At 45.5% G+C, this 72,089-nt stretch overlaps 1 protein-coding gene across 2 annotated transcripts; it reads right to left on the bottom strand.

Moving 5' to 3' along the window:
- Positions 1 to 22,022: 22,022 nt before the first annotated feature.
- Positions 22,023 to 62,072, bottom strand: OGFRL1 (opioid growth factor receptor like 1). Of its 2 annotated transcripts, none has more exons than XM_063916786.1 (6): positions 61,985 to 62,072; positions 41,618 to 41,699; positions 37,529 to 37,607; positions 36,803 to 36,869; positions 35,327 to 35,472; positions 22,023 to 26,177 (listed from the first exon to the last, which is right to left on the bottom strand). In XM_063916786.1, exons 1-6 carry the CDS (start codon positions 62,045 to 62,047, stop codon positions 25,409 to 25,411), a joined length of 1,206 nt encoding a protein of 401 aa, XP_063772856.1. In that variant the 5' UTR covers positions 62,048 to 62,072; the 3' UTR covers positions 22,023 to 25,408. The 2 variants fall into 2 exon arrangements, with proteins under 2 accessions (XP_063772856.1, XP_063772857.1); XM_063916787.1 differs by having other exon boundaries at positions 41,618 to 41,696.
- Between the last annotated feature and the right edge of the window lie 10,017 nt (positions 62,073 to 72,089).

The following is a 72,089-nucleotide window of genomic DNA, read 5'->3' as shown; positions in this document are numbered from 1 at the left end:
TGCCTCAATAAATTGTCTAGTTCCGTGTGAACTAACGGCGGATACCGGACGCACGTCTAACACCAACATAGTTGTCAAGGCCTCAGTTATCCGCTTTGCAGCAGGATGACTGCTGTGATATTTCATCTTCCTCGCAAAGGACTGTTGGACAGTCAATTGCTTACTGGAAGTAGTACAAGTGGGCTTACGACTTCCCCTCTGGGATGACCATCGACTCCCAGCAGCAACAACAGCAGCGCCAGCAGCAGTAGGCGTTACACGCAAGGATGCATCGGAGGAATCCCAGGCAGGAGAGGACTCGTCAGAATTGCCAGTGACATGGCCTGCAGGACTATTGGCATTCCTGGGGAAGGAGGAAATTGACACTGAGGGAGTTGGTGGGGTGGTTTGCGTGAGCTTGGTTACAAGAGGAAGGGATTTACTGGTCAGTGGACTGCTTCCGCTGTCGCCCAAAGTTTTTGAACTTGTCACTGACTTATTATGAATGCGCTGCAGGTGACGTATAAGGGAGGATGTTCCGAGGTGGTTAACGTCCTTACCCCTACTTATTACAGCTTGACAAAGGCAACACACGGCTTGACACCTGTTGTCCGCTTTTCTGTTGAAATACCTCCACACTGAAGAGCTGATTTTTTTGGTATTTTCACCAGGCATGTCAACGGCCATATTCCTCCCACGGACAACAGGTGTCTCCCCGGGTGCCTGACTTAAACAAACCACCTCACCATCAGAATCCTCCTGTTCAATTTCCTCCCCAGCGCCAGCAACACCCATATCCTCCTCATCCTGGTGTACTTCAACACTGACATCTTCAATCTGACTATCAGGAACTGGACTGCAGGTGCTCCTTCCAGCACTTGCAGGGGGCGTGCAAATGGTGGAAGGCGCATGCTCTTCACGTCCAGTGTTGGGAAGGTCAGGCATCGCAACCGACACAATTGGACTCTCCTTGTGGATTTGGGATTTCGAAGAACGCACAGTTCTTTGCGGTGCTTTTGCCAGCTTGAGTCTTTTCAGTTTTCTAGCGAGAGGCTGAGTGCTTCCATCCTCATGTGAAGCTGAACCACTAGCCATGAACATAGGCCAGGGCCTCAGCCGTTCCTTGCCACTCCGTGTGGTAAATGGCATATTGGCAAGTTTACGCTTCTCCTCCGACAATTTTATTTTAGGTTTTGGAGTCCTTTTTTTACTGATATTTGGTGTTTTGGATTTGACATGCTCTGTACTATGACATTGGGCATCGGCCTTGGCAGACGACGTTGCTGGCATTTCATCGTCTCGGCCATGACTAGTGGCAGCAGCTTCAGCACGAGGTGGAAGTGGATCTTGATCTTTCCCTAATTTTGGAACCTCAACATTTTTGTTCTCCATATTTTAATAGGCACAACTAAAAGGCACCTCAGGTAAACAATGGAGATGGATGGATACTAGTATACTTATGGATGGACTGCCGAGTGCCGACACAGAGGTAGCTACAGCCGTGGACTACCGTACTGTGTCTGCTGCTAATATAGACTGGATGATAATGAGATGAAATCAATATATATATATGTATGTATATATAATATCACTAGTACTGCAGCCGGACAGGTAGATAATATATTTATTAGGTAATGATGACTGATGACGGACCTGCTGGACACTGTCAGCTCAGCAGCACCGCAGACTGCTACAGTAAGCTACTATACTATAGTAGTATGTACAAAGAAGAAAGAAAAAAAAAAACCACGGGTAGGTGGTATACAATTATGGATGGACTGCCGAGTGCCGACACAGAGGTAGCTACAGCCGTGGACTACCGTACTGTGTCTGCTGCTAATATAGACTGGATGATAATGAGATGAAATCAATATATATATATGTATGTATATATAATATCACTAGTACTGCAGCCGGACAGGTAGATAATATATTTATTAGGTAATGATGACTGATGACGGACCTGCTGGACACTGTCAGCTCAGCAGCACCGCAGACTGCTACAGTAAGCTACTATACTATAGTAGTATGTACAAAGAAGAAAGAAAAAAAAAAAACCACGGGTAGGTGGTATACAATTATGGATGGACTGCCGAGTGCCGACACAGAGGTAGCTACAGCCGTGGACTAACGTACTGTCTGCTGCTAATATAGACTGGATGATTGATAATGGGATGAAATCAATATATATATATATATGTATGTATATATAATATCACTAGTACTGCAGCCGGACAGGTAGATAATATATTTATTAGGTAATGATGACTGATGACGGACCTGCTGGACACTGTCAGCTCAGCAGCACCGCAGACTGCTACAGTAAGCTACTATACTCTATAGTAGTATGTACAAAGAAGAAAGAAAAAAAAAAACCACGGGTAGGTGGTATACAATTATGGATGGACTGCCGAGTGCCGACACAGAGGTAGCTACAGCCGTGGACTAACGTACTGTCTGCTGCTAATATAGACTGGATGATTGATAATGGGATGAAATCAATATATATATATATATATGTATGTATATATAATATCACTAGTACTGCAGCCGGACAGGTAGATAATATATTTATTAGGTAATGATGACTGATGACGGACCTGCTGGACACTGTCAGCTCAGCAGCACCGCAGACTGCTACAGTAAGCTACTATACTCTATAGTAGTATGTACAAAGAAGAAAGAAAAAAAAAAACCACGGGTAGGTGGTATACAATTATGGATGGACTGCCGAGTGCCGACACAGAGGTAGCTACAGCCGTGGACTAACGTACTGTGTCTGCTGCTAATATAGAGTCTAGACTGGATGATAAATTATTGATAATGAGATGAAATCAATATAATATCACTAGTACTGCAGCCGGACAGGTACTATATATATTTATTATGTAATGACTGATGACGGACCTGCTGGACACTGTCAGGTCAGCACAGCACCGCAGACTGCTACAGTAAGCTACTATAGTAGTATGTATAAAGAAGAATGAAAAAAAAAAAAAACCACGGGTAGGTGGTATACAATATTATATATATATATATATATATATAAAGTCTTTGTATGGACCGGCACTCACCCCTCTGTCAGTGATACCCCGGTGCCTTCTGGAGAAAATGATGCAGACGTCTAATTCAAACAGCAGCGGCACTCGTGGGATTTAAAGTAAAAAATCAACGTGTATTTCACATCAAGATAGCCGACGTTTCGGGGCACACACGCCCCTTTGTCAAGGTGAGTAAGTTACTCACCTTGACAAAGGGGCGTGTGTGCCCCGAAACGTCGGCTATCTTGATGTGAAATACACGTTGATTTTTGACTTTAAATCCCACGAGTGCCGCTGCTGTTTGAATTAGACGTCTATATATATATATATATATATATATATATATATATATTATATACAATTATATATATATATATATATATATATATATATATATATATTAAACTGGTGGTGATTGATTATTAAACTGGTGGTCACTTCAGGTCACGTTGCAACTTGCAACTAGTACTCCGAGGCCTAAGCAGACAATCACAAAATATATTATTATACTGGTGGTCAGTGTGGTCACAACAATGGCAGTGTGGCACTGACTCTGGCAGCAAAAGTGTGCACTGTACGTTATATGTACTCCCGAGTCCTGCTCTCAGACTCTAACTGCTCCCCACTGTCAGTGTCTCCCCCACAAGTCAGATAATACACTTACAGTCACACTATCTATTATCTAATCTAGTATAAAATATCACTTCAGCAGCAAGTAGTATAGTAGTATACAGTATAGTAGTACTCCTCCTAATAATGCTCCCCAAAATACTGTGTCTCTCTCTTCTCTAAACGGAGAGGACGCCAGCCACGTCCTCTCCCTATGACTCTCAATGCACGTGTGAAAATGGCGGCGACGCGCGGCTCCTTATATAGAATCCGAGTCTCGCGATAGAATCCGAGCCTCGCGAGAATCCGACAGCGTGATGATGACGTTCGGGCGCGCTCGGGTTAGCCGAGCAAGGCGGGAAGATCCGAGCCTGCTCGGACCCGTGTAAAAAACCTGAAGTTCGGGCGGGTTCGGATTCAGAGGAACCGAACCCGCTCATCTCTAACTGAGACCTTTTGTGATGAATGGACACGAATGACTGTGGGGGATAAAGCATCATTTCCTGGGATAGGTAGTTTTAAACCAGAGGTGTTGCAGAATTTAAGGGTTAGGATATGTCTGATAAAATCCCAAAAACAAAGGGTCAGACACACAAACTGTTTAAATTTATGGCAGCAAGAGGGCGATATGCAGAGGGAACTAGCTCATGCAGCAGGTTCCAAACCTAGCAGGAAACTGATGGCAACCGCACCACCACCACCATATGTTACAGGGGAGAAAGTGGCTACAGACAATGGCATACTGATATATGATAAGAGTAAAGTTGATAAATGTATTAATGCTAACCCGTGCAAGTTGTATCCCATTCTAAACTTCCCTCAGGACTGCGAGCAAGAAGATGAGCCCAGCACGATATCGGCACTCTCTCTAGCAGCCACCATACAAGGCACCCAGGTGGGCATGGCCCAACCAGTAAGAGCAGTAGTAAAGGCCCCCAGCGGAGGGATAGGTGAGGTCGTGTCCACAGGTAAGTATGGTACCGTACATTGGCCCTCATTCCGAGTTGATCGGTCGCAAGGCGAATTTAGCAGAGTTACACACGCTAAGCCGCCGCCTACTGGGAGTGTATCTTAGCATCTTAAAATTGCGACCGATGTATTCGCAATATTGCGAGCACAAACTACTTAGCAGTTTTAGAGTAGCTCCAGACTTACTCTGCCTGTGCGATCAGTTCAGTGCTTGTCGTTCCTGGTTTGACGTCACAAACACACCCAGCGTTCGCCCAACCACTCCCCCGTTTCTCCGGCCACTCCTGCGTTTTTTCTGGAAACGGTAGCGTTTTCAGCCACACGCCCATAAAACGCCGTGTTTCCGCCCAGTAACACCCATTTCCTGTCAATCACATTACGTTCGCCGGAGCGATGAGAAAGCCGTGAGTAAAAATACTTTCTTCATAGCAAAGATACTTGGCGCAGTCGCAGTGCGAATATTGCGCATGCGCACTAAGCGGAATTTCACTGCGATGCGATGAAAAATACCGAGCGAACGACTCGGAATGAGGGCCATTATGCAGAGCCAATTGCACCTCACATTGTAGAAGCAACTCAGAACGATGTAATTGAACTAAATCCTGTCAGGGTGATCGCAGTCCCCAATGGGAGGACTGACGCTCAGGGAGTCACTCCCATCAGGAACATTGCTATGCATTGTCCTTGGTCCCGGATGGAATTAAGGACAATTATGTCTGAATTTCCCGATCCCAGAAAGGATCCAGCCGCATGCCAGAGGTTTGTTAGAGAATTAGGTAACGCCACCGAACCCACAAACAAAGATTGGCGAACAGTGCTACGGGCATGTTTACCCTCCAATATTGACCCCGTGAAATTCATTACTGATTGTAAACTAGACCTAGAAGTACCTCTCACTGATGAATACACTCAGGAGAATGTACAACAGATCAATCTACAATTAGGAATATATTTCCCTACTGTTGTCAAATGGAATAAAATCTTTTCCATAAGACAAAAAGAAGGTGAACCGGCATCTGAATACTTCCATCGAGCACTGCAGGAAATGGCTAGATACACTGGGGTCGAGGACATTAAGGAAAATGTACATCACAGGGAGGTAGCTGTGTCCGTATTAATGGACGGGTTAAAAGACACACTAAGAACCAGGGTACAGACCTCTCTACCAAACTGGAGAGGTATCTCGGTAGCTGCATTGAGAGAGTCCGCTGTCGAGCATGATAGGAACATCATTAGGCACAGGGAGGAACAGGGGGAAAGGCTGATGACAGTAAGTATACAGGCTCTAACAGCAAAGCCCCATCAGCCAAAACCCCAGGCCTCTGACTCATGGAGAAAGCCAAGAGTTTGTTATCTGTGTAAAAGGGAAGAGCATTATGCCAGCAATTGTAACAGCACACAAAAAGTCAGACCCCCTAGACAAGAACACGAGCAAAGTTATGATACACATAATTGGGATCAGGGATCACATAGGAAAAATTTTGGGCCACGCCTGTAGTCTGCAGCCAGTGAAGTTGATTGCTAGCCTTGGTAGTTAACATGAGGTCACAGTTGATGTAGCTGGTAGCTCATTCCTTGTAGATACAGGGGCAGCCAGGTAAACTCTGTGAGTTGTCTTCAAAGTTTCCTCTTCATCTCTGACGTTCACCGACAAGATTACAGCTCAAACGTCACATGTCTACTCAGTCTTTTCAGAGGTCTGCCCAAACCCAGTATATCTCACCAGCATCACTGTGCCTGGCCATGCACAATGGGTGGAGAGTGGAAATACTGGTGATGGGAGACTGTGCATAGATACCGATAGACATGTTGGTGTGACAGCCTGATGGTGAACGCAAATCTGAAAAATTTTCTTTTTATTATTTCTCTCTCTCTCCTTTTCACTTTCTGCGGATGGTTTACTTCACACAACTGATAATACACAACAGTTAAACACATTGTAATGCAAGATTTATGTTCCCTACAGAAAGGTCGCTGACTCGGAGAGAACATCGTATCACTGGAGTGTCTGTTCCGGGAAGGCTGAGAGGCAGGACTGTTGAGACGGCACCTGAGCGCGGAGAACAACAAGACCAGAGGTGGTTGTCGCACCAGTTTTCTTTTTCCTTTTTATTATTTTCTCCATCTCCCATTACCTTCCTAACTCCCCCTTCTTGTTCCCTGTCTCTCCCCCTTAACAAGATGGACTTACCCCAAGAGACTGCATTCCGGGTTTTCCTGTTAATCCTGTTGTTGACAAGAACAGTCTGTTTCGGTGAGAGTACCAGAGAGGTCGAGAAAGCATCTGGAATGGGTTCTGATGGCAAGGACGGATTTGTAGAATTCCAAGAGCAACACATCCATCGAGCAAAGGCGAGTATCAGAAAATGATCTGGTAGTCTAGAAACTAGGAGGCACTGTGAAGGGTTATTGGCTGAGGAAGATTGCATCTGTAGGAATTGTGAAAACATAGTTGAGGATGGGTGCATCCAGAGATGTCAGTCCAGCCTTAATATCAACATGGACCGTCATCCATTGAGTGACTACAACTCACTAGTGGGTAAGGTCTTAAACCAGACAGAATGCTGGGTGTGCTCACAAGTACCTCAAGGTCAGAGCAAGTCAGGATTAGTACCGTACCCTTTAGCAATAGATGAGGTACTCGAATTACGGGGTGGGAGACCGGTGGACAAGAAATTTAATATTTCTAGGCCCCCTAGTTTGAAGCTCCACCAGTACCATGTGGATAGATCCTTAGTATGTTTCAACATTTCCAATTCCCGAAAGCCGGGAAATTGGGAGGTGACATGGAATAACCAGACCATGGCATTCTCGCACAGAGCTGATAGGACACCCGTAGACTCTGAACTTATACGCCAAATAGCCAACAATGGAAGGTATTTTCGGTACAGGTATACTCAAGGAAGTAAGACCATGCGGGTTGGAGAAGTATCACCAGGGTACTGTGCGCATATCATACAGCCTGATACGTGTACTGAACAGATGAGAGAGTTAGGGATAGGATTTTTCACTTGGAAGGTTTGCAATATGGTAATGTAATATTCTGTCCCATATGTTCTCCCCGATGATGCTTATTTCATATGTGGGAGGAAGGTGTATAAGTGGCTTGCCCCAAACTCAGAGGGATTGTGTTACATTGGAAGAGTGTTGCCAGAAGTAATGACCATCACCCATAATAAGATGAAAGACGTTCACCGCAGTGCTCAAGCTCCTTATACTCATACTCATTATGAACACATCGTTAAGAGACACCTTATAGATAGGACAGAGCACGTAGCCTCTGATTTGATCCACGAATCCACCAGGATTCAATTCCTTCTCGCATTAGATATCACCCGTACTGCCAGAGGAATTATAAATTATAGGTACATCCATGCGCTAGCGAACCTGATAGATAACATCACCGAGATGTATGATGACACCTTCAGGTATACAGGAAGGGAGTTGCAAGCTTACAAAACGGAACTGATCCAGCACAGGATGGTCCTCAATTATATCACAGCGGTGACAGGCGGGTACTGTGTCACATTGGCAACTCAATATGGTGTGAAGTGCTGCACGTATATTACAAACAGCACTGATGACCCAACTGAGATCATTGATCAAAAGATGGACGATATCTTGCAGTTGAAGTGGGAGTTCCGAAGGAGACACAACCTTACCTGACTGCTGTGGGTAATGAACTGACCGGCTGGGTCTCATGGTTGAACCCACGCAATTGGTTCTTAGGTTTAGGAGAATGGGCTCAAAATTTTATTATGAGTGTAGGAAAGTTTCTCCTTTGTATCCTGGGAGTCGTCATAATTACTGGCTTGATATTTAGATGTGTTCAAATTTTAACGCGGCGCAAGCACAGTACAAAAGTGATGAGTTTAAGGAGCAGGGGCATTGCTACAGCAGCAGATTTAATTTATGATTTATCTATAGAAACGATGTTGTGATAAGGATTGCAGATGAATTCCACGGCCCGTTTCTTTCACCCGTTTTTCCTGTGTTTCAGCAAAAATACACCCATCCGGAAGAGACTTCGATCAACACCCAAGAATGATTATGCAAATGTTATGTGAATGTATTGTACATATGTGTCTTATCTTCATCTCTACAACCTTCAGTTAGTGACACACATAGTCGACAGGTGATATCCACATATATTAGCATTCACATATGTTCCCCCTCCATGTATCATCATCTAAATGTGCACCCCATTTGTCGGAACAAGAAGCCGAAAAGAGCTCGGTAGTGTTTGTTGGCCCACTTACAGACCCTTAATACGGGATGAGAAGGATTTAATGTATACTTCGCAATACCTCGAAGCTTATCTAGAACATATACGGCACGATGATACATGCCCCTCAGACATGGATTCATACACACATGCTTTTACTATCTCACTAGGTCATACATTTCCCACCTACACCTCTCCTCCTACCATCCAATCATTTGTAGATATGTATTGTATATTTATCTGTTTAATGTTTAGATAGTGGCAGTTATTGTGGACTGTCAAAGTCTAAAAATATTGTAATGCATACACCATGTACTAACCCCATACACATGCCCGCTGCGCGTGCACTTAGTCCGCCGTGCGTGCACATATCCGCAATTTACGTAGGATCGCTCCTGCGATCATGCGCGTGGTATGGGTATTTACGGCGGAGTTTGTGAGCGCATAGAGGGTTATCAGAACATTACATATTTAACCCAAATAGTGCATTTTGTACACATAGTTCCCCTACACCACATCAGCAAGTATCAACAGTTTAAATGATTCCAGGACTAAGGGATTCGCCTTTGCATGATAGGAGGGGACAGACGAAGGTTATAAGGTGATGTCTAGTATCCAGCTGTAGGGTATTTTAAGGGTAACATTCCTGTATTGGTTAGAGAAAGATCGCATGTTCCTGCGTATAGTTATGTGCAAAAGTAGAATATAGATATTAACTGTATTTACTGTATATTATGTATGCGGCGGGAATCCAGAGGATACCACCCACAAGAGCAGTTGAGAAAGACATCGCCCACCTTTTCAAATCAACCTATGACCTCTCCTGTAATGTAAAGATGGATCTCAGTGTCCAATAGACAAAGGGATTACAGTGACCATTGTATTGTATATGGAAGTTGTGTATAAAAAGCCTGTTGTTGCCTGGCCGGGCAGAAGACTCTGAACGCTTTCTACCTGACAAGCGGAGGACCGGCCAGGTTGCGCAAGCGAACATTCTCACGTATGTACATTGACTGTAGCCATTATTCTGTTTTAGATTTATCTTGTTAGCCTGTAGTGTATAATTTGTACTGTTTTACCTTTTGAAATAATCCACTGTGGCCTCAGGACCCTGTGGTTCAACTACATATCGGTGTTGTGTCCTCATTTCCCTGCTAGGGTTTAAAGCCTATTTAACTGTATAAGGTTTATAAGTATTGATAAGATGTACGCACTGCGTGTACTTTATACCGTCAGCGCTACTTAAGGTTTAAGGTATAACATCATTGCAGTGCTTTGCTGTATAAAGGTTTAAAGTGTAACCATATTATTACATTGTATTACTAAAAAGGTTTAAAGGTTATCAATTGTGTGTGTGCGCGCTGTGCGTACTCTATACACTCAGCGCAGTGTGTGTACGCCAAGTACGTACCACGTACGGGACTCTGTATGCAAATAGCGTACAAAGTGCGTAGCGCGTGTATTCAGTCTAGCGGCTCCACGGTAAAAGTGTATCTAGATGTATAGCTTTATGGTTTAAGATAATATCGACATTATCAGGATAAAGTCCCCCATAACCAACATATCACTATTTGCTGCTGTCTTTACAATTTGCTGGTGGAGTTGCTGGCGGTTTATAGCATGCCCCTATGATCTTTCTAACTAAAAATGTCCATTATTTTCAAGCACTTATGCTGCACCACTCTACAGATTAAAGTGTTCTTCATGTTTACCTGTCTAAATTGCAACACTCTGGAATGGCGCACTAAGTTGATTGACAAAGACAACTCAGTATTTAGAAGTGGAAGTGTTTTATACAGGCTTTCCTTCTGAAAGTAGGATTATTTGCTATTAGTCAGCCTGTTACCTCTATCCCAGAAATATCGCTCAACCTTGATGCCTTTCAAAGACAACTTAAATCCTGCGGTGTTTACTGATATGACTGATCTGCCCAAGTACTTGGAGATATCTGCTTTACTTGAGGTCTCCAATATGACTTCTTTACCCAGGGGTGTCTGGGACTATAATGGGTATGCTGTGCATTAGGGCTCTGATATAACAGCCTTGTCTGAGGTCTCAGAGAGGGCTACCCTGGTTTCTGGGCCAGAGGGAAAAAATAAGATTTTGAACCTACTGGTAAATCTTTTTCTCCTAGTCCGTAGAGGATGCTGGGGACTCCGTAAGGACCATGGGGAATAGACAGGCTCCGCAGGAGACATGAGCACTAAAAAGAACTTTAGATATGGGTATGCACTGGCTCCTCCCTCTATGCCCCTCCTCCAGACCTCAGTGAGAGAAACTGTGCCCAGAGGAGACAGACAGTATGAGGAAAGGATTTTGGTAATCCAAGGGCAAGATTCCTACCAGCCCACACCATCCACACCGTACAACTTGGAACATACGAACCAGTTAACAGTATGAAAACAAAACAGCATCAGTCAAAGACTGATCAAAACCGTAACATAACCCTTACGCAAGCAACAACTATATACAAGTCTTGCAGAGAGTAGTCCGCACTGGGACGGGCGACCAGCATCCTCTACGGACTAGGAGAAAAAGATTTACCGGTAGGTTCAAAATCTTATTTTCTCTTACGTCCTAGAGGATGCTGGGGACTCCGTAAGGACCATGGGATTATACCAAAGCTCCAAAACGGGCGGGAGAATGCGGATGACTCTGCAGCACCGAATGGGCAAACATGAGGTCCTCATCAGCCAGGGTATCAAACTTGTAGAATTTCGCAAAGGTGTTTGAACCCGACCAAGTCGCTGCTCGGCACAGCTGTAAAGCCGAGACACCTCGTGCAGCCGCCCAAGAAGAGCACACCTTCCTAGTGGAATGGGCCTTTACCAAATTTGGTAACGGCAATCCAGCCGCAGAATGAGCTTGCAGAATCGTATTACAGATCCAGCGAGCAATAGTCTGCTTAGAAGCAGGAGCGCCAACCTTGTTGGCTGCATACAGGACAAACAGTGCCTCTGTTTTCCTAACCCGAGCCGTTCTGGCTACATAAATTTTCAATGCCCTGACCACATCAAGGGACTCGGAATACTCCAAGTCCCGCGTAGCCACAGGCACCACAATAGGTTGGTTCATATGAAAAGAGGAAACCACCTTAGGCAATAATTGAGGACGAGTCCGCAACTCAGCTCTATCCACATGGAAGATCAGATAGGGGCTTTTGTGAGACAAAGCCGCTAACTCAGATACTCTCCTAGCAGATGCCAAGGCCAACAACATGACCACCTTCCAAGTGAGATACTTTAATTCCACCGTTTGAAGCGGCTCAAACCAGTGAGACTTAAGGAACTGTAATACCACGTTAAGGTCCCATGGTGCCACTGGAGGCACAAAAGGAGGCTGGATATGCAGCACTCCCTTCACAAAAGTCTGGACTTCTGGGAGAGAAGCCAATTCCTTCTGAAAGAAAATGGATAGGGCCGAAATCTGAACTTTAATGGAGCCTAATTTTAGGCCCAAATTCACTCCAGTCTGGAGGAAGTGAAGAAAACGGCCCAGATGGAATTCTTCCGGAGGAGCATTCTTGGACTCACACCAAGACACATACTTCCTCCAAATACGGTGATAATGTTTCGCCGTCACCTCCTTCCTAACCTTTATCAGAGTAGGAATGACCTCATCCGGAATGCCCTTTTCAGCTAGGATCCGGTGTTCAACCGCCAAGCCGTCAAACGCAGCCGCGGTAAGTCTTGGAATAGACAGGGCCCCTGTTGCAACAGGTCCTCTCTGAGAGGAAGAGGCCACGGATCTTCTGTGAGCATTTCCTGCAGATCCGGATACCAGGCCCTTCGAGGCCAATCTGGAACAATGAGAATTGTCTGTACTCCTCTTCGTCTTATGATTCTCAATATCTTTGAAATGAGAGGAAGAGGAGGGAACACATAGACCAACCGGAAAACCCACGGTGTCACCAGGGCGTCCACAGCTATCGCCTGAGGGTCCCTTGATCTGGCGCAATATCTCGGAAGCTTCTTGTTGAGGCGTGACGCCATCATGTCTATTTGAGGCAGCCCCCACTGACTTGTAATCTCTGCAAAGACTTCCAGATGAAGTCCCCACTCTCCGGGATGTAGATCGTGTCTGCTGAGGAAGTCTGCTTCCCAGTTGTCCACTCCCGGAATGAAGACTGCTGTCAGAGTGCTTACATGATTTTCTGCCCAGCGAAGAATCCTGGTGGCTTCTGCCATTGCCACTCTGCTCTTTGTTCCGCCTTGGCGGTTTACATGAGCCACTGCGGTGATGTTGTCTGACTGAATCAGAACCGGTAGGTCGCGAAGCAAATTCTCCGCTTGACGAAGGCCGTTGTATATGGCCCTTAATTCCAGTACGTTGATGTGTAGACAAGCCTCTGTGACCCGGACCACTTGTCCAGAAGGTTCCACTGAAAAGTCCTCGCATGGAACATGCCGAATGGAATGGCCTCGTAAGACGCCACCATCTTTCCCAGAATTCGAGTGCATTGATGCACCGACACCCTTTTTGGCTTCAACAGGTCCCTGACCAAGCTCTGGAGTTCCTGGGCCTTTTCCATCGGGAGAAAAACCCTTTTCTGTTCTGTATCCAGAATCATGCCTAAGAAAGGCAAACGGTTCGTTGGAACCAACTGTGACTATGGTAGATTGAGAATCCAGCCGTGCTGCTGCAACACCCTCAGGGAGAGTGATACGCTGTTCAGCAACTGCTCTCTTGATCTCGCTTTTATTAGGAGATCGTCCAAGTACGGGATAATTGTGACTCCCTGCCTGCGCAAGAGCACCATCATTTCTGCCATTACCTTGGTGAAAACCCTCGGGACCATAGAAAGCCCAAACGGCAACGTCTGAAATTGGTAATGACAATCCTTTACAGCAAATCTCAGGAACGCCTGATGAGGAGGATATATGGGGACATGAAGGTATGCATCCTTTATGTCCAGGGACACCATATAATCCCCCCCTCCCTTCCAGGCAGGCGATGACCTCTCTGAGCGATTCCATCTTGAACTTGAACCTTTTTAAGTACAGGTTTAACGATTTTAAATTCAGAATGCGTCTGACCGAACCGTCCAGTTTCGGGACCACAAACAGGGTTGAGTAATACCCCATCCCCTGCTGAAGCAGGGGAACTTTGACCACCACTTGTTGAAGAGACAATTTTTGAATCGCATTTAAAACTACCTCCCTCTCTGGGGAAGAAGCCGGTAGGGCCGATTTGAAAAAAAAGCGGCGAGGAGGAACCTCTTCGAATTCCAGCCTGTAACCCTGGGAAACAATGTCTATTGCCCAGGGATCCACCTGTGATTGAACATGGCTGAAAAGTCGAAGACGTGGCTGAAAAGTCGAAGACGTGCCCCCACTGGGGCGAACTCCCTCAGCGGGGCCCCCGCGTCATGCGGTGGATTTTGTAGAAGCCGGGGAGGACTTCTGCTCTTGGGAACTAGCTGTAGTTGGCAGCTTTTTCCCCTTGCCCTTACCTCTGGCAAGAAAGGAAGATCCCTGTATTCTCTTGGATTTATGCCACCGAAAGGACTGCATCTCATAATGTGGCGTTTTCTTAGGCTGTGAGGAAATATAAAAAAGTTGATTTACCTGCAGTAGCTGTGGAAACCAGGTCCGTGAGACCTTCCCCAAACAATTCCTCACCCTTGTAAGGCAAAACCTTCATATGCCTCTTCGAGTCGGCATCACCCGTCCATTGTCGGGTCCATAGGGCTTGCCTAGCAGAAATCGCCATAGCGTTGGCTCTGGAACCCAGTAGGCCCACGTCTCTCTGAGCATCCCTCATATATAGGAAAGCATCCTTAATGTGACCCAGGGTCAATAAAATGGTTTCCTAATCCAGCGTATAAATATCAGCAGATAAGGTATCTGTCCACGCTGCTACAGCGCTACAAACCAAAGCCTTTCACTATCGCCGGTCTGAGTAATGTACCAGTATGTGTATAAATTGACTTCAAGGTAGTCTCCTGCCTGCGATCAGCAGGATCCTTGAGGGTTGCGGTATCTTGAGATGGCAGCGCTACCTTTTTGGATAAGCGTGTCAACGCTTGTCCACCCTTGGGGAGGATTCCCACCATATCCTGTCCTTAGCCGGGAAAGGATACGCCATAAGAATCCTTTTGGGAATCTGCAGTTTCTTGTCTGGAGTTTCCCAAGCCCTTTCAAACAACTCATTTAGCTCATGTGAAGGGAGAAAAGTAACCTCAGGCTTCTTTTCTTTAAACATGTGGACCCTCGTGTCCGGTACAGAGGGGTCATCTGTGATATGCAACACATCTTTTATTGCAATAATCATATAATGAATACTTTTAGCCAATTTTGGCTGCAATTTCGCATCATCGTAGTCGACACTGGAGTCAGAATCCGTGTCGGTATCAGTGTCTACTACTTGGGATAGTGGGCGCTTTTGAGACCCAGAAGGTTCCTGCGACACAGTGAAAGGCAGGGCTTGACTCCCTGTACATTCCCTGGACTCTGCTTTGTCCAACCTTTTGTGTAATAAATTCACATTTGCATTTAAAACATTCCACATATCCAACCAGTCAGGTGTCGGCGTTGCCGACGGAGACACCACACTCATTTGCTCCACCTCCTCCCTAGAAGAGCCTTCCGCTTCAGACATGCCGACACACGCGTACCGAAACCCCACACACTCAGGGAAATCTCTAATCTGGAGACAGTTCCCCAACAAGGCCCTTTGGAGAGACAGAGAGTATGCCTGCACACACCCAGCGCCAATGACCTTGGAAAAAATTCCCAGATAGATATAGCGCTTTTATTATATATATTCACTGCGCCAAAGGATGTGCCCCCCCCCTTCTTTAAAACCCTCTGTCACGGTGTTCAGCAGGGGAGAGTCCGGGGAGCCAGCTCTTGCGCTGGTGAGTGCTGAGGGATCAAACTCCGCCCCCTCAGCGATGGGCTTCGGTCCCGCTCGATTTCTTTAAAAACTGGCGGGGGATTTCCTATATACAGCCCGCAGAGCCTATATATATATATTTTGGCCAGTCCTAGAGGTTTAAAATTGCTGCCCAGGGCGCCCCCCCCCCTGCGCCCTGCACCCATCAGTGCCTGCCATGTGTGTTGTGTGTGGGAGCAATGGCGCGCAGCGTTACCTCAGAGAAGATCTGAAGTCTTCTGCCGCCTCTGAAGTCTTCTATCTTCTCATACTCACCCGGCTTCTATCTTCCGGCTCTGTGAGGACGGCGGCGCGGCTCCGGGACGAACTGCGAGGGGAGACCTGCGTTCCGACTCCCTCTGGAGCTAATGGTGTCCAGTAGCCTAAGAAGCGGAGCCTAGCATTTAAGTAGGTCTGCTTCTCTCTCCTCAGTCCCACGATGCAGGGAGCCTGTTGCCAGCAGGGTTCCCTGAAAATAAAAAACCTAACAAAATTCTTTCTTTTAGAGAAACTCAGGAGAGCTCCCTGTAATTCACCCAGTCTCCTCTGGGCACAGTATCAAACTGAGGTCTGGAGGAGGGGCATAGAGGGAGCAGCCAGTGCACACCCATATCTAAAGTTCTTTTTAGTGCCCATGTCTCCTGCGGAGCCCGTCTATTCCCCATGGTCCTTACGGAGTCCCCAGCATCCTCTAGGACGTAAGAGAAAATACTACTCTGGCCATGAGGACAAATCTGCTGTCCGGGCTTCATTCAATGAGGACGTATCTGATGTCCTGCTCCTGGGCATGAGGGCACATTTTGTGCAATGACCTGCAAGCCTCAAGATCCTGTTATTCTTTTGCATACATTTGCTGCAACTTTTATGCCTATCCATGTCTATCCATGTCTATCCATGCAGCACTGTCAATGACGCCAGGTCACTGGGATGCTCCAATTCTGTTTTTAATTTTTTTTATCCTTGACTCACAAGAATCCCTGGATCTTTCAACTTGTGAAGTGCAAATTCCTACAATATCCACGGTTCTTTAACCACAACAAATTAAATTTCCCATCTTTGTTGTGTCACTTTTGCTCTTTGATCTTATTCCTTAGTGAAACGTTATCTCAATTCTTAGTTATTGGACTCTGTTTACTGACGATACCTGTGATCTAACAATCTTTGTTCTCCACTGAAAACCACCAGAAATATGCTTTATGGCCTTATTTGACATGGAATGTGGGGTGCACTATTGAGGCATAAAGCTCGGGGCCCTGATGACTGTGAACTTAGGGGGTAATTCAGAGTTGTTCGCAGCAGCAAATTTGTTAGCAGTTGGGCAAAACCATGTGCACTGCAGGTTGGGCAGATATAACATTTGCAGAAAGAGTTAGATTTGGGTGGGTTATTTTGTTTCTGTGCAGGGTAAATACTGGCTGCTTTATTTTTACACTGCAATTTAGATTTCAGTTTGAACACACCCCACCCAAATCTAACTCTCTCTGCACATGTTATATCTGCTTCCCCTGCAGTGCACATGGTTTTGCCCAACTGCTAACAAATTTGCTGCTGCGATCAACTCTGAATTAGGCCCCTAGTATGTATAATGGCCCTCATTCCGAGTTGTTCGCTCGGTATTTTTCATCGCATCGCAGTGAAAATCCGCTTAGTACGCATGCGCAATGTTCGCACTGCGACTGCGCCAAGTAACTTTACTATGATGAAAGTATTTTTACTCACGGCTTTTTCTTCGCTCCGGCGATCGTAATGTGATTGACAGGAAATGGGTGTTACTGGGCGGAAACACGGCGTTTCAGGGGCGTGTGGCTGAAAACGCTACCGTTTCCGGAAAAAACGCAGGAGTGGCCGGAGAAACGGTGGGAGTGCCTGGGCGAACGCTGGGTGTGTTTGTGACGTCAACCAGGAACGACAAGCACTGAAATGATCGCACAGGCAGAGTAAGTCTGGAGCTACTCTGAAACTGCTAACTCGTTTGTAATCGCAATATTGCGCGTACGTCGGTCGCAATTTTAAGAAGCTAAGATTCACTCCCAGTAGGCGGCGGCTTAGCGTGTGTAACTCTGCTACATTCGCCTTGCGAGCGAACAACTCGGAATGAGGGCCAATATCATACTCTGACCAGATGTGCTGCTGTGTTCTGCAGTTCTGCACTCCCTGGCAATTAAGGAGCTAAGGGGGTAATTCCAAGTTGATCGCAGCAGGATTTTTGTTAGCAATTGGGCAAAACCATGTGCACTGCAGGGGAGGCAGATATAACATGTGCAGAGAGTTAGATTTGGGTGGGGTGTGTTCAATCTGCAATCTAAATTGCAGTGTAAAAATAAAGCAGCCAGTATTTACCCTGCACAGAAATAAAATAACCCGCCCACATCTAACTCTTTCTGCACATGTTATATCTGCCTCCCCTGCAGTGCACATGGTTTTGCCCAATTGCTATCAAAAATCCTGCTGCGATCAACTTGGAATTACCCCCTAAATCTGTTGCTAGGCTTTTAAATGTCCAGCTCATTGGCAGAAAATCCTAAATAGCAGATTCTGTGACTCAGGGCTTGATTCAGAGGTGGACACAGCTGCACTACTGGTACTGGTCTGAGAACACAGTCGCATTGACGTAGCCATGACTCTCCCATTGCACCCATGAGACAGCCATCTTTTGCGTTCACTTCAGGCCACCTCTCAGACACCACCCAGAAATGTCCATGTTACTGTAAACACTCTTGTAAAACTCGCTTAACTACTGGACTTCCTATGGGTAAGCCTCAACTTCTTTAGACATACTTTGTGCAATACAAAAAAAAAGAAGAAGGAAAGAATGGTTTCTTGGTTGGCGTACCAACCAAGAGATAATTCTTTCCTGTTTTTTTGTGCTATACCTCCATTGTCTTGAGCAGCACCCCATACTCAAAATTGAACTATCTATTGTTAAGGGATTACCATATAGGTAATTTAATACCCACTAGTGCAAAAGTTCAGTCTTTCCCTATATATTCCCTTGTGTACAAATAATTTGTGCAATAGACTGCTCATAGACAGTAGTGTACCCAAGGAAAATATTACATAACTGTCTCTTAACCAAATAGAATAAGGGCCAGATGTAATGCCTGCTGAGTTTGGTGGCCGTGCGGTATGCCGGCCAAACTCTGACATTTTTTTAAAGGGGCAATCCCTTATAAGGCATGGTTTTGCCTTGTGATTCCCCTTTTTAAAAAAGTCAGAGTTCGGCCAACATCCCACGCGGCCGCTGAACTTGGGCAGCATTACATCTGGCCCTAAGAGTCATGGGTTATTGTTAAATTTATAGTTAATTTATGACATCCAAGAAATGTCAAAATCACACTGATAAAACAATAAAAGTAAGCAACCCTCTTTGAAACCAGGAGTTTATTGTTTCCTTAGGTCACCAGGGCTGAGATATATATTAGTTTAGATCCAGGTGCCCCATTATAAGAATTGATCTGCAAATTCTGTCTGTAAGTGGCACTGCAATTTCTGCGTTTGCCCATACATTTTAGAACTTACCTCACTATTATAAAAGTCAGTATATGTTGTATTAGGATTAGGGTTTACAGCAATGACAGAACCGCCTCCAAACACCACTACAATGATATAGATGTGAATATTTGTATAGCCTATTCTAGATAGAGGGTTTTGAAATAAACTAAAAAATCTCCCATCACTGTAAAAATACTTTATTGGTAAACAAGGACAGTGATACAGACATCATAAATATTATATAGTTTTAGATAATTAATACCCTGCATGATATCTGATAATTCAAATATTTGTAAGCACTGGTGATAAATTTAATCCACCTTTTCTTTTGTAGTATTATCTTAATTATATCTGGTAAAAAAAAAGTTTACATCAAAGAAAATTTGTATTACGTACATTTACACAATATTAAAAATACATAATAGGCAACATAAACTATTGCTTTTTACATGGTGGTATATTTTTGCCATACCCTTAAAAAGTTATAAAATGTGTCGAATTCCAAAGAGTGGTTCCAAGATCTACTACATACAAATGTTATTGATACAAACATGCACAACGTTCTGTCACTTTAATGGGCAAGTAATGCAATGGGTAATAATCAATGATTTATTGAAAACAGCCTACAATTTCACTATATTTGTGCAGTAAGAAAGTGGGAGACTCAACACTTGATATAAATAGGTAAATCATTAATCACCTGTGGGGGCTGGTATCAAATGTTTGGTGCTGGGAACACAGAAGACCTTACAGACCTGTAACAAATGTAATTAAACCTACAAAGAAAGAATACATTTCCTGATTTATGCAATAGGCGGTTTTGGGGTTGTCAATTTACAAAAAAACAAAAAAAAAAAAACAATAGTAAACAAACTGTTTATAGAACTGATGCATTTGAAACATTAAATTATGAAAGCAACTTCATGTTTTATTTACTTCCTTATGATACTGGTAAATACTTCTTGTGTTTACATGGTATCCAGTGACAAAATTAAGAAGGGATCTATTTGATTAAGGGCTGTTTCCAATAAAAGTTATGTTTTTCCCCCTGATACTGTAGTAATGGACGGTGAGCTAAAGTAACGGTCAGTGAATCATCTCAGAAATGAATAAAAATCTGAGGACTTGTCCGAACAGGGTCACTACTACATCAACTTGTAACTCCTGATGAATACAGGCACCTTTATTCAAAGTTTATATTCTGACTGGGACCATATAATTATGCTGACATGCAACTGATCTAACCTTAATTATCTAGTTCTATGTCAAGGTATTATGCACACCTTATTTAGTTCACAGATCAGGATGGTATTACAGTAGTTTATGTATACTTACAGTAGCTTATGGATCATTTGTGCTTTATTCAAAATATACTGTATGTAACAGACTCAATATTCTTCTACAAACTAACATAGTAAAAAGGTTCATTAAAAAAGTGCTATAGATTAACAGAAGTACATATGGGTGATATACTGAGGAGGCTAAAAGGTTAATAATAGAGAAGACAAGTACACTAGCTGGAGAACACTATACAACAAACAGCAGTAAAACATTGAATGCAATGTCGCTCCGACATAGGTTATTACGCAGACTGACCCAATGAGAATTACTTTATTCAGTCATAGCATAAGACAGGTGAATGCACATTCCTTTTAAAACAACACAAGAGCTAGTCAAATAATTGTGAACTCGTGTTTGTGATTAAACCATAAAATTTAATTTTGCTGCATGTAATTTATCATTATCATATTTATCAGAATATTGGCCTTTCCATTATGTATGAATGCAAACTTCAAACAATCTTACAGTGGCAGAGTCACTACTACAGGTATACTACTTGCAACTATCTGTGTGCTGGAGGTTACGTGTATATATTTACATGTACAGGTAGCTATTTAAGAGTGGGTTAAGCAACCTTCATCCTGTCCAAGTTGTATTATAGAAACACATAAAGAATGATTAATTGTTGATATTTCCACATGTATTTTTTGCCAGGAAACAATATAAAAATAAAAAATTACAAAAAAATATTTTTTTATTATGCAGAACTAGAAATTATTAATAATATAACTTGACAGCAACTATAATAATATAACTTGACAGCAACTAGCATTTAATTTTTTAGTCAGACATTAATAGCACCTAATGAAAATACTACTTATCATATTTCAGCTTTCTAAGAGAATCACATCCAAGATGTTTTTTTTTTACTGTACAATAAATTGTTTATGTTAAGGTTAGGCTACAGGGGAGAGGTCAGAGTTATGCACTGGAGGGAGAGTCAGGGCTTGGGGAAGAATGCTTACCCGGGAGCTGCTGCTGGAGCTGCTGCAGCCAGGTACGTGACTGCTGGGCCACCAAGGATGATATGTCGACATTCTATCATGTCAATATTTCATCAGTGACCATGACGCCATTCTTATGTCGACAATATGAATATCGACATATCACACCCCACCCGTAGAATGAACCATCCTAAATATTACAATACAAAAATAAGTGAGCTACACATAAATGGTAGAAATATATCTAATATGTACTATAGTTGATCAATATTTTCATAATTATATACAGTCACAAATATAGATGGTGACACAGTAGTGTGTTGTCGCTATACAAATAAGAGTACTTAACCCTTTCAAGACCAAAAGGAATTTTATATATTTTGGCCACATTTCACATTTTGTAGATGGGATTGGTAACTGAGAAGTAATATTCTACTGCTTTGTGAAGCCCATTCCTTTTCACAATGGCTCCTGGAGCAAGTAGGGTTGTTTTGCGGTAGGTTAGTTAAATATATTACTGCTACAAAGTGAAACCCCTATCCCCCCCCCCCCCCCCCCCCTCGCTTTTAAATTGACAACCTTGACAAAGACACTATGGGTGAAAACGTGTCAGCCAGCAGGTGTGAGGTAAGCAGACCTATATGTAAGTTTACCTCTGAAGGATCTGCAAATCGGAAGGACACAGTAGCTGTGTGCCCAGGTTTTACATAATATGCCCTACATGCTCATCCCGTTATGAGCACTTCCATGTGGTAGGCGAACTTTGCCTGAGAGTGTCTTTTTGTTTGTTGTAAGAAAATTGAATTGTTTTATATTTTAAATTGTACTGTATTTTATGGGAAGTGTCAGGGCCATTAAAAATCTTGTGGTAATACACTAGATGTGCCCCGTTTTTCCCCCCTTTTTATAGCATTCGGTCTGAGAACCATACATGGAAGAGCGGAGTGAGGAATATAAGATCATCGGTTAATCATGAGGCATATAGTATAAGCGCTATATGGAATACTGAACGTATGTTCTTTATACCCATTGGACTCTGGGCCTAATACATATCTGTTCGCTCGCTAGCTATTTTTTGCAGCGCAGCCAACAGATAGATGCCGCCTATAGGGGAGAGTATTTTAGCTTTGCAAGTGTGCGAACGCGTGTGCAGCCGCCCTGTACAAAAACAGCTTGTGCAGTTTCTGAGTAGCTCTGACCTTACTCAGCCGCTGCGATCACTTCAGCCTATTCAAGCTCGGAATTGACGTCAGACACCTGCCCTGCAAAAACTTTGACAAGCCTGCGTTTTTCCAAACACTCCCAGAAAACGGTCAGTTGACACCCACAAACGCCCTCTTCCTGTCAATTTCCTTGCGATCGGCTGTTCAAATGGATTCTTTGCTAGAACCAGTGCACAGCAACGATCCGCTTTGTACTCGTACGATGCGCCTGCGCATTGCGGTGCATGCGCAGTAGTAACCTGATCGCTGCGTAGCGAAAAACGCTAGCGAGCGAACAGATCTGAATTAGGCCCCCTGTGAGTATAAAACATTGTGCTTTTGAGAAAAGCAGGACTCAGCACTGTTCATTGATTTCTCTATAATGTGTACATAGAGAATGTTGTCTAGATGCTCTGATTGTGCGTAATTCACAATTAGAGTGGGCGGGCAGTATTCTTTACCTGTCTCCAAGGAATCCAAAGCCACCAGCCTGCCCCTGCTGGAAGGCCTCTAGAATCGTGGGGCTCAGGGCAATTGCTCAGTGTGCCCATAGGTTAAGATGGCCCTGTTAGTAGGTCATCCTGTAAGGGCCTGATCTTTACCATATACTGTTTCCTGATACTCACAAGGTTAAATAGAAGGAAGTCCTTGGGAAGATCTAAATTAAAGGGGGATGGGTTAACAATAGAGAAAATGCTTTTCTCTATATCAAAATAGAACTCCTATAAAATACCTTACAGATGGTGCTTAGTACCTATGCACAACTAGACAATATTTCCTAGCACTTCCAATCTTTGTTGCCTTTTATGTGGTCAGGAAGACACTTAGAGATTGGAATTCAATTGTTTGAAAAGTCGGTTGGGTGTCTGGTTTTTCCTGTTTATTAGATAGGAAAAACCAGACACCCAACTGACTTGCATTGAATACCCCCTCTGTTACCCAATTATATAAACTGGGGAAGGAAGCACATCATCCTATGTCAACAATTACAGAAATACAGCTTCTGGCTTTCCCCTTCTTTCCATTATTACCTATATCAACTCTGAATACACTAAAACACACTGACTTACATAGATTGAATGTGACCAAATAGCAACTATCTGTATATACTGTAGATGGCTCGCTGGGCTTCACATACATCAATCATGTGTCGCATACAGCTATCACTGGAACACATCACAAGTATATCAGGCCATACCCCACATCAATTTGCAAGTGTTTGCTCCCACCCACCCTTACAGTGCAATTTGGGACCCAAATAACCTTAGTTAACAGTGATCCACCTAATAGACCAAAAATATCCCTCCTACTTCTCTTACTCTTTAGCCCATTATCCTTATTCTCCATTCCTTAACCTCCACAATCTCTCTTTCTCAGACCAATACATATTGCTGAATGATACTTTTCCTAAATATTATAAAAGGATATCTCATTTGTCAAATATTTTAGTGATGTTTGTGGATTCTGATTGCCAGTAAAGAGCTGTATGTAAAGATATAAGGAAAGGCAGAATGTAATCTGTCTTTACAGCATACTGTAATTCAAACTTTATGGCTAGAACTTAGACATGTAGAATGTAAGCACTCACTACAATTTGTGATAAAGCATCTTAAAATAATTAGATGATATGTGTTACAATTGTGGGAAAAGAAAATCAAAAATCTAGAATTCACTTTTAATTATATCTACAATTTAAAGTGCACTGGAGGCCTCCATGTAAGGGCAGCTATTTTGAGGGCTTTATCAGTAATAATGAAGGCTGAGTCTAATTGCACACCAGCAAGTGACCTATATGAGACACAAGTCCATGATTATAGTACTTTGATAAGCAGCATTCTCATACATTTTAGTTTACCCAACAAACTGGCTACCAGTAGTGTATGTGGGTGTCCTCCTGCACCTTTTTCATTACCACTCATGGATCTTCTGTAATTGCACCTTGACAATTACAGAATTTACATAAGCACCAAAGCCTAAGTCACAGACAGGTCATCTACTAATAGTGAGAAATAAAGGCAGTCTTAAGATACACGTACTCCAATTTCTGAACATAAGTGATGACTATGGTGGTCATTCCGAGTTGTTCGCTCGCAAGCTGCTTTTAGCAGCTTTGCACACGCTAAGCCGCCGCCTACTGGGAGTGAATCTTAGCTTATCAAAATTGCGAACGAAAGATTCGCAATATTGCGAAAAGACTTCTCTGTGCAGTTTCTGAGTAGCTCGAGACTTACTCTTCCAGTGTACGATCAGTTCAGTGCTTGTCGTTCCTGGTTTGACGTCACAAACACACCCAGCGTTCGCCCAGACACTCCTCCGTTTCTCCAGCCACTCCCGCGTTTTTCCCAGAAATGGTAGCGTTTTTTCAAACACTCCCATAAAACGGCCAGTTTCCGCCCAGAAACACCCACTTCCTGTCAATCACACAACGATCTCCAGAACGAAGAAAAAAACTCGTAATGCCGTGAGTAAAATACCAATCTTCATAGCAAATTTACTTGGCGCAGTCGCAGTGCGAACATTGCGCATGCGCAAATAGCGGAAAATCGCTGCGATGCGAAGAAAATTACCGAGCGAACAACTCGGAATGACCACCTATATCAGAAAGCCTGTGCAATTAAAATGCAGTGCCAACTATACATTTTCCTGTGTCAGGAATTGTTAATGTGTTAAATGCTTTTATGCAATAATAAGGCTTTCCTTGCCTCCCATATGTTTCTATTTGTTGTTCATTTATTTGGCGTTATCTTTCAGTTCAGTTTCCACTCCTGAAGATGCAGTGACATCAGTAGTAGCAGGGGTAACAGGTGATAGGCTACACAAGCAATCTTTACTTTCTTCATCACTGGTATCAACTATGATAATGTTCTCTATAGTGTTTTCTTTCCTGGGATGTTCAGAGTCCTGTTCTTGTAAGCTAATTTTAATAGGGAGATTATCAGTTTCATCTATATCTGTGTGCATTATACTATGTCCTAAAGGCTCTAAGATCGGATTATTATTAGTAGTTTCAGTTTTGACCTCCTGGTCATTACTTGTATCATCAACTAGATCAACTTCATCTGTTGCCTGGCTGATCACTTTTTCCAATTCTCCAGTTGCTGCTGCATTTTTGCCTGTTGAACTGTTTCTCGGACTTTCCAGTTCATGCTCAGCCTTGCTATCCTTGGATTTCTGTGAATGTTTTTTCTGAGACCTGTCTGCAGGTGTCTTTTTAAGAGTTTTATTTTGCTCAGCCCTGAGTGTTTTGGGAGGTCCCCAAATAAAGTGCTCAGGGGGCTGGAAATAATGATAAGCAAAACGCAAAAGTCTTCTTCTTTCTTTCCTTTCTTTGATTGTGTACACAAAATACTCCAGTGCACTTTGCTTCATGTTTGGGATTGTGTTTTCTACAACAGACTCCTGAAGAAAAGCCTTCACCAATGGAGGCTTAAAATTCTCATATCCAAGCTCTCCAAGACTTTTTAATATGCGGGTGATTCTTAAGTAGTTGTGCTGAGATCTAGAATGACAACAATGACATATAGGTTAATCTTTTCCAGCACTGTAACATAACATGTTTTTCAACAAACTAGTTTCCCCACATCTTGAAGAATCAATGGCCTGCAAAGTCATATTATCCCTTCTCATTAAGACAGCTTTCAACCAAAAATTGTGCCCTTTTCATACCTTATTTCACACTATCTGACTTGATTGCAAGATTGATTGAAATGTATATAATGTATAGGGAACAATTTGGTAGACCAATAAGGTATACGATTTTGAAAAGTAAACAACCTAACATATAAAATGAAGGCAACCCTGAGATTATTAAAGCCAGTATGGGCAAGATTTGGGCAATAGAACCCCCGATCTATGGACTCATCATTTTCTGGAGTATAATGTATTATCTGATGATCATCAGACAATTATTACTAAGGGGCAACATTGTTCAAAGGACAAGGATGCCAACAAGTGGATACAGATGTGTCCTCACACATCTTGCCTCTATATACCATGCAGTGGGAGACGCCAAGCATGAGTGAGCTGACAGGTCCTGTGCAACTCCATTAGCGTTAGGTATAGTTTTTGCCGAAAATGCGTCTTATGTGCATCTGAATATGACGTACAAGCAGATACTGCTGATTCAAATTGTATGCGGCATGCCTATATTCTGTATGCCTGTGGCTGTATCTGATTATGAAATGCTTGTTACAGTATTTTCTAGGAAAACACTGTAATGTACCATTTCGTATGCAGATACAGGTGCGGCCACACACAATATAGGCATGCCGCATACCATTTTAATCAGCATAAGCTGCTTGTGCATCCTATTCACATTGTTTTGTGAATAAGATGCATTTTAATGGAACAAGTCACACGTAAAGACACTCGGTGCTACGGAGTCACTAGGACTAGACTAGAAGGGCTGTTTACCGTGCAGGAAAGCTAGATGTGGGTGGACACATACCTGTATGTAAGTGCCATATGTAGCAAAACAGGCATATTTAGTGCCCTACCTAGTCCCTTGCTCAACTTGTATGTCTGCAGTGTAGGGTAATATTATCAGGTGATCACTGAAAAATAACCACTAACCCCATATTTTTTGTGAGAGGATTTTCTGTCATGTGAAGGTGCCCCTGAAGTTATAGATATATAGATATAGTTAGTATTAGGGACTTTAGGGACCCATCTGATGGGTTCACCTTTACGTGGTGGATGGGCACTAATTTTTGGAAATACGTGCTTAGAACCTCATTTATGCTCCATGTTAATTGTAGAGTTTAATAAAAATTACTTTGACTATCAGCATTTTTAGTGCTTAGAATGTAAACCTGCATTTTCTTCTTCCTGCGTTATAGATATTCTCCAATCCCTATTCTTTATAATGATTTCTGTATTGTAGGAGATTATTGTCTGGTTATCACACTGATTCATATGATGTACAGTATATTCTTGGGACTAGTCACACTCATCCATAGCACTGTACAAACAAAACATATAAACTGCAATTCAACATTGTGTGGCTATTCTCTATTCACAATTGAGCTTCTATGACTATTCTGAACATATAAAGTAGAAAAACTATACAAGGCATATCATACTGCTGACCCTAAGGCTTGTCTGCTGAATGGAGAAGAAATGTATGGGGGCATATCACCTGTCAACGCGAGCTGCAATAGGGCCTCAACATACCTCTCAACATTTTGGAGTCTGGAATTGGGCATAAGTTATGGCTGTAGCACGAGAGTATGACCTATATTTGGCATATTTAGTACTGTACGCATTTGTCTGCAGTGTCTGCTGCAGGGGAATATCTTGCAACCCCCCTCAAATTGTGACAAATCACCGATGGCAGGATATTCTTATCAATTCTGGATTGTAGGGACATGCAGATGCAGCCACAATCAATCATCCATCCCGCGCCTCAGCCGCACAGGCATACACACTGCGGCGAGGGTGCGACTTAGTACGCCACCCATGTATTCCTATGGGTACACGTACTTATATGTACACTCATCCTAGTTGCGGGCACACTTGCCACGCCTGGAGTGCTGCAAATAGGCCAAGCTGCAGGCTGGATGAGTGTGGTTACATTTGTATACTTCATGCCACCTTACCCACCTGTAGTTGCTGTACTTCTGTACCCATCTCCCAAATCTCACACACTGCACACAGTGGGAACACCTGGCTCCTGTAACATTATTGTACTGCTTACAAAGTAGCAATGATTTCCCTTGTTTTCCTCTTTCTAGCTCTTGGACCATTCTAGGTAGGTTCTTGAAACTCAGAACCCATACATGTGACTGGGTGTGTTTAGTACAGTTTATGGCTATGCATGCAGTGATGGGAAGAATATATTATAAAAACATAACAAATTACCCTGTGGTCCATAGCCTGTATAAAGTAGAGATGTGCGGGTTCCGATTTACCTGGATCACAAAACAGCATCTTACTGGCTCTCAAATATCAAGTGTTTTGGATAGCCAATAAGAAAAATCTAGATAAATCAGAACTTGCGTTCATTTTGACGTTAAGAACAGTGTCAATTAAAACCCACTCATCTCTAGTATAAAGGCATAAAGATGCCGGTCACATCTTAATGCACATGTAGCACACAACTGCACAATGAAAACAAATTCATCTCTGCTCACACTCACCAATGCCAATCTTTGGACTACTTGAAAAAACTGCACATCCTAAGATCACCCACATAAGCAGATGGTGAACATATAGTGGTATATTCAATTGACATCGAAAGCTGGCGTCTGTCGAAAAGACTGCAGTTGTCGACTTTTTTTAGGTCGGAAGGGGTTCAAACCTATTCAATATATTCAACAAGTCGAGGAATTCGACTTGTCGAAAAGCACGTGGATCGTCGGAATAGCTACCGATCCACGTGCTTGTGTCGAAAATGGGGCCAGGTTTTGGCCCCCTTTTTGACCATCTTATGCCGACATAAAAAAATGTGGGACTGCAATGTGGGACCCAGAGCAGGAGAGGGGGCAGAGCCGCAGGGAGACGGGGGACAGCCGCGGGCATACAGGGGAGAGAAGCGCTACAGCACAGCACTGCAGCAGGATGTCTCACAGCCGCGCCGCTCACGGCAGCTTCCACCCGGCTCCAGCAAGTGAGGTCACACTTGCTGGAGCCGGGTGGACACTGCCGTGAGGTCGGGCGGCTGTGAGACGTTCTTCTGCAGCGCTACTGTAACGCTGCTCTCCTCCGTCTGCCCGCGGCTGTCCCCGCTGGTCTCCCCGCGGCTCCCTTCCCCTCTCCTCCTCTGGGTCCCTCATCTCAATTCGACTTTTTAAAAGTCGAATTGAGATGAGATTGAATAGGGGTTGTCGGATCCATTCTGACAAATGCATCACGGAATGGATCCGACCCTAACTGAATATACCCCATAAACTCCAAAAAGAATTTGACTCGCAGCCCCAGCCAAAATTACCACCATGTATCCCCAATGACTTCTAATATTTTTGTAGTGCATAGCACCATTGTACAGAGTAAACTCTAAACTGTAAATATAATACATGGGGTAATCTGCGCACTGTGGTGATGAATCTGTACTGTTAGGGATGTGCTGCTTGTTAACGGGTGTCCTTACCCTCTTACTACTACACAAACAAAGTGGCTGCTAAGAAATCTTTGAAAAAACCTTTGAAAAACAAAACTTGAAAGGTGCAAGTCTGCACTATATCAATTAAACAGTGAAAATGAGGGAAAATGCAGATATGATCATGAGTTATAAGTCATAAATGTTGTCACTTGTGATGGATTCTTCACAGGTGCTCTGTCTGTATACCACTACAGCTGGTAATGAGTCTTTAAGTCTTATCAACTGATGCGGACTCTAAAATGAGGCATAAATTGATGAATGGGTTAAAGAAAATTAAATCAAAAGGTCCTAGTCCTAACCGGACTGTGATTGTCCTTGTAAGTCTCTTTACAGATAGAGGACGGCGTCCCGTACCTCTAACGTTTGGGGGCAAGTGATGGTGCACTGTCGTTGCGGCCGTGAGATAAGGGGCACAGGTGCGGGTGGGCTGCGGGATCTCCGGGCTGCTCCGGACTGACTTACCCCTCTGCGTACGTGCCTTCCTGCGGTTCGTCCTTTTACGGATCTCCCCGTGAGTTGGCTCCGTGCGCTGGGTTAGTCGTTGTCGGGGGAGAGGGTGCTCTGCCTGCAGGGTCTGAACGGAACCTGTGGCTGGGACACACTTCTCCACTACGGAGACTCACCTGCGGGATCCTCTTTCTGCCAGTCCGTCTGTGCGGCTTACCGGTGACTTGTCAGCGCCGTTGCTCTCGATATTTTCTTGCACTTTGCCGCTGTCTGTTGATGTGGATTGGGTGTCCTATATTCTCCAACGCGTTTCAACCGATTTGGTCTTCCTCTTGGAGTCTTTGCAGTGATCGGGCTGTGTCTGGAGTTAAATAGCAGGATGGCGGGATTCTCTGCTATTCGTCCATTGTTCCAAGAATTTTATTGGATGTTGGAACTGTCAATCTGTCGTATGAGGGGAGAACCTTTGTGGAATGGGATTTGCTTCATTTCCTGCTGTGAGCACAATTAAGGCTTAATTGCCTAGTCCTGTGGTAGATGTTGGGTTAAACTTAACTTAGATAAAATTGGTGAAATGGAAGAAGCACCTGTGTTTATACACCAGCTGGGAATGCTAATGATGAAACAGAAAATAAAAATAAAAATAAAATATCGATAAAGACCTTAATGGAATATAAATATATATCTGATATAAATGCTGAATATAGACTGGAAAATGATGGTGATGTTGGTAAAATAAATAAAAGTAAAAATAAAAATAAAATAATAAAAAATATAAATAATAAATATAAAAATAAAATGAAATAAAAATAGAATAAAATCAAGAAGAATCAAATATATATATAACAAGCTCAAGTAATGTGAAGCAATGTAAAATTAGCTTGAACCTGAATAAAAATGTAGTACAGATGAGTGTATTGGTAATACTTGGGTATCCATCTGATGGGATATCTGAATTAACTAATATATTGTGTTGAGAGTCTCAACACAATATATTAGTTAATTCAGGTTCAAGCTAATTTTACATCGCTTCACATTACTTGAGCTTGTTATATATATATTTGATTCTTCTTGATTTTTTTCTATTTTTATTTCATTTCATTTTATTTTTATATTTATTATTTCTATTTATTTTTATTTTTACTTTTATTTATTATACCAACATCACCATCATTTTCCAGTCTATATTCAGCATTTATATCAGATATATATTTATATTCCATTAAGGTCTTTATCGATATTTTATTTTATTTTTATTTTTAATCGGTTGAAACGCGTAGGAGAATATAGGACACCCAATCCACATCAACAGACAGCGGCAAAGTGCAAGAAAAGATCGAGAGCAACGGCGCTGACAAGTCACCGGTAAGCCGCACAGACGGACTGGCAGAAAGAGGATCCTGCAGGTGAGTCCCCGTAGTGGAGAAGTGTGTCCCAGCCGCAGGTTCCGTTCAGACCCTGCAGGCAGAGCACCCTCTCCCCCGACAACGACTAACCCGGCGCACGGAGCCAACTCACGGGGAGATCCGTAAAAAGGACGAGCCGCGGGAAGGCACGGACGCAGAGGGGTAAGTCAGTCCGGAGCAGCTCGGAGATTCCGCAGCCCATCCGCACCTGTGCCCCTTATCTCATGGCCGCAATGACAGTGCACCATCACTTGCCCCCAAACGTTAGAGGTACGGGACGCCGTCCTCTATCTGTAAAGAGACTTACAAGGACAATCACAGTCCGGTTAGGACTAGGACCTTTTGATTTAATTTTCTTTAACCCATTCATCAATTTATGCCTCATTTTAGAGTCAGCATCAGGTGATAAGACTTAAAGACTCATTACCAGCTGTAGTGGTATACAGACAGAGCACCTGTGAAGAATCCATCACAAGTGACAACATTTATGACTTATAACTCATGATCATATCTGCATTTTCCCTCATTTTCACTGTTTAATTGATATAGTGCAGACTTGCACCTTTCAAGTTTTGTTTTTCAAAGGTTTTTTCAAAGAATTCTTCTATTTTCCCTACATCAATGATCTTTATTTCCTTTATTTTGCCCACAGTAGCATCAAAATACTTGCTTAGGGTTATTACCATTCAATAAATACTCTCTTTTTTATTCATCAATATTCGTGTTGCACAATATTTTCATAAGCAGACACCACTGTAGGGGTTGAGCGCTGTTAGGCTTAGCAGCCACTTTGTTTGTAAACTGTAAATATATATAATAGTGAACAACTAAAGAGGTGAGTAGATGAATGTATTATGTAACAATTTTCTGATAATTTTTTTTAATGGATGAAGGGATCATAATAACAATGTTACAGATGCGTCCTCACACATCTTTGTTCATTTGTACAGGATGGTGTGGCTTTCACGCGATGCGTACGCATCACAGGACCTCGCAACACCATGTCCATTCATATGCTAATATTTGCAGGTGCGTGCAAATGCACGCTCCTCGCGATTACCACTGCACAGTGTGGCTTGTAACTTGGGTAGCGTTAGCACAGCCTGTCGCTACCCGTTCCCTTTCAGTGCCGCGATGTCCCCCCTCCATACGCAGGCAGCGGGAGTGTCCTAGTGCCGCTGTCTGCGAGCACACAGAATAAGTTCCATTTTTTGGTCTGGGCGCGTGTGTACACACCGTGTGCATGCGAACGCCACGGAATGCCACATTCTTTGACTTAAAAGGACTATTTACCGATATATTTTGTGGATAACAGTGCTTTGTCAAATCCTTAAGTTCTAATAATTTATCTTTAACTGTAAATAGCTCAGTTTCTTTTAAATATAACATAACATAACACCTTCATTCACTCGCCTCTTCACTTGTGAACTTTGTGTTTAAAAACTCAAAATGTAAAAGGATAATGAAACAAAACAAGTGTTTTGTGGAGTGACACACAGATTTTGCACCACTGCTGTCCTTACAGTCTAATAAAATCATCTCGGCCTCAACCATCTTCTTTACTACTACTAAAGTGAAGACTGGCTGTGCGTGCACTGCGCAAAACAGAGTATGTTACTTAGCACACGGGAAAGAACTGGAGGGTGGCGAATGCAATGAGGCAGCCGAGCACTGCAAGCAAGAGAACGCCAAACACAGGCTGAGAGGAGAAGACTAGAAGAGACTGAGCCCTGAGGTGAGTAGCAGCAAGGTGGTATGAGTCTGGGTGGCAGTAATGTGAACTGGGGCAGTATGTTATATTTTGATCTGGTGGCACTGTGGCATAATGAGAACTGGGGTCACTGTAATGATAACATTTCTTCTTAAAGAAAAGCGATGGTGCACCTTGACAACCTTAGCATCTTGACCAGTGTACCATGAGTTCAAAAAGGCTGAAAATCTCTGACTTGGGGCAGAAATACATAGTGCAAGCAAGTGCAACGTAAGTCAGGGATTTGAGGGTTAAGACATGCAAAGAGAAGTGACGCTTGAGTATGGGATGAGACATGTAGCATCCTGACTGCATGTTTTTATAGGAGTACGATGAGGGAAGTATTTGTACATTTTGCTTCAAGCATCTCATGTTTACAAGAAAAGAAGCTAAATTCTGCCTAGAACAGTGTATGACAGCAGGAGTATATTCCATCAACAATTTTCAAACCTCAGAGATAAAACAGTATCTACATTTCTCCTGCTCTTGGCCATTTGTCAGAACTACTGATGCAATATATTTGTTGAGGAAAATATTACAGGTAAGAACTATAGCTTAAAAAATATGCATAATCCTTTTGTTGGAGTCACAGGGCTAATTTAGGATTTGCAGTAACCAATAAGTGTAACATTTTATGTTTTCTTCTAGTACAAACAAGTATATTTTTTATGTTTTTTCTATCACCGTTTTAAATGTCAGTGTTTGCATACTACAGTTTTGAATCTTTCTACTTCATCTTTTTCCCATCCTGTTTACTTGCCTTTGATCTCTGCAATACTGCACACTGGGAGATTAGAGGCGATTAAATAACTGCAGGATGGTCATAAAAGGCTGCTGCTATAGATACAATAGATTTTTTTGTGCGTACTTATAACTTGCAATCATCATTGTTACAGGTGTTCCAATCTCATGAGGCACAGTAAAGCTAGTTACACACCTGACCGACATGTCAGTGGATCCGCCGTTGTGCAGACTGAGCGGCCGATCCAGGTAGGTATACACACTTGACGTGTCAGTAAGGAAACTCAGCTGGCCATGCATTTGATTTTGCTCACCCAGCTGTGACGTCAGCCCCCACACAGCCAGATGCACCAATATATCTAAAGATATCATCTATCGGCTGTGCTGCACAGCAGATGGGATATGTCTGTGAACTATGTCGTTCACAGACCTATCAGACGTATACACCACCAATGGGCTCGTGAAATATATCGGCTGTTCGTTCGAACGCCCAATATGTGTGCAACCCAGCTAAAACTGTGATATTTAAGTGACATGAGAAAAACAGTAGCTGTAATTTGTAAAGGACTGTAACATGGCTTGACAATGATGTGTATCCTATACTTCCACAATCTTGACAAATAAAAATATAATTATTTACAAACATAAAATATAAACAAAAAAGATATGCACTAAAGGTTAGTGCACTAAAGTAGGCTGCAATGCAAATATCTTCCTGACCCACAATTGTTTTGCTTTTGAGTTTAATGCAATGTTTCATTTCATTTTAATCTTTGTGTTTTACATAGAAGTGTCTGCATATAATTTTCTTTCCTTATGTTAGCACTTATTGAGATGATCACTGCAATTGTAGAAAAGTGTGAGGTTCTGATATTTTCATACCTCCCCAATGAAACTACATATCTCTACATAGCACAAAGTCTGTCAAGCAATAGAAATTACAATTATGCCATGATTTCACTTCTAAAAAGACGTGAAAGCTACAGTAGGAATACTGGTCACTGTGGCGTAAAAGGGTGGTACTGGCAGAGACCTTATCTAAGACTAACAATCAGTTGAATATTATTGTTATTCTTCCTTATAAATATTGCACCAACCGTTTGGTTATTATCAACTGGGGGAAAGTAATAAAACTCTATTTCTGCAGAGTACTCTGATAATTGTTGGAAAACATGAACTGTAGAGTGAACAGTGACAGTACATACTCATTCAAGTGCTGAAATCTCTCTTGCCAGTTTGCAGCCCGTGAGACGCTTCCACTCTTGTCTATCAATTTTAACCCAAAAAAATCCAGCATCATCTTATATGCCAAGATGAATCTTTTAATTGCTTCTTTAGTTTTTTTAAATTCCTTGGGAGAAAAAGAAGAGGGACATTGTTATTGTCAAAACCTTTATGCATTTTAATGTAAAGTAATCATTTTTCAAATTGTGAATGAGGGTAGATGTATTGATTGAAATACGAGTACCTACTGTAGTTTTTCATTATTTTCAGAAATAACACTTATTACAAACACTAAGCATAAAATGGTAATGGCCTTTCCACACTTATTGCTGAACGGTAAATGATGCTAATTTATACCCTCAGACTGTATTGCCATTCATCTGACACTGTCTGTGAAGGAGGCAGAGGGGGTGTAGTTAATATCCCGGCGGTCTGGATCCCGGTGGTCACAATATCGACGCTGGGATCCTGGCCGCCGAGAATGCCGACAGCTGCATCAGGGCTATTCCCACTCGTGGGTGTCCACGACACCCATAGAGTGGGAATAGAACCTGTGGCGAGCGCAACCTTGGAGAGAGATAATGTGCCACAGCCAATCAGATCATAACTACCATGTTTCTGGCGGTGTTTGAAATAGGACCGGATCTGATTGATTGATACTTTATCTCTCTCCACTTGTACACTTTCTAAGACTTAGTACATCTGCCCCTATGGGACTTATTTATTAAGCCCCCTTTACCGTAAAATCAAGACTATTTAAGAAAAGCGTAATGCAGGCTATATCTACAGCAGTAGGTTAAATAATGCTACAGACTGCAATCTCCATTATTCTCAATGTTGACTGCAGTTTGTCCCTATTTATCAAGAAGCTTTATGTCTTTGGAGACATTATCACAGGAGATGGATCTTAAGAGCACCTACTGAAAGCATCCCTCCTGCTCTGTAACCACCCTTTGCACTTTCTGTATCTGCATGCTCAGCCTACGGGCGAGATAGAATTACGTATTCAAAGAAATGACAATATCATATATATATATATATATATATATATATATATATATACTGTATATATATAAAATTACTGTGTATATATTTCTAACTATATATTCAGTAGACAGATACAGATATTGATGTAACAGGAATGCTTCTTATGAAATTTGTTTGAAATGTCTAATATTTTCTTACTGCTTAATGTATTTTCATACATGACTAAAACATAAGATTTTTTGCCTGCTCACAGGAATCCATTAGAACTATAATCAGCCATAAAAGTAGTTGCAGAAAGATGTATTTAAGCTTTTTCCGATCATTTAAATGTTTGTTTTCCGAGAACAAGTACTGTTCCTTGGAAAACTTTTGTTATAATAGAATGTTTTCAGACGGTATCCTAGGTATAACATTTAACATAGTTAAACTGCAGTAACTGTATACAATTGTTTTGCACAATTGTGTTGTACCTCAATTTCATATGAGGTCAGCTCCTTGGCGTAGAAATTTAACCCTTGTTCTCGTAGAGGAAAAAGCCTGCAAAAATGAAATATGTTGCACATTTTAATCATATATCTAACGTCTTGCAATAGGCAAATAGGAAGGGTGCACTATATGCAAAAAAGAGTAGTGTGGCCTTTGTTGTGACACCATGTTGCGGACCAATTGGAGTGGGTTCTATTACTGTGTATATATTTTTTTTTACTATGCTAAAAAAGGCTAGCTTGGAGGTGGTTTTATCCACTACTCACAACTCGACAAATATAAACCAATGTATTTACATCATTCATGAATATTAAACTTGATGTAAACTCAGCTCAAATGACAAGTTACTGAGCTATTACTGTAGTAACTAAATGCAGGTGAAAAGAGTAACATGAACGAGTGGAAGTACTAGTCTAGTACAATCGTAAAACATTTTGACTTTACCATCTCAACCCAGTTTGATTCTCAGAAACAAAGATGTAATGCAAACCAGCTGAACTGTCTGACTAGGTCATTACACTTTGAGGGAATAATCTTATTTAGGTGCAGTGCATAAAATAGTACTAATAACCACGTGTTATGCACTTCTCTATGTTACAGACTGAACAAGAGTGTCTTCACTTGATTATACATAATATGGGGTGAGCTCTTCAACAGAACATTTTTTCTTTCAGTAAATATTGGAAATATTCAAAAGCATCAACACTTACCATTGTATATAGGTGTGATTATGTTCTAATTTATCATAGTCACATTTCCATGTATCTAATATGTCTTCAATATATACTCCTGAAAATAATGTAAAACAATATGTTAGCTACATAGCATAATTCCATACACGATCTCCAAAAGTAGAGTAGGAGACGGTTATTGGGCAGGCTCTCATCTCTCCTCCCCCCCCCTTCCAGGCCTGTACAATTTCAGTGATCCTGAGCCTGCGGCTCCCTAGCCGATCTGTGCTATAACATGTGAAAACCCTTGGCTTTCAGCCAGGAAAGATCTAGCTGAACAGCAGATGCTAACTGAAAATGGCTGCCCCCATAGCAGGCTACTAAAAGATGGTAACCGTTTACCAATGGGGTACAAGGTTTCCATTCCCAGGAAGCCAGGGGCTGGGGAGTGTAAAAAAGAGAGCAAGGCTTATCGGGTTAGTCTGTCAGGACTACTGCTGCCCCAGTGTTTCTAATGCTCGCTACAATTATTTGGCCATGTGCACTATATCGGTCCAAATAACTGTAGCATGTATGCTGGCGACTGATCAAAAAATATAGATGAGTCCGCCATGATGGATCATCCAGCATGTCCGTCCGATGCAATATTTTCCTTGTGTCAAACCAGCCGCTTTGGGCAGTGTATGCCCTACCGCGGCTAACCGGCACACATTTCCCACGTTCCTTCATATTTAAAGGAACAGGGAAATTTCTCCTCCCCAGGGGCAGAGCACAGATATCGTGGACAATACACTGTAAGAGTTCTCACAGTGTATGACCATGATATCTGCAGCACCCAAGGCTTCAAGATAAAATGTCTGCCTGTTGGCATTTTATCAGCATAACTGACTACTGCTGCTGCTGCTGCCTTATGAATGTAAAGAACCTGACCCAGCTACTAGCAGTATCTGCTGCCACAGCTCCGAGCAGTCCATAAGACTGCGGCAGGTAATATTCAGCAATTGACACATGATAGTACTGGGCACAGCAAAGTACTGTGCTGTACTGAGGAATGCCCTGTAGACCATTAGCTAGGCTCATTTCCCAAATATCACATTCTCCGTAACTTACTGTGGTTCTGCCTGTGTGCCAGCAGCAGAAAATGTAGACAGAATGATAATTATGTACAGTATAAGGTAGTTGCAGGAAGCTGGGCTTTGTGAGACCATGGAAACTATGTGGTGGCGCAGTATGTGGTGCTGTGAGGCAGACATTGAAGGAAGTGGGGGGGGGGGGAGATGCTGTGAGGTGGATATTGAAGGGGAGGGGTGCTAAGAGATGTGGACATTAAAGGGGCTGAGGGAGGTGCTGTGACATGGTTATTGCATATTGCTTCCTATATTTTATATCAATCACTAGGCTAGTTATTATGTATGTGATTATAATTCTTAGACATAATAATTTTTTATATATTTCATTACACATTTACATCAAATCCCCATTAGATAAACCATGCCTGCAGTTTTTTCCCCACATCTATTTAGCTGTTGCCATGTGCTGGTAGAAAAGCTGTGACCACTTGATTGCATTTGCCCTCCAAGCTAAAAGTTTACACGCCCTGTTTCTGAGTGCTGCCCAATTATCTATATTTCTGCTAAAACTCACCTTTGTGTATGGGAACTACTATTCACATAAGTATGTTTGATTCATTTTACACAGTCCAAAATGGTAAAGCACAGATGCAAGTGGCACTGTGCCTGAGGAAGCAGGAATAAAGTTGCACCTAGTAGTGCTACTTTCAGACATGTGACCCGGGAATTTGCCAGGTCTAGCAAGCCAGCAAATTCCCAGATCTCTGCACCATGACCCTGTCATGTCAGGAGCAGGGTCATGGACCAGGGACTTAGTCCCAGGTTTTTTCCTTTCACACATGCAAAAACCTGGGAAACAGCTGCATAGCTGAAAGGGTTATAATTAACAATTAAATATCTCTATCAGTAATTGAGGGGTGTATCTACCCATTGGCCAGGATGGCACTCGCCAGGGGCGTCAGCCGAGCAGGGGGCGCCGCCCGATGGTGCCACCCTTGGCCGATGGGTAGAATCCCTTAAAACGTAGTGTCTGGCAATACCTGCTGTACCGAGCTGCCTGTGCATTGCCTGGGATGGAGGGTGGAGGATTGCACAGCAGGCAGGAGCTGGGGCCGGTGTCCGGCACTGCAATGCACTACAGGCAAGAAGCTGAAAATAAACTACAAGGGCTGCTGGGAGCTGTAGTTTATTTTCCGTTTCTTCATGTAGTTTGGTGCAGTGCCGGACACCAGCACCAGCCTGCTGAACGATTCTTCACTCTCCATCCCAGGCAGCTAGGCACGGCAGGTATTGCCAGACACTACGGCTATCTGCTGGGATGTTGTGGGGTGGCGACTAGGGCTATGTGCTGAGGCTATGTACTACTACTACTACTACTGCTGCTGCTGCTGCTGCTGCTGCTGCTGCTGCTACTACTACTACTACTACTACTACTACTACTACTACTACTACTACGTGCTAAGGGCGGGCTACAGCTATGTGCTGGGAGGGAAATGGTGACCATGGCTATGTGCTTGGGGAGGTGAGGGGCTATGTGCAGGGAGGGGGACTATGGCTATCTATGCTGGCAGGGAACTATTGTTATGTGATGGGAGGGGGGTGGGGAATACTGTATGACTGTGTTGGGAGTGGTGGAGACTACGGCTATGTGCTGGGGGACTACGGCTATTGCTTGGGGAGGTGGGGGCTATCGTTATTTACTGGGAGGGGACTATAGCTATGTGCTGCGAGGGGGATGGGGACTATGACTACATGACTGGGGGCTTATCTGGCACTGTGGGGGCATATATGTATCTGGCATCACGGAGGCATATCTAGCACTGTGGGGGCATATCTGGCACTATGAGGTCATATCTAGCACCGTGGGGGCATGTGTATCTGGCAATTTGGGGGCATATCTGGCTCTGTGGGGGCATATGTGTATTTGGCACTATGGGGGCATATCTAACACCATGGGGGCATATCTGGCACTGTGGGGGAATGTGTGTATCTGGCACTGTGGGGGCATGTGTGTATCTGGCACTATTGGGGGCATATGTGTATCTGGCACTGCACTATTGGGGGCATATGTCTACCATGCCCCCATTTTCATTAGCCATGCCCCATGTGGCATGTGGCCACACCCATTTTTTTGGCAGATTTTTTTCTACTTGCACCAGTGGGTAGTGCGCTGCACTGCACTTCTTTGCACTACTATTTGATTATACTACCCGGCCTTGGGTGGCATTGCCTCCCCAGCCAGGCCAGGCACTGCTGATGTCTCCTCAGTGTTATAAAAATTACTGTGTGGGCATAATATGTAAAGGGAACTGCTACTGTGTGGGCATGATATGTATAAGGGTTACTACTGTGTAGCGTAATTTGAATTGGGGGAACTATTGTACAGTCATGCCCCTTTCCCATAAGATCATGTTCCTTTTTTGCGCATACACCTTCCTGTTTGAAATATGGGGGGCGCCAATCCCTTACTTTGCCAGGGGCGCCTGGACCCCCAGATACACCCCTGATTGAGCATAACCTTCGTGTTATTTGTTACAGGCATTTTTATTTTGTTAACTACCGTGATAAAATAATCTTTTTTTTATTTTATTTAAATGTGGACATGTCCAATGGGGGGTATTCAATTAGGGCCGTTTTTTGCTCGCTTGTCAATATTTTTTATCGCTCTATTCAATATCAGGGACATTTTTTCAGCTAGGCAAAACATTCGGCAGGTGCAAAAATCATGTGGATCGGCAAATCCATGTGTTTTCACCCTGATGCGGGCTAAGTGGCGAGCTGCATTCGCCACAGGTTCTATTCCCACTCTATGGGTGTTGTGGACACAGACAAGTGGGAATAGTCCCTGCTAGTCAGCATGCCGACTGTCAGGATTTTGATACAGCGGGATGTAGGCGTCGGTATTGTGACCGTCGCTCACATAACTACATCCCTTTTATATATGTTTTTTTCTAGACTTTAATCTGTGAAAATTCAAAAATCAACATTGTAATTGTATATACAGATACCATTTAAACATATACAATGTCATATAAAAATGATTCAAATGAAGGCATACCATCAGGCTTAAATGGAATCTTGTTCATGTAAAATCGCAGATTGCACAAGTCATTCTGACATCGAAGATCCTTAAAATTCTGCTGGAAAAAAAATACAATAACCAATTTTAATACAAATAATACTGATGTATTGTATATTTTCTGAAATTTATATTTTACATTTGTTGTTGGAGAAAAAAGTACAAATGTAAAGATCCATGTATCCAATCCCCAATATTAATTATTACTCTTACCTACAGATAAGGTCTACACATACAGTATATTCGTATCATTATTCTTATTGTTATTAGTATGGTTTTCTTTATACAGCACCAAAATATACCACAGCGCTTTACTAATTATTTTTAATCATTCACATCAGTCCCCAGGGGAGTTTACATTCTAAATTACCCATCCTACATATGATAAAATTAACCAGTACGTATTTAACTTTGTGCTTTGCCTAGTCATTGGCTAAATTAAAAGCAGCCGCAAAATTTCCACCACTTCAGGGGTATGGCCATTTTAGAAAGCAGAACTGGGGCCACAGAGTTACCAATCCTGGGCCTTCTCCCCAAATTTTACCTTTGGGGTTAAAGGTGCAGTGCTCTGCCCTTGAATATGGCAGTATATGTACTGAGATGTTAGGCAACTAATTGAACAATTATGTGCTTTCAAAATATATACAGTTCTAAAATGGGTGTGCAACAGTGGCGGTTTTTACCTATGGGCTGCAGGATTGCAGCCACTCCCAGATAAAATCAGCCACTCAGCTCACTATTAGTGAAGCAAGATGTAGTCCATGAGACTGCACTGGCTTCACTGTGACTGGCAGTGACTTCCTATTGGAAGTCCTACCTGTCAGTCACAGACACACCCCGCAGTCCCATTGGGAGATGTTTCCTCTCTCTGGGACTGCCAGACTGGGCTGCGATTAGCAGAGAGGTGGCTTCCTGCCTTTCAGGCAGCCCTCGCCAGTGTTTATGGGCTGCAGTTAATATCCCGAAGGATGGGATCCCTATGGATGCCAGAAGCCCGGCGTCTAAATTCCGATGGAGGTAGGGACCCAGGGATTAAAATACCGTCAGCCGAAATCCTGATCGTTGTTTTCAGCAAGACGTGTGCTCTCCTCCTGCCGCAGGGTGGGGGGTTAGGCACTTAGAGGTCTATTTATCACCATCCGCATCTAATGATGCGGATGACAGGTGATAAACTCGACCAAACCCGCACTGCGATAATTGAGTACATTGCATGAATGTATCAATTATCGCATGCAGGGACAGATCTTGCGGTCAAACTCTGTCCCTGCAATGCCTCTTTGCAGCATCATCGGGGTATTTTTTGTAAAACATACCCCAATGGCCTGCTGCACATATGCCGCCACCCATTGCTAACGCCTCCACCCCCCTCCCGACGTGACTACCCCCATGCCGGATAGAGCATCCTACCCTGGATTCATACTCACCAGTCCAGGAGCCGGTGTCTGCTGCTCCGGTGAGCACTGCCGGCGCCAGGTCCTTCTTCTGCGCTCTGACCCCCCGTTGCTGTGAAGTGCGCTGCCGCTTTGCAGCGCCACTTTACTGCACAGGAGTCACAGCACAGCACATGGGGGACCCGGCGCCCAACAGCACTCACCGAAGCAGGTATGTTTTTTTAAAAAACATTTTCTTTCTTTTTCTTTCTTTTTTTCCAAGTGATCAGCTTGTGTTTCCATCAGACACACATAGCTGATCACTGGAGCCTGGTCCCCGCACAGCTTTCTCTTCCAGGGGCAGAGAAAGCTGGGCAAAAGGCTGCAGATCACAGTGCTGCCCTGTGATCATCACTTGCCACCAAATGTGAAGACCCCAGGTCTTTGTGTGCACCAAATGGGCTTATACCTCACACAGCGCACCCTGGCTCCTACCCCGAGTCCTACAGATCACACAGGACACACAATAGCAAAGATACAAAATTATACCTTTATTTTACACACACTGGATATACATGTAAAATCAGTAATTACAGTCTATATACAATATATGCAGAATGGCCATCAGTATTACTCACAGTCTGAGAACCTTACCATGTCCCAGTCACTCAGGCCTGCAGAATCCCTGGGACACTTTTGGCATCTAAGCCTTCAGGAACTGCACTGCCTCACCAGCACAAAAGAAAGTCACTAACAGTAAACAAGATACTCTGGACCTGCCTCCCTGCCCCCATGGATTGGCTGGCCTTCCAACATGTAAGGCGATCCTAGGACCATATGCTGTAGCCAGGTACAACGTTCCACAGCAGGGGGGCTCTGGCCAGGAGTGGTCAGCATCCCAGCCCTTGGTCTCCAGTATACACATACCAAGCGGAGGGGGAAGTTCTCTCCCCAAGCATCCTTACACCACATATCCTAGAAACCAACACATTGCAAAGCATAATACCATATCGATATATATTCATGTCTAAACATGTCACATGTATCTGTAAGTAACATATCAGGCTTAGAGATAATATTCCACCATATAACAAGAGGGACTATTTTCCACACCTAATTCACCAACCAACCAACTCCTAACTGTAATTTTTTCAAACCCAGCCTGTAACATGGCAGTTACGAGCTGATTGGCTGGTATTTTATCACTGTGAAATTTCTCACTTTTCAAGGCTTAGTACATATCCCCCATAGTAACTGACAGGTACACAATGTAACAATACACTCTCCCATCTGCATGTTCTCCTTGCCGTTATAGAATGAGAATAGGCTGTAAAAGGTAAACTCTCTGGGTTATTACCCAGGGACGAGCCAAGCTGCAGGTTTGGTATTAATCTGGGGGCGCCAGTTGGGTTGTCACATTTACCAATGAAAAAAAAAAAGCTTTCAAAGAAAAGATCACCACACCCAGGGGTTAAAGTGGAGGGGAATGAGGTGGAACCGAGTTCCACCACCTCCTCTATGGCTTTGCACAGTAAATCCAACAGAAAAGCCCGCCCCATCACCTACGTCAATAGATAATGCATGCGGCGCTAGTGTTACTGATGAGCTGCAGCCACCTCCCCCTTCCTCTGGTCCTGGTGGCTCCATGGTCCTCCTCCATCTACAGCCCACCCCTCCTGGTACTCACATACATGCTGTGTCTGTCAGACAACATTTGTCCACTTCTCAAGTCCCAGTGGCTTCCATTTTCTGGCATGGCATATGTGATGTCATGCTGGCACCGCCGCTGAAGTGAAGAAGAGCCATTAAGAGGAGCAGGCTCTGTGCATCTTGAAGACAAGATGAAAGGGGGTGGGAGGGACAAGAGAGGTGGGGAAGCTGCTGGAGGGACACAGGCGGTGAGCTGCTGGGGTGACAGAGGCAGAGATGTGTATAAGGGGCATTACTGTGGGCATTATGTGTAAGGGGCACTACTATTGTGGGCATTATGTGTAAGGGGTACTACTACTGTGGATATTCTGTATATATTCAGCACTAATGCTGTGGGAATTTTGTGTATAAGCAGCACTACAGTGGTCATTATGTGTAAGCAGGGGTGTCAGAACGTTTTTTGGTTGGGGGGGGCAAGATGAAATCTCAGTTTGGCGCCCCTAACTTCTGACCACCTTAGAAAGGTCACTTGTACCTGTACGGAACTCTACGAAGTAGCTGGGAGTGAGTGGCTCCTTGTACACATTATGCTAGGTAGAGCCGCTTATACACCAGTGATCGCGCTGAGCCCAAAAAAAAGTGGGTCCCAAGGACCCCTCACTTTTGAAAATTGGGGTCCTACCGGTCTTTTTCTGGGTCCCATCGGAATGAAGGTTCTTTTAAACTTAATCTTGTTTGGACACTACAAAAGTGTTGCAAGGTGGGGAGGATGGGGTGACAATGCTGCTGGGCTTTGTAGCATGCAGGACACCCTGCACCAGAGCTGTAACTAGACATTTTGGTGCCCTTAGGCAGGAAGTGAATTGGTGTCCCTCCTCCAAGACCGCAAAGAATAGGCAATGCGCGCCGAAGGCGCGCCACAAAAGTTTAGGGGCGTGGCTTCGTGGGGAAGGGGCGTGACCGCATAATAGTGCCAATTCACATTATACCACACAGTAGTGCCGCTTATACACATTGCACCAGCTAGAACCTCCTATGCACACTGCGCCAGGTAGAGCACTTTATACATATTGCACCAGGTACAGCACGTTATACACAATGCACAAGGTACAGCACGTTATACACTTTGCACCAGGTACAGCACGTTATACACTTTGCACCAGGTACAGCACGTTATACACTTTGCACCAGGTACAGCACGTTATACACTTTGCACCAGGTACAGCACGTTATACACTTTGCACTAGGTACAGCACGTTATACACTTTGCACCAGGTACAGCACGTTATACACTTTGCACCAGGTAGAGGACTTATACAAATTGCACCAGGTACAGCACGTTATACACATTTCTCCAGTTATTGCACATTATACACATTGCGCCAGTTAGAGCACGTTATACACATTGCGCCAGGCAGAGCGCGTTATACACACTGCGCCAGTTAGAGCGCGTTATACACACTTCGCCCGGTAGAGCACGTTATACACAATGTGCCCGGTAAAGCACGTTATACACAATGCACCCAGTAAAGCACTTTATACACAATGCGCCCGGTAGAGCATGTTATACACAATGCACCAGGTAAGAGCACTGAGACACACTGCACCAGGTAAGAGCACTGAGACACACTGCACCAGGTAAGACAGTGCACTGCACCAGGTAAGAGCACTGAGGCACACTGCACCAGGTAAGAGCACTGAGGCACACTGCAGTAATCACCGTCGTCGTCCTCCTCTCCCCCACTCCCCCCCCCCCCCCCCCTGGGCCGTAGCGGACACAGGGACACAGTACAGGGAACGCACCACACGTGCAGGGATCGGCGTCCTCCGTGATCTAGTGGGTAAAGCTGGGCTTTGTGACTGGGGCTTCCCGCGGTGCCGTCTGAGGCAGTGGCCGCGCTGCCGCTCTTGCTTCGAGGGGTTGAACACCTCAAAGCAAGAGCGGCAGCGCGGCCACTGCCTCAGACGGCACCGCGGGAAGCCCCAGTCACAAAGCCCAGCTTTACCCACTAGATCATGGAGGACGCCGATCCCTGCACATTGCCAGCACCCCCCAGAGACGCTGTGGCAACCCCCCCCCCCGCCCCGTAACCCATCCACCAGCCGCGCTATTCACTCACCGACACCAAGTCACGCAGCCTCCGCAAGCAGCCAGGCGCCAAAGAGGAGGGGAAACTGGCTCCACCTCCTCTTTATATCATTCAGCCCGAGGCCAGCGTGTCAGTTAAAACAAATCCCCCTTACGGATTGGCTAATGAGGAGCGCGTCCCCGGGGACCCTCCCACTTTGTAAACTGGAGTCCCATGTCTTCAAAAACGGGTAAAAAATGCGCCATAGCGCGTTTTTGCGATCACTGTACACATTACCCCTGGTAAAGCCCATTATACACATTACACTGCAGGAGATGAGGTGGGGGCGGAGCACACGGGGCAGGCGCAGGCTGCTTCAGCACTGCCCAGAGCCGGCCCTAACCAATTTAATGCCCTAGGCAAGATTTTGTCTGGTGCACCCTAGAACATGGAAAGGGGGGTAACATACACACATATGCCTTTGAGGGGCATGAGGACATACACTCTGGGCCTGGGGAGGGGGATGGTGACATACACAGAGTAGCTTGGGGGGATATGGTGACATACACACTGGCGTGGGGGCATGGTGACATACACACTGGCGTGGGGGCATGGTGACATACACACTGGGGTGGGGGCATGGTGACATGGTAAAGCATGGTGGCACACATACTGGGACCTGGGAGGATATGATGACATATACATAGGGGCTTAGAGGGATATGCTGGCACACATAATGGTGTCTGGGAGGGCATGGTGACACACATACTGGGGGGTGGGTGAGGGAAATGGTGACACACATAGTGGGGCCAGGTGAGGGACAAGGGGGCACACATCCTGGGGGCTAGGTGAGGGACATTGTGACACATACTGGGGGGTTGGTGAGGGATATGGGGACACACATAGTTGGGCCGGGTGAGGGACAGGGGGACACACATCCTGGGGGGCCGGGTGAGGGACATGGGGACACTCATCCTAGGCCGGGTGAGGGACATGGGGACACACATCCTGGGGGCCGGGTGGGGGATATGGGAACACACATACTGGGGCCGGGTGAGGGACATGGGAACACACATCCTGGGGGCTGGGTGAGGGATATGGGGACACACATAGTGGGGCCGGGTGAGGGATATGGGGACACACATCCTGGGGGGCCGGGTGAGGGACATGGGGACACACATAGTGGGGCCGGGTGCAGTGGCGGAACTAGCGAGCGGTGGGCCCAGGTGCGACAAAATGCTTTGGGCCCCCCCCCCCCTCATCCCATCCAAGTCCACCCCCTCACCCCTGGAGAGGATCTGGTGAGGGGGACCTGCTCAGGGCCAGAGAAATGGATACCTAGCAACAGTGCCGTAACTAGACATTTTAGCACTGTGTGCAAGAAACGGCATCGGAGCCCCACCCCTGCATGCAAAACAGGGGCAGTGCGCGCCGTAGGTGCGCGCAAAAATACAGTGTGGCGTGACTTTGTGGGGAAGGGGTGTGGCCACAAAATAATACCAATTCATAAAACGGTGCACAGTAGTCTCCATTATTCAAATTACGCCGCACAGTAGCACCACTACACCAGGTAGAGACCCTTTTACACCTTACGGCGGACAGATTCCTCTTTTTACACATTACGGCAGACAGCGTCCCCTTTTTACACATTAGGGCAGACAGCGTCCCCCTTTTTACACATTACGGCAGACAGCGTGCACTTTTTACACATAACGGCAGACAGTGTCCCCTTTTTACACATAACGTCAGACAGCGTGCACTTGTTACACATAGCGGCAGACAGCGTACACTTTTTACACATAACGGCAGATAGCGTCCCCCTTTTTACACATTACGGCAGACAGCGTACACTTTTTACACATAACGGCAGATAGCGTCCCCCTTTTTACACATTACGGCAGACGGCGTGCACTTTTTACACATAACGGCAGACAGCGTCCCTTTTTACACATAACGGCAGACAGCGTGCCCTTGTTACACATAGCGGCAGACAGCGTACACTTTTTACACATAACGGCAGATAGCGTGCCCTTGTTAAACATAGCGGCAGACAGCGTACACTTTTTACACATAACGGCAAACAGCGTCCCATTTTTACACATTACGGCAGACGGCGTGCCCTTGTTACACATTATGGCAGACAGCATCCCCCTTTTTACACATTACAGCAGGCAGCGTCCCCCTTTTTACACATTGCGGCAGGCAGATTGCCCCTTTTTACACATAACGTCAGGCAGATTCCCCCTTTTTACACATTGCGGCAAAGATTTCCCCTTTTTATACATTGCGGCAGGCAGATTCCCCATTTGTACACATTGTGGCAGACAGTGCCAAGAAAGACAGAAAGACAGACAGACAGACAGAATTATACTTACCCTCTCCGCTGGCTCAGGCTCCTCGGTGCAGCTTCTGACGATTCCCGGGCAGGAGAGAAGGAGGAGGAGGGAGGTGCAGGAGGGAGCCGCAGCAGCGCTGTGTTATTGGTGGAGGCGCTGCTGCTGCTGCCCCTCTGCTTCACTATAGGCTGTTCTCGGGAGACAGCCTATAGTAAAGCAGAGGGGCAGCAGCAGCAGCGCCTCCACCAGTAACAAAGCGCTGCTGCTGCTCCCTCCTCCACCTCCCTCCTCCTCCCCCGTGCTGCTGCAGTGCGCTCCTCTCCTCTCTGGGCGGCTGTGTGCTGCGGGCAGCGGTTGCCCGCAGCACACAGCGGCATGTAATGAGTCAGTTTGACTCATTACATGCTTTGGGCCCCTGGACAGAGGCGGGCCCCAGTGCAACGCACTTGTTGCACTGGCGGTAGTTCCGCCTCTGGCCGGGTGAGGGATATGGGGACACACATAGTGGGGCCGGGTGAGGGATATGGGGACACACATACTGGGGCCGGGTGAGGGACATGGGGACACACATCCTGGGGGCTGGGTGAGGGATATGGGGACACACATCCTGGGGGCTGGGTGAGGGATATGAGGACACACATCCTGGGGGCCGGGTGAGGGATATGGGGACACACATCCTGGGGGCCGGGTGAGGGATATGGGGACACACATAGTGGGGCCGGGTGAGGGATATGGGGACACACATAGTGGGGCTGGGTGAGGGACATGGGGACACACAGCCTGGGGGCTGGGTGAGGGATATGGGGACACACATAGTGGGGCCGGGTGAGGGACATGGGGACACACATCCTGGGGGCTGGGTGAGGGATATGGGGACACACATAGTGGAGCCGGGTGAGGGACATGGGGACACACATCCTGGGGGGCCGGGTGAGGGACATGGGGACACACATAGTGGGGCCGGGTGAGGGATATGGGGACACACATACTGGGGCCGGGTGAGGGATATGGGGACACACATCCTGGGGGCTGGGTGAGGGACATGGGGATACTCATCATGGGCCAGGTGAGGGACATGGGGACACACATAGTGGGGCCGGGTGAGGGATATGGGGACACACGTACTGGGGCCGGGTGAGGGACATGGGGACACTCATCCTGGGCCGGGTGAGGGACATGAGGACACATACTGGGGCCGGGTAAGGGATATGGGGACACACATAGTGGGGCCGGGTGAGGGACATGGGGACACACATAGTGGGGGCGGGTGAGGGATATGGGGACACACATACTGGGGCTGGGTGAGGGATATGGGGACACACATCCTGTCGGCTGGGTGAGGTATATGAGGACACACATAGTGGGGCCAATGAGGGACATGGGAATACACATACTGGGGCCTGGGTGGGGGGGACCTGGTTACTAATACATTAGAGCCTGGTAGGGTATATAACATTAGACACACATTGGCTTACACACATACACAGGTTTCAGCTACAGTGAGAATATGCTGAGGCAGGTTGCTCACCTCAGATTGTGATTGAGCTGCTGCAGCTGCAGGAGAAAGAGAGGGAACAGGCAGCAGTGCACACAGCTAGAACCCGCCCCCACTCTCTGTCACTCACTCACGGCTCCCCGTTCCGCCCCCAGCTGCTGGTGACAAGGTGAGATCACTGATTCTTCCTCTCCTCTCCTCCCCTCCCCGTGCGCGCGGCGGCGCCCGCTTAGTTCCCGTACGCCGCATTTGCCTATTATGCCTAGGGCCGGCTTTGCCCGCACACTATAGTAGCAGTAACACTACACAGCGGCTCCTCTGCAGGCGGCGGCGGTGGCTTACACAGGCAGGGGATGGATGGCGCCTCTCTCATGTTTGGGGGGAGCGAGCTGCCCCCTTGCCCCCCCCATTCCGACGCACCTGTGTGTAAGGGACACTACAACTGTGGTCATTATGTGTAAGGGGCACTACTACTGTGGGAATTGTGTAAAAGGGGCACTACTGTGGGCAATGTATATAAAAGGCACTACTGTGTATTACATGTATAAAGGGTAGTGCAATTTGAATAAAGGGCACTACTGAATGCTGTAACCTGAAAAAGGGGCATTACTGTATGCTATACAGTAATATGAATCAGGGGCACTACATGCGGTGTAATGTGAATAAGATTGTGCTACTGTGTGGTGTAATCAGAATTGGGGGTACTATTGTGTTACCAAGCTGCTTCTTTGTGAGATCAATGTCCCTTTAAAAAGTAGGGAAAATAGGATTTTAATTACCTACCGGTAAATCCTTTTCTTGTAGTCCATAGAGGATGCTGGGGTCCTCATTAGTACCATGGGGTATAGACGGGTCCACTAGGAGCCTTTGGCACTTTAAGAGTTTGAGAGTGTGGGCTGGCTCCTCCCTCTATGCCCCTCCTACCAGACTCAGTCTAGAAACTGTGCCCGAGGAGACGGACATCTTCGAGAGAAGGATTGTACACAGATAGTGGCGAGATTCATACCAGCTCACACATACAAGGCAAACCAAGCTAAATAGCTTGAAACTCAGCAACCGCTGAAACATTACTTACCAAGTAACAAGGCAGTACTCAACTAAAAACAAAGTTGTACTGAACCAGATAACCACTGAAGGAAAACAAAGTGATGGGCGGGCGCCCTGCATCCTCTACGGACTACGAGAAAACGATTTACCGGTAGGTAATTAAAATCCTATTTTCTCTTACGTCCTAGAGGATGCTGGGGTCCACATTAGTACCATGGGGATGTACCAAAGCTCCCAGAACGGGAGGGAGAGTGCAGAGACTTCTGCAGAACTGATTGACCAAACTTTAGGTCCTCAGAGGCCAAAGTATCGAACTTATAGAACTTTGCAAACGTGTTCGACCCAAACCAAGTAGCCGCTCGGCAGAGTTGTAAAGCCGAAACACCCCAGGCAGCCGCCCAGGAAGAACCCACCTTACGAGTAGAGTGGGCCTTAACAGACATAGGACACGGCAAGCCTGCCGTAGAATACGCATGCTGGATAGTGAATCCAGCGAGAGATCGTCTGCTTAGAAGCAGAGCACCCAATTTTCTTGGGATCATACAGGACAAATAGAGAGTCCGATTTTCTGTGATGAGAAGTCCTCTTCACATAGATTTGTAGAGCCCTTACAACAGCTAAGGACTTTGATGAAATTGAGTAGTCAGTCGCAACTGGCACCATAATAGGTTGGTTGATATGAAATGCCGACACAACCTTTGGAAGGAACTGCTGACGTATCCGTAGCTCAGCTCTATCTTCATGGAAGATCAAGAAGGGGCTTTTACAGGACAAAGCCCCCAACTCCGAAACATGTCTAGCAGAAGCTAAGGCCAACAAAGTGACAGCCTTCCACGTGAGAAACTTGACCTCAACCTCCTGTAGAGGCTCAAACCAGTCCGACTGGAGGAACTGCAACACCACATTAAGATCCCAGGGTGCCGTAGGCGGTACAAAGGGAGGTTGGATGTGCAGAACTCCCTTGAAAAAGGTCTGAACCTCAGGGAGGGCAGCCAATTGTTTCTGGAAGAAAATTTATAAGACCGAAATCTGGACCTTCACGGATCTCAACCTCAGGCCCATATCCACACCAGCTTGCAGGAAGAGGAGAAACCGTCCCAGTTGAAACACCACCGTAGGAAAATTCTTGGACTCACACCAAGATACATATATTTTCCAAATATGATGGTAGACGTTACTCCTTTCCTAGCTTGTATCAGGGTAGGAATAACCTTGTTCGGAATGGCCTTCTGAGCTAATATCTGGCATTCAACCTCCACGCTGTCAAATGTAGCCGCAGTAAGTCTTGATAGGCGAACAGCCCCTGCTGCAGTAGGTCCTCCCGAAGAGGAAGAGGCCTCGGCTCTTCTAGCAGTAGATCCAGAAGATCCGCGTACCAAGTCCTTCTTGGCCAGTCTGGAGCAATAAGGATTGCTTGAACTCTTGTTCTCCTTATGAGCTTTAGAACTCTTGGAATGAGTGGAAGTGGAGGAAACACGTACACTGACTCGAACACCCACGGAGTCACTAGGGCATCCACCGGCACGGCTTGCGGGTCCCTCCACCTGGAACAATAGCGCCGAAGCTTCGTGTTGAGACGAGAGGCCATCATGTCTATTTGAGGTACACCCCAAAGATCTGTTACCTCCCTGAACACCTCCAGATGGAGACCCCACTCCCCTGGATGGAGATCGTGTCTGCTGAGGAAGTCCGCTATCCAGTTGTATACTCCTGGAATGAAGATTGCTGACAGCGCCAACGAGTGTTTTTCTGCCCAGAGGATGAGTCTTGATACATCTGACATTGTAGCTCTGCTCTTCATTCCACCCCGTCGGTTTATGTAAGCCACTGTCATTACATTGTCCGACTGCACTTGAATGGCCCGGTTTCTCAGAAGATGGGCCGCTTGGAGAAGACCGTTGTTGATGGCTCTTAGTTCCAGAATGTTTATTGGCAGGCCAGCTTCCAGACTTGACCACCTTCCTTGGAAAGTTTCCCCTTGAGTGACTGCGCCCCAGCCCCGGAGACTTGCATTTGGCATCTGCGGTCAGAAGGATCCAGTCCTTAATCCCGAACCTGCGGCCCTCCAGAAGGTGAGGTAATTGAAGCCACCAGAGGAGTGAAATCCTGGCCTTTGGTGACAGACGTATCTTCTGGTGCATGTGTAGATGAGATCCCAACCACTTGTCCAGAAGATCCAGTTGGAAGGGCCGAGCATGAAACCTTCCGTACTGCAGAGCCTCGTAAGAGGCCACCATCTTCCCCAGAAGGCGAATGCACTGATGAACCGAGACCCGGGCTGGCTTCAGGACATCCCGGACTATTGATTGTATCACCAATGCTTTCTCCTCCGGAAGAAATACCCTCTGCACTTCCGTGTCTAGGATCATCCCCAGAAAGGACAACCTCCTGACCTGATATCACCACCCTCAGAGACTCCATTTTGAACTTGAACTCCCTCAGAAAGGGGTTTAGCGATTTTAAGTTCAAAATGGGCCTGACCGAACCATCTGGTTTCGGTACCACGAAAAGGTTCAAATAGTAACCCTTGTTTTGCAAATGGGGTGGAACTGGTACAATGACCTGTGACTCCACCAACTTCTGGATGGCTTCCTGTAAGACAGCCCTGTCTGACAGCAGAGCTGGCAAGCCTGATTTGAAGAACTGGTGAGGTGGGAGATCTTGAAACTCCAGCCTGTACCCCTGGGACACAATATCCTGTACCCAGAGATCCAGGCCGGACGACACCCAGACGTGGTTAAAATGCCTGAGTCTAGCGCCCACCGGCCCCACTTCCAGCCCTGATGCAGGAGAAGTAAAAGATTTCTTCGTAGCCGGTGCAGCTGAGGGAATAAAAGGGGACTTACCCGCGGTTGTCTAGTGTTGGTTAGGTAATGAGTGTAAATTCTACTATAGAATAATTCAAATGTCACTTTCACATTTAAACCACACTTAACATAAATAATAGGATTTTAATTACCTACCGGTAAATCCTTTTCTCGTAGTCCATAAGGGATATCGGGGAAATCTAGTACGATGGGGTATAGACGGGGTCCAATGGAGCCAGTGCACTTTACATTTCTTCAACTGGGTGTGCTGGCTCCTCCCATCTATGCCCCCTCCCACAGCAGTTATAGATAAAACAGTGTGCGAAGGAGAAAGGAACATAACAACGAGTGGTGAGATTCACACACCAGCACTCCAATAACATAAAACGACCAGCAACGACTGGTAACAAAACAGCAACAGCTGAACAGGGAACCAGAGAAGAGATAACCTGCAGAAAAGACAACGCACTCAGGCGGGCGCCCAATATCCCTTATGGACTACGAGAAAAGGATTTACCGGTAGGTATTTAAAATCCTATTTTCTCTAGCATCCATAAGGGATATTGGGGGAATCTAGTAAGATGGGGATGTCCTAAAGCTTCCAGAACGGGCGGGAATTTGTGGAGACTTCTGCAGCACCGGCTGCCCAAACTGGGTATCCTCTTTGGCCAGGGTATCAAACCTGTAGAACTTCACAAAGGTGTTCTTCCCCGACCAGGTAGCAGCTCGGCACAGTTGCAAGGCCGAGACTCCATGGGCAGCCTCTCAGGAAGACCCCACCGATCTCGTAGAGTGGGCCTTCAGAGATTGTGGAACAGGTGAGGCCGCCGACACATAGGCCTGTTGGATAGTAAGCCTAAGCCAATGAGCAATGGACTGCTTTGAAGCAGGGCAACCCTTTTTCTGCGCATCATATAGCACAAACAAGGAATCCGTCACTCTGATCCGAGCCGTTTTCTTGACATAGATCTTCAAGGCTCGCACAGCATCCAATGCCTTCGGAGGAGCAGAAGTGTCAGAACATGACGGAACTAAAATAGGTTGATTCAAGTGGAATGCAGAGACAACCTTTGGCAGGAACTGCTGCCTTGTCCTGAGCTCCGCTCTGTCCTCATAAAAGACCAAGTAAGGGCTTTTACACGATAAGGCCCCCAATTCTGAGACACGCCTAGCAGAAGCCAGGGCCAATAACATCACCATCTTCCACGTGAGGTACTTGTCTTCTACCATCATTAGAGGTTCAAACCAGGAGGACTTTAGAACTTCCAACACTACATTCAAATCTCAGGGTGCCGTGGACGGCACAACAGGAGGTTGAATGTGAAGCACCCCTTGCAAGAAGGTCTGAACTTCTTGCAATACTGCCGATTTCTTCTGGAAGAAAATTGAGAGAGCTGAAATCTGGACCTTAATGGAACCCAGACGTAAGCCCTTATTCACACCAGCCTGCAGGAAATGGAGGAAAAGTCCCAAATGGAACTCCGCAGGCAGATACGTGCGGTCCTCGCACCAAGAGACATATTTCCTCCAGATATGAGGATAGTGTTTTGACGTCACAGGTTTCCTGGCCTGTACCATGGTAGCAATAACCTTTTTGGAAAGGCCCTTGTGAGCTAGGATGTTCTGCTCAACCGCCATGCCGTCAAACAAAGCTGATGTAAGTCCGGGTGGACGAACGGTCCTTGTTGAAGATCTCTTCTTAGTGGCAGAGGATCTTCGACGGACATGTCCAGAAGATCCGCGTACCATGCCCTCTGAGGCCAATCCGGGGCAATCAGAATTGCCTGGACTCTTTGGTTCCTGATTCGCTTTAGCACCCTTGGGAGCAATGGAATCAGAGGAAACAGGTAGACAAGCCGGTAAGGCCAAGGGAACGTCAGTGCATCTACTGCCCTCACCTGAGGGTCCCTGGTTCATGAGCAATAGCAACAAAGCTTCTTATTGAGTCAAGAAGCCATCATGTCTATTTATGGGCAGCCCCACTGGTCGATGATCTGCTGAAACACCTGATGGTGAAGTCCCCACTCTCCCGGGTGGAAATCGTGACGACTCAGGAAGTCCGCTTCCCAGTTGTCTACTCCTGGAATGAAGATTGCGGACAGTGCTCTTGGATTTCTTTCTGCTCAAAGTAGTATCTTTGACACCTCTCGCATGCAGGACCTGATTTTTGTCCATCCTTGTCGATTGATGTACGCCACTGCCATGGCGTTGTCCAACTGTACCTGGATCGCGTGATCCCTGAGCAGAGGAGAGGCCTGAATCAGAGCATTGTAGATCGCCCGAAGTTCAAGAATGTTGATCGGAAGTGGGGCTTCGTGGGCAGACCACCTGCCCCGGAACTGAGCCCCCTGGGTTACAGCTCCCCATCCTCGCAGACTTGCATTCGTCGTGAGGAGGATCCAATCCTGAATACCGAAACTTCGGCCTTCCAGTAGATTGGAAGACTGCAGCTACCACAGGAGGGAAATCCTGGCCAGAAGTGACAGCCGTAATATCCGGGACATCTGAAGATGTGATCCGGACCACTTGCTCAGGAGATCCAACTGAAATGTTCTGGCATGGAACCTTCCATACTTGATCGCCTCATACGAGGCAACCATCTTCCCCAACAATCTTATGCAAAGATGGATGGATATTCGAGTAGGCCAGAGAACCATGCGGACCATCTCCTGAAGTGTTCTCGCTTTGTCCTCTGGAAGGAACACTTTCTGGGCCACAGTATCCAGCAACACTCCCAGGAACAGGAGCCACTGAGTTGGCTCCAGGTGGGACTTCTGTAAATTGAGGATCCACACATGGTGTGACAGAAGTTGGATAGTGCGGTCTATATGGAGCAATAAACGCTCCCTGGATCTTGCTTTTATCATGAGATCGTCCAGGTAAGGGACAATATTGACCCCCTGGACCTGGAGTTGGAACATCATCTCCGCCATCACCTTCGTGAACACCCTTGGAGCTGTGGACAGGCCGAAGGGTAGCACCTGGAACTGGTAGTGATCGTTCAGAATGGCAAACCTCAGGTAAGCCTGTTGAGGTGGCCAAATCGGGATATGGAGATACTCGTCCTTGATATCCAGGGAGACCATGAATTCCTGTTCTTCCAGACCCGCAATCACTGCTCGCAAGGATTCCATCTTGAACCATCTTAGGTAAGGGTTCAAGGATTTCAGATTCAAAATGTGTCTTACCGAACCATCCGGGTTCGGTACCATGAACAGGTTTGAGTAGTAACCCTGTCCCTGTTGTTGCAGTGGCACTAGAACAATGACTTGGGACTGGACCAATTTTAGGATGGCCTGTTGCAGCGTATCCTCCAAAGCTGGTAAGCTTGATTTGAAAAATCGTTGGGGATGAGCACCGTCGAACTCTAGCTTGTAGCCCTCAGAAATGAGGTCCCTTACCCAGGTATCCTGGCAGTAACTTGTCCAGATGCGGCTGAAGTGACACAGCCAAGCTCACACCTCGAGATCCCCTCGTGGTGGGTGGCACCATCATGCTAAGGCCTTGGAGGCCGAAAGGACTGAGTAGATGGCCCCGGGTAGGAACGTCTAGCTGGCAGGGCCCCAGAGGGGAGAAACGTGGGTTTACCTGCAGCAACTTTAGAAATCCAAATATACAATTCCACCCCAAAGTGCCATTCCCCTGAAAAGGGAAGAGACTCCACACTGTGCTTGGACTCTGCGTCCGCTATCCACTGACGCAACCACAAAGCCTTGTGCACCGACAATGCCTTAGCAGTGGTCCTAGCATTAATATTGCCTATCTCCTTGAGAGAGTCACACAGCACGCGTGCAGTGTCCTGAATGTGTTTTAGGAGAGTCACCGTAGTAACCAGGGACATATCCCCGGAGAGACCCTCCTGAATTTGAGTAGCCCACATATGAATGGCATGAGTCATCCAGCAACCTGCTATGACCGGTCTTTGTGATATACCCGCTGCTGTGTAGACTGTAGATAGACTTCAGGGTAGTCTCTATTTTCCTATCCCCAGGGTCCTTAATGGTAAAGGACCCCGGGGGCTGGCAGTACTGCCTTTTTGGATAGTTGAGAGACTGATACGTCAACAGCCGGGGGTTCTTCACAGAATTTCCTGCCTTCAGGGGCAAATGGGAAAGTGTGCAAAAACCGTTTTGACACTTGGTATTTATTATATGGATTTTTCCAGGCTAACTTAAATAGGTCATCTAACTCTGCAGAATCAGGGAAAGTGATACTGAGCTTGATCTGTGTGAAGAAAAACGACTGCCGTGTTGCAGCGTCCTCTAGAGGGAGTTTTAACACGTCCCGTATAGCTAAAATGAGGGGTTCAATAACCTGTGCAGATGGGCAATCCACAGTAATAGGATCCAATTGCTCCCCCTCCTCCTGTATCTCCTCATTTGAATCGGAGAGTAAAGCAGGTAACCCACATTTTAGTGGTCCTGAGTTAGAGAGGGGGGCTGTGGAACATCCGCCCTTGCAGCTAGGTTTGCAACAGCCTGCTGCAGTTGTTGAGTTTTTTGAGCATTGGCAGTGAGCTGAGATGACATATCTGACATCTTGGATTTTATGGCACCTAGCCAGGAAGGCTCTTGACCCTCCCCCCCAGCCCCCTCACTGAGCTGTGAGGACTGACTGCATTGTTCACATGATATGGAACCAGATATAGAGGGAGAGATTCTGGTGTGACATACACTGCACAATTGGTGCAGCTCTGACACCTTGCAAGTCCGGTGACCGCTCCCACTAACTCCCACAGTGCAGGTATGCTGTTGCCCAAACAGCATACCGAAAATAATACAGATTTAAAAGAAATTGAAGAAAACTCTCTGGAGCTCCAGAGTGTGCATCCTCTCCAGAGGGCACTTTTTTTCTAAACTGCCTTGTTGAGGGGGCATAGAGGAGAGGAGCCAGCACACCCAGTTGAAGAAATTTAAAGTGCAATGTCTCCCTTGGACCCCCGTCTATACTCCATTGTACTAGATTCCCCCAATATCCCTTATGGAGGCTAGAGAAACCTACTTCTTGACTATACATGTGATATGGAAGGCCGACAGTTATTAGGTCGACAAGGTTTCTAAGTCGACAGGGTCATTAGGTCGACATGGTCTAGGTCGACATGTCAAAAGGTCAACATGAGTTTATGTTTTTTTAGTGTCATTTTCTCCGTACAGTGACCGGGAACCCCAATTAGTGCGCCATGTCCCCTCGCATAGCTTGCTGCGCTCGGCACAGGTTACTATTCACAATCGTAGTCCATGTGGATCGTTAAGTATGAAAAAGTTCAAAAAAGAAAATTTTTTTGAAAAACTCATGTCGACCTTTTGACCTGTCGACCTAGAACATGTCGACCAATAGTGGTCGACCTAGACACTTTCTGCACGTGCGCACACTTCACAGGGCATCAGCATGCGAACGCTGCCGCAGCAGCGTTCCACGCTGAATTAGGCCCTTAGTTGCAACGTGATATGGCTAAGATGCTCCAGGAGACTGGGCTAATTAATTTGATAGGCAACATTTGTATATCTGTGTGCGACTGAGGGGTCTATTTAGATAAAGTTGCTGGAGATAAAGTCCCAGCCAATCGGCTCCTAACTGTCATTTTTTAAACAGCATGTGGCATGGCAGTTAGAAGCCGATTGGCTGGTACTTTATCTCCATCGACTTATCTCCATCCAAGGCTTAGTAAATAGACCCCTGAGTCTCTGAAACTGTATACAAAGTCCTATGAAGCTGCAGCCGAAGCTTTTTCCCAGTACAAGTTCCTCAGCCTACCTTTTGCGCACATCTCTGATCAAAACTCGAAATTTCCAGCAGTATAGACTGCTGCACCTTTGTATAATGCCCACATGTACCCTTTCGCTCATATATTGGGCGAATGTAATGCCGTCCGCGTTCGGCGGTCATGCGGGATGCTGTCCAAACTCAAACTTTTTTTTAAAGTGGCAATAACGTACAAGGCATGGTTTAGCCTTGTACATGATTGCCCCTTTAAAAAACGTCCAGGTTGGCCAGCATCCTGCACGGCTACAGAACTAGGATGGCATTACATCCCGCTCATTGTGTGTAAATCTGGCTCTAGCCATTTACCTCACCCCACGTCCCTCGTATTGAGGCTACATTTATGAGGACACATCTGTAAGCTTCAGTATGGCTGTCTCCATAGATAACTCTGGCAATGGCTGCTGCTAGAAATTTAGATCAGAAATTGGGTGATATCACCCAATCTCCTGCCATGTAACCTTGTTAAATAGGGGTGAAACTTACACTAATTCAGACATTTCAACATGATTTAACGACAGAACTAGTTTGAGAAATAGAGCCATTAATGAGAATTAATTCCAGAGAAACCCCTTATCTACAGTATACTGTAATCTCTGAGTCCCAAGCATTAAGTATAACAGATCTCTTTCTTAAATGATGTTAGTAAAATAGAGTATTTTCAATAACACAGTGACCACAGAGGCACATTCTGAAAACTGCAACCAAAGTTACTGCATGCTGATTACGATAGCTTTACCTCACTATGGAGGTCATTCCGAGTTGTTCGCTCGCAAGGCGATTTTAGCAGAGTTACACACGCTAAGCCGCCGCCTACTGGGAGTGAATCTTAGCATCTTAAAATTGCGAACGAAGTAATCGCAATATTGCGATTACACACCTCGTAGCAGTTTCTGAGTAGCTTCAGACTTACTCGGCATCTGCGATCATTTCAGTGCTTGTCGTTCCTGGTTTGACGTCACAAACACACCCAGCGTTCGCCCAGACACTCCCCCGTTTCTCCGGCCACTCCTGCGTTTTTTCCGGAAACGGTAGCGTTTTTACCCACACGCCCATAAAACGGCCTGTTTCCGCCCAGTAACACCCATTTCCTGTCAATCACATTACGATCGCCAGACCGATGAAAAAGCCGTGAGTAAAATTACTAAGTGCATAGCAAATTTACTTGGCGCAGTCGCAGTGCGGACATTGCGCATGCGCATTAAGCGGAAAATCGCTGCGATGCGAAGATTTTTACCGAGCGAACAACTCGGAATGAGGGCCTATGAGATTAAACCATTAATGCAAAGTGATAGTGACTCAATGGCAGAAAAAGAAATGTATTTAAACATCAACCTATTTCAAGCTGCGTTTCAGAAAGCATAACGCAACACAGCCATAATTTAGTTAGCTGCGCCTTCAAGCCATCTCCATGTACTTGTGACACAGTAATTGATAATGACATCTGAAACCAAGACATTTCTGAGCAAAAAATATCAGTACAAATGTTATCTAGCTCACAAAAGATGTTTCCCATTGTAGAAATACAAAAGGCATGCCAATGATATCATACTCTCTAGGTTAAAATCTATAGGGCCCCCTTACAAGTGAAAGTCTGTAGTCCTTTTGCAGGAAATTGTTACAGAAAATGTGTATATGAAGAAATGCAAGTAGAAATGCTAGAACAGGAAAAATCATTACGTGTCATCTTTACATCAGCGGCTGTCCAGGTGTGAGATGAAAGGACAAATCAGTTTATCTTGCATGCAATACGGTTATATTTACAGAAAGATAAGAAGGAAGTACTGTATGAATGTCATAGAAATCTCTTACTGGGTACTGGTGTCGATACTTGTACAAATCTCTTGCTGCATAAAAGCTTCTCTTTGGTTTCATGTTCTGCTCAGCTGTGTTACAGTCACTCTGAAAAACACAGAATTACAAAGAAAATAAATAGAAAAATAAATTATTTTTTTTGTTGGTAAATGGCAAATAGACATGAATCAATAAGTGGAAAATGCAGATGCGTTGTAGATATTTATTGCAGGAGTAGGTGCACCTTTGTATAAAATGCTTGGATAGATTAGATTTGATCTGTCTGTCTGTCTATCTATCTATCTATCTATCTATCTATCTATCTATCTATCTATCTATCTATCTATCTATCTATCTATCTATCACACACTTACACTGCAGCCACTGAAGGAGTAGGATCTCCATATCTGTGCCTAAAAGGAATGTGTTCTCTGACCCTATAAGGGAAGTGGTTAACAAGTAGTCCCCACTAGTGATTTTCCGATTATTCTATTGACACCTTTACTATCGGATTCACTCTTAACAGCTCTTTGGGTTGGTAGTTCTAACCACTTTTTTATTTAGGCTTTTCCCCTGTTGCCTAAGAATAACGGCACGCTGGTGGAGTTTACGTATAGTCTTACTTCCAGTCATTGGATTTTACCCCTGAAGAAGTCCTGTGGAAAGGACGAAACGCATAGGGTATTAGGTGATTGGACCCACTGCTTACATTATGAACACCCACCATGGAGGTCACACCCTAGGGTGGTTGGTGGCATTCTCTAACATCTGTTCATGTGTAACGCTGGTTTCCTGAAAACACCTTTTTATGATATAAAACTAAAACAACTTTTTATGTATTATCTTTTATGTACTATCCTGTCTGGAAGTTAGGATTAAATGTCAGATGTTCTACTAATGAAAGGCCTTGGTGCCATGTGTTGGGTGTATACTTTGGTGTGAGGGAATCTTTCAAGTTAAATACCCATTTGGTGACCAAAAAGAATCCATCTAACAACAGTCCCAGATTCGGGTCTCAATCAAGTCTCTTTGGGAAATATATGGAAATATTTGAACGTTGGTCTTCTAATTTCTGTATGGACTGTTCTGTGGACAATAGTGTGGGGTCAGAGCGCCCTCTGGTTTATATTTCCATATTGTTCTTTTGTTCCCGCTAACAGGGGAATTACTGTGAGGTTACATATATATATCCATAAAACAGGCAGCGGCACTTGGTAGATAGTGTTAAAGTGTATTCAAAATATGATCACATCAAGGCTTGAAGTGATCATATTTTAATACACATTAACACTGTATCAAACTCCTGAGTGTCGCCACCTGTTTTATGGACATACCTACATATGGTTTCCAGGTGGCACCGTGAGTCCTTACTACCTAAAGGAGAGTGCCGATCCATTTGATTCATCTATAAATGTACACTGCTCAAAAAAAATAAGAATTTACTTACCGATAATTCTATTTCTCGTAGTCCGTAGTGGATGCTGGGAACTCCGTAAGGACCATGGGGAATAGCGGCTCCGCAGGAGACTGGGCACATCTAAAGAAAGCTTTAGGACTATCTGGTGTGCACTGGCTCCTCCCCCTATGACCCTCCTCCAAGCCTCAGTTAGGATACTGTGCCCGGACGAGCGTACAAAATAAGGAAGGATTTTGAATCCCGGGTAAGACTCATACCAGCCACACCAATCACACCGTACAACTTGTGATATGAAACCCAGTTAACAGCATGATAACAGAGGAGCCTCTGAATAGATGGCTCACAACAAGAACCCGATTAGTTAACAATAACTATGTACAAGTATTGCAGACAATCCGCACTTGGGATGGGCGCCCAGCATCCACTACGGACTACGAGAAATAGAATTATCGGTAAGTAAATTCTTATTTTCTCTGACGTCCTAGTGGATGCTGGGAACTCCGTAAGGACCATGGGGATTATACCAAAGCTCCCAAACGGGCGGGAGAGTGCGGATGACTCTGCAGCACCGAATGAGAGAACTCCAGGTCCTCCTCAGCCAGGGTATCAATTCGTAGAATTTTGCAAACGTGTTTGCCCCTGACCAAGTAGCTGCTCGGCAAAGTTGTAAAGCCGAGACCCCTCGGGCAGCCGTCCAAGATGAGCCCATCGTCCTTGTGGAATGGACTTTTATTGATTTAGGCTGCGGTAATCCTACCGCAGAATGCGCCAGCTGAATAGTGCTACAAAACCAGCGCGCAATAGACTGCCTAGAAGCAGGAGCACCCAGCTTGTTGGGTGCCATCAGGATAAACAGCGAGTCAGTTTTCCTGACTCCAGCCGTCCTGGAAAAATAAAATTTACAGGGCTCTGACTACGTCCAGCAACTTGGAATCCTCCAAGTCCCCAGTAGCCGCAGGCACCACAATAGGTTGGTTCAAGTGAAAACCTGAGACCACCTTCGGGAGAAACTGAGGACGAGTCCTCAACTCTGCCCTATCCATACAGAAAATCAGATAAGGCCTTTTACATGACAAAGCCGCCAATTCTGACACACGCCTGGCCAAGGCCAAGGCCAACAGCATGACCACATTCCACGCGAGATACTTTAGCTCCATGGTTTTAAGTGGCTCAACCAATGCGACATTAGGAAATCCAACACCACGTTGAGATCCAAAAAGTGCCACAGGAGGCACAAAAGGAGGCTGAATATGTAGTACTCCTTTAACCAAAGTCTGAACTTCAGGCAGTGAAGCCATTTTTTTTCTGGAAGAAAATCGACAGAGCCGAAATCTGGACCTTGATGGACCCCAATTTGAGGCCCAAACGTCACCCCTGCTTGCAGGAAGTGCAGGAATCGACATAGTTGAAATTCCTCCGTCGGGGCCTTCATGGCCTCCCACCAAGCAACAAATTTTCGCCAAACGCGGCGATAATGTCTTGCGGTGACATCCTTCCTGGCTATGATCAGGGTAGGGATGACTTCCTTCGGAATACCCTTTTCCTTTAGGATCCGGTGTTCTACCGCCATGCCGTCAAACGCAACCGCGGTAAGTCTTGGAACAGACAGGGTCCCTGCTGCAGCAGGTCTTGTCTGAGCGGCAGAGGCCAAGGGTCCTCTGCCAGCATCTCTTGAAGTTCCGGGTACCAAGCTCTTCATGGCCAATCCGGAACCCCGAGTATGGTTTTCACTCCTCGCCTTCTTATTATTCTCAGTACCTTGGGTATGAGAGGTAGAGGAGGAGACACATAAACCGACTGGTACACCCACGGTGTCACTAGAGCGTCCCCAGCGATCGCCTGAGGGTCCCTTGACCTGGCGCAATATCTTTTCAACTTCTTGTTGAGGCGGGACGCCATCATGTCCACCCGTGGTCATTCCCAACGGTTTACCCGCATTTGGAAAACTTCTGGATGAAGTCCCCATTCTCCTGGGTGTAGGTCGCCCATCGGAGAATCCTTGTGGCTTCTGCCATCGCCATCCTGCTTCTTGTGCCGCCCTGTCTGTGTACATGGGCGACCGCCGTGATGTCGTCTGATTGGATCAGTACCGGCTGGTTCTGAAGCAGGGGCCTTGCTTGTCTTAGGGCATTGTAAATGGCCCTTAGCTGCAGAATATTTATGTGAAGCGAAATCTCCTTGGAAATTTCTTCCCTGTGTGACTGCACCCCAGCCCCGAAGGCTGGCATCCGTGGTCACCAGGACCCAGTCCTGTATTCCGAATCTGCGGCCCACTAGTAGATGAGCCCTCTGCAGCCACCACAGCAGCGACACCCTGTTTCTTGCTGACAGGGTTATCCGCTGTTGTATCTGTACATGGGACCCGGACCATTAGTCCCACAGGTCCCACTGGAACGTCCTTGCGTGGAGTCTTCCGAATGGAATTATGCTTCGTACGAAGCTACCATTTTTCCCAGGACTCGTGTGCATTGATGCACCGACACCTGTCCTGGTTTTAGGATGTCTCTGACTAGAGATGACAACTCCTCGGCTTTTTCCACTGGAAGAAACACTCTTTTCTGGTCTGCGTTCAGAAACATTCCCAGGAACAGAAGACGTGTCGTCGGGACCAGCTGTGACTTTGGAATATTGAGAATCCAGTCGTGCTGTTGTAGCACTTCCCGAGAGAGTGCTACCCCCACTACCAACTGTTCTTTGGACCTCGCCTTTATCAGGAGATCGTCCAAGTACGGGATAATAAAAAGGAGTATCATCACTTCGGCCATTACCTAGGTAAAGACCTTCGGTGCCGTGGACAACTCCAACGGCCGCGTCTGGAACTGATAGTGACAGTCCTGTACCACATATCTGAGGTACTACTGGTGAGGGGGGGGGGAATGGGGACATGCAGGTACGCATCCTTGATGTCCAGGGAGACCCTGTAATCCCCCTCGTCCAGGCTCGTAATAAGCGCCCTGAGCGATTCCATCTTGAACTTGAATCTTCTGATATAAAAGTTCAAGTATTTTAATTTCAAGATGGGTCTCACCGAACCGTTGCGGTACCACAACCACTGTGGAATAGTAACCCCTTCCTTGCTGAAGGAGGGGCACCTTGACAATCACTTGTTGTGATTATAGTGTTGAATATCCACCAACACCGTCTCCCTGGCAGAGGGAGGTGCCGGTAAGGCAGATTTTAGGAAACGGCGGGGGGAAGAACGTCTCGAACTCCAGCCTGTACCCCTGAGATACTACTTGAAGGACCCAGGGATCTATGTGAGAGAGCCCACTGTCCGCTGAAATATCTGAGACGGGCCCCCACCGTACCCGGGTCCGCCTGAGCAGCCCCAGCACCATGCTGTGGACCTACCGGACGCAGGGAGGACTTCTGCTCTTGGGAACTAGCTGTGTGTTGCAGCTTTTTTCCTCTACCTTTGCCTCTCGGCAGAAAGGATGAGCCTCTAGCCCACTTGTTTTTCTGGGGCCGAAAGGACTGTACTTGATGATACGGTGCTTTCTTTTGTTGTGGGGTAGCCTGTGGCAGTAGCTGTGGAAACGAGGTCTGAAAAACTATCCCCAAACAGTTTTACCCCCTTATAGGGCAACTTCCATGTGCCGATTCGAGTCGGCATCGCCTGACCATTGCCAAGTCCATAACCCCCGTCTGGCGGCAATGGACCTAGCGCTTATTTTTGATGCCAGCCGGCAAATATCCCTCTGTGCATCACGCATGTATAAGACCACGTCTTTTATATGCTCTATTTTCAGCAAAATATTGTCCCTATCCATAGTTATTTTCCGACGGGGAATCTGACCACGCAGCGGGAGCACTGCCCATCCATGCCGAAGCAACGACTGGTCGCAATATAATGCCCTAGTGTGTGACCATATCTTATAGGGTAACCTCCTGCTTTCTATCAGCAGGTTCCTTCAGGGCGGCCGTACCCGAAGACGGTAGTGCCACCTTTTCTGATAAGCGTGTAAGCGCTGTATCTACCCTATGGGGTGTTTCCCCGCGTGACCTATCCTCTGGCGGGAAAGGGTACGCTGCCAATAACCGTTGTAGAAATTATCAATTTCTTACCGGGGGAAGACCACTCTTCCTCACACACCTCATTTAGTTTCTCAGATGCAGGAAAAACTACTAATAGTTTTCTCTCACCAAACACAATACCCTTTTATGTGGTACCTGGGGTATAATCATAAATGTGTAATACATTTTTCATTGTCTCAATCCTGTAACGGGTGGACCTATTTGGAGGGTACACCAGTCTCATCGATGTCGACACTGGAGTCAGTATCCGTGTCGACATCTGTGTCTGTTATCTGAGGTAGCGGGCGATTTTAGAGCCCCCCATGACATTTGAGACGCTGGAACAGGCACAAGCTGAGTAGCCGGCTGTTCCGTGTCGTCGGCCTTTTATGTAAGGAGTTGACACTTTCACGTTGATCCTTCCATAAGTTCAACCACACCGGTGTCGACCCCGCAGGGGGTGACAACATATTTACAGGCATTCGCTCCGCCTCCACCTCATTATCCTCCACATACCTGTCGACACAGCCGTACCGACACACAGCACACACACAGGGAATGCTCTGATAGAGGACAGGACCCCACAAAGCCCTTTGGGGAAACAGAGGGAGAGTATGCCAGCACACACCAGGGTGCTATATATCACAGGGATAGCACCTATAAAAAAGTGTTTTCCCTTATAGCTGCCTATATGTTGTATACTGCGCCTAAATTGTGCCCCCCCCTCTCTTTTTAACCCTTTCTGTAGTGTATTAACTGCAGGGGAGAGCCAGGGAGCTTCCCTCCAACGGAGCTGTGAGGGAAAAATGGCGCCAGTGTGCTGAGGAGATAGGCTCCGCCCCTTTTTCGCGGACTTTTCTCCCGCATTTTTATGGAATCTGGCAGGGGTTAATATACATCCATATAGCCCTGGGGGTTATATGTGATGTATTTTTGCCAGCCAAGGTGTTTATATTGCTGCTCAGGGCGCCCCCCCCCCAGCGCCCTGCACCCTCAGTGACCGGAGTGTGTGGTGTGCATGAGGAGCAATGGCGCACAGCTGCAGTGCTGTGCGCTACCTTGGTGAAGACTGATGTCTTCTGCCGCCGATTTTCCGGACCTCTTCTTGCTTCTGGCTCTGTAAGGGGGCCGGCGGCGCGGCTCTGGGACCGGACTCCGAGGCTGGACCTGTGTTCGGTCCCTCTGGAGCTAATGGTGTCCAGTAGCCTAAGAAGCCCAAGCTGGCTGCAAGCAGGCAGGTTCGCTTCTTCTCCCCTTAGTCCCTCGATGCAGTGAGCCTGTTGCCAGCAGGTCTCACTGAAAATAAAAAACCTAAAACTAACTTTTTCTAAGAAGCTCAGGAGAGCTCCTAGATTGCACCCTGCTCGGTCGGGCACAAAAATCTAACTGAGGCTTGGAGGAGGGTCATAGGGGGAGGAGCCAGTGCACACCAGATAGTCCTAAAGATTTCTTTAGATGTGCCCAGTCTCCTGCGGAGCCGCTATTCCCCATGGTCCTTACGGAGTTCCCAGCATCCACTAGGACGTCAGAGAAATAAAGGGAACACTTAAACAACACAATGTAACTCCAAGTCAATCACACTTCTGTGAAATCAAACTGTCCACTTAGGAAGCAACACTGATTGACAATCAATTTCACATGCTGTTGTGCAAATGGAATAGACAACAGGTGGAAATTATAGGCAATTAGCAAGACACCCCTAATAAAGGAGTTGTTCTGCAGGTGGTGACCACAGACCACTTCTCAGCTCCTATGCTTTCTGGTTGATGTTTTGGTCACTTTTGAAAGCTGGCGGTGCTTTCACTCTAGTGGTAGCATGAGACGGAGTCTACAACCCACACAAGTGGCTCAGGTAGTGCAGCTCATCCAGGATGGCACATCAATGCGAGCTGCGGCAAGAAGGTTTGCTGTGTCTGTCAGCATAGTGTCCAGAGCATGGAGGCACTACCAGGAGACAAGCCAGTACATCAGGAGACGTGGAGGAGGCCGTAGGAGGGCAACAACCCAGCAGCAGGACCGCTACCTCTGCCTTTGTGCAAGGAGGAACAGGAGGAGCACTGCCAGAGCCCTGCAAAATGACCTCCAGCAAGCCACAAATGTGCATGTGTCTACTCAAACGATCAGAAACAGACTCCATGAGGGTGGTATGAGGGCCCGACGTCCACAGGTGGGGGTTGTGCTTACAGCCCAACATCGTGCAGGACGTTTGGCATTTGCCAGAGAACACCAAGATTGGCAAATTCGCCACTGGCGCCCTGTGCTCTTCACAGATGAAAGCAGGTTCTCACTGAGCACGTGACAGACATGACAGAGTCTGGAGACGCCAAGGAGAACATTCCGCTGCCTGCAACATCCTCCAGCATGACCGGTTTGGCAGTGGGTCAGTAATGGTGTGGGGTGGCATTTCTTTGGAGGGCCGCACAGCCCTCCATGTGCTCGCCAGAGGTAGCCTTACTGCCATTAGGTACCGAGATGAGATCCTCAGAGCCCTTGTGAGACCATATGCTGGTGCGGTTGGCCCTGGGTTCCTCCTAATGCAAGACAATGCTAGACCTCATGTGGCTGGAGTGTGTCAGCAGTTCCTGCATGACAAAGGCATTGATGCTATGGACTGGCCCACCCGTTCCCCAGACCTGAATCCAATTGAGCACATCTGGGACATCATGTCTCGCTCCACCCACCAACAGACTGCAACAACAACAGTTGCACCACAGACTGTCCAGGAGTTGGCGGATGCTTTAGTCCAGGTCTGGGAGGAGATCCCTCAGGAGACCATCCCCCACCTCATCAGGAGCATGCCCAGGCGTTTTAGGGAGGTCATACAGGCACGTGGAGGCCACACACACTACTGAGCCTCATTTTACTTTTTTTAAGGATATTACATCAAAGTTGGATCAGCCTGTAGTGTGTTTTTCCACTTTAATTTTGAGTGTGACTCCAAATCCAGACCTCCATGGGTTAATAAATTTGATTTCCATTGATAATTTTTGTGTGATTTTGTTGTCAGCATATTCAACTATGTAAAGAACAAAGTATTTAATAAGAATATTTCATTCATTCAGATCTAGGATGTGTTATTTTAGTGTTCCCTTTATTTTTTTGAGCAGTGTATATAAATGTATGTATGTATTCATCCATTTGATTCATCTATAAATGTATGTATATATATATATATATATATATATACATACATACACACACACACACACATATACACTAATGTCATTAATATTTAAGTTTTACATACTTAAACGTTTATACTGACAATTAATTCAGCAAGGGCGTGAACACATACAGCACAGGTAAAGCAGTTACAGGCTGGACAGGTTAGCTCTGGGACCCCAGGCATGACGCATCCATCCTTAGTATGTAGAAACCATGACCAGTGTGATGGAACCAGTGAAAATATGACTGACATTTCTTACTCTCAAAGAGTCTGTCTTCAATTTCCATAAAATGAATGGATCAATATAAATACTACTATGCGCTTTTCATCCATTTGCCAGTTCCTGACTCTGCTCTTGACAGTTTCCTTTTGACATAAGTGCTACTTTCACGGTTTATTTTTGCTTAGTCTATTTATTTCATATTCCATACACAATTCTTTAAGATGATTGGCATGTAATGATAGTGTGCGTACATAAATATATACGTGAAATCAACTGAAAAGGCATATGCCATAATTTCCTGAAACCTACATGTTAAACTATTTCACATATCATGTTACTGATGTACTGTACAAGTAATGTTCAATTAATAGGTTAAGTGACTGAACTATTCCCTTACCTAATCTACAGGATCAAATTCTCCAGACACAAACTATGTTGATGGATGCTGGTTATTTTGTTAGCATTAGCAGTTTTGGATAATTGGTCTGTTTTGCAAGTCTCTGATTGCTATAAAAAGCATGGCAAACACTTTTTATTTTGTTTCTCCTTGTTTAAAACAATAAAGATCTGTGTTACCATAGCAAGCATGATCATCTGATCATTCAGTTCTTAGTACACAAAATGGCCAGTGAGTAGCTAAAATAGGATTTTAATTGCCTACCGGTAAATCCTTTTCTCGTAGTCCGTAGAGGATGCTGGGGTCCACATTAGTACCATGGGGTATAGACGGGTCCACTAGGAGCCAATGGCATTTTAAGAGTTTGAGAGTGTGGGCTGGCTCCTCCCTCTATGTCCCTGCTACCAGGCTCAGTCTAGAAACTGTGCCTGAGGAGACGGACATCTTCGAGAGAAGGATTTTACACAGATAGTGGCGAGATTCACACCAGCTCACACACAAGGCAAACCAAGCTAACTAGCTTGAAACATCAGCAACGGCTAAACAGGATTACTTACCTTACTTACCAAGTAAGAAAACAGTAATTACCAAGTACTAAGCAGTACTGAACTAAATAACCATTGCAGGATCACAAAGCGCTGGGCGGGCGCCCAGCATCCTCTACGTACTACGAGAAAAGGATTTACCGGTAGGTAATTAAAATCCTATTTTCTCTTGTGTCCTAGAGGATGCTGGGGACCACATTAGTACCATGGGGATGTACCAAAGCTCCCAGAACGGGAGGGAGAGTGCAGAGGCTCCTGCAGAACCAATTGACCAAACTTTAGTTCCTCAGAGGCCAAAGTATCGAACTTGTAGAACTTTGCGAACGCGTTCGACCCCAACCAAGTAGCTGCTCGGCAGAGT

This window comes from Pseudophryne corroboree, chromosome 4 (genome assembly GCF_028390025.1).
Source record: "Pseudophryne corroboree isolate aPseCor3 chromosome 4, aPseCor3.hap2, whole genome shotgun sequence".
Taxonomy (NCBI): domain Eukaryota; kingdom Metazoa; phylum Chordata; class Amphibia; order Anura; family Myobatrachidae; genus Pseudophryne; species Pseudophryne corroboree.
This window is presented reverse-complemented; position numbering and strand designations above follow the sequence as displayed.

Coding starts and splice junctions, on each gene's coding strand:
- OGFRL1 (XM_063916786.1), bottom strand. CDS start 62,047: ATGAAACCAAAGAGAAGCTTTTATGCAGCAAGAGATTTGTACAAGTAT. Junction 41,700..61,984: donor AGTATCGACACCAGTACCCA/GTAAGAGATTTC, acceptor TTTTTTTTCCAG/CAGAATTTTAAGGATCTTCG. Junction 37,608..41,617: donor GATTCCATTTAAGCCTGATG/GTATGCCTTCAT, acceptor CATTATTTTCAG/GAGTATATATTGAAGACATA.